This window comes from Vicia villosa, unplaced genomic scaffold (genome assembly GCF_029867415.1).
Source record: "Vicia villosa cultivar HV-30 ecotype Madison, WI unplaced genomic scaffold, Vvil1.0 ctg.001882F_1_1, whole genome shotgun sequence".
NCBI lineage: Eukaryota > Viridiplantae > Streptophyta > Magnoliopsida > Fabales > Fabaceae > Vicia > Vicia villosa.
Window position 1 is genome coordinate 226,607 of NW_026705762.1, and position 72,089 is coordinate 298,695.

The following is a 72,089-nucleotide window of genomic DNA, read 5'->3' on the forward strand; positions in this document are numbered from 1 at the left end:
TAGCGATTCTAAATTCAATTCATGGTTGCCACTCCCTATTTTACTAACCACGCAGATAATATAAGGCAAGAAACAGTAATATGGGGGAGGGAAATTGTAACCAGCGGATCCCTTAATAGGGTTTGACACAAGTAATAATTAAACAGAAAAATAAAAGATTAGAGTTTAGGGATACCAAACTCGTAGCTTTGGCAATCAACGAACCCTGAAAAGGAGAAGGGGGAGACAGAAAGCAGAGAATGAGTGCATTATCAAGTTCATGGGCAAACTTCATTAACCATAAAAGTAAAAATAATGAAATTAATAAATAAAATAATAATAAAAGACACTTAGCTTCGAATTTGATCTGATATGGTTGGCGGAAAGCCTCGGGGGTAACCCTGAAAAAGGCAAAGGCAGAAATAGTGAAGGCAAGACAAACCCCTGATTTTAAAAGAAAATAAAATATGCTTTAAATATAAGATACTTAGCTCTGGTTTTTTGATCAGGCGCGTTGTCGGAGTGAACCATGTCGATAACCCTGAAAAGGCATAAACAGAAAAGAAAATTTTTCAGTGTATATGAATGTTCGTCCTAAACCCTGATTAGGGCACAAGTTAACTATGGTTAATAGAATAAATAAAAGTTAAATTAATTAATTATTGGTTTTTAACCTAATTAATTAATTCAATGAAAATAGGGTTTCGGTCAAATATACCAATTAACAAAAATCTTTATAATTAATTAAGTAATTTAAATTAAATGATTATGTATATCAAAAACATTTAAAAAATTAAATAAAACTTTTTTATCATCCTTATGCCTGTTGTGAGAAAGAAATAAAAATTTAGAATGATTTTATTAAAAGGAATTTTTTAGAAAAAAGAAATATATAAATCAAAAATAAAATAAACAAAATAATGTTGCATAATTAAAAGTAAATAAGAAATTAAAAAATACTCAGCTTATATTCCATGTGGTGAGCTTATGGTTGTGTGTGGGCAAGTTGAGGACCATGATATGCACTCCAGGCCTTAGATGCGTTGGATCCGTGGGTAATCATCATCCAACGACGCTGTGGTGAGGGCGTGTGGTAGGCACTCAAGTGTGAGACACAGGAGATCTGCAAGTTAGTTCTTTGAAAAAAGAATATGTTTGGGGTAGGATTCGAACCGGCCCCCTTATGGTTTATCAAGAATGCGCGTTGCCATCTGAGCCAAGTGCGCTTTTTGGAAAAGGAACGCGTTAGAAGCATAATATACAAAACTACCACGTATTACAAACAAAACGCGCGCTAAGTTCGAATCAACCAACGAGGTGATGACAAATCATCATCTTCTCCACTGAAACCTGCAAATGAGCTTTTCACAGCGCTTTTAACATATTAGCCATAAAAGCATCGTACCTATTACACCTGTGAACTGCAAAGACACTCAAACGCATGCGAAAATTAGATCTAAAGCCATATTCATGAATCTTTAATCCATGCGACTTCACCTGTACCACTTTCAGGATCCAAAACTTTCTAAATAGAAAAACCCCAAAAATAAAGGACGAACCCTAACAAAGCAATTGTCCCTAAACGCGCACAGAAATTCAATTAAATGTCCAGAATCATTCTGCACACCATAACAAACAATAATATGCATCTAAATCATGATTATATGCTATGAATCGATGAGTACAGATCAAAGAAATTCGCGGCGAACCTGTCCTTAATGGAGGTTGTTCTGGAAGTTTTGATTGCGTGTAATGATTCAAATAGGTTCAGAGAGTCTTGGTGGAGATGTTTGAGCGCTTAGGTCCTCTTGAACTAGCCTGCAACTGCAAAATCGAAATTGGATGTTCTTGCACTTTTTGGAGCTAGCTAGGGTACTCTGATCTGCAGATTTTCGTCCCCTTGCTATTTGGACTTGTTATGTATATATATTAGAAGAATTAGGGTTGCTAATTGTGAAGAGAATCCTTATGAATCAATTTTTGCACTCTTTGGAAATTTGATTTTTTCAATCTTTCTAAAGTTGTCCAAATTTGTTTTAATCACACCAATCTTGCTGGCCACGAATTTGTATTGAATATATGGATTAAATGGAGATTGAAATTGTGTCCCACATATTTTTATATCAAATATTTGATTTTGTTTCAATTTAATTGATTTTAACTCTTTTTAAATTGAATAAAAATCAAAAATAAATTAATTAAATCAGATAAATTCGTGGGGATTGGCTTCTAGGCTTTGGATGACTTGTGGACCAAGATTGAATCAAATGATTTTGGGCCCATTTGCAAAATACTTGAGTTTCTTCACATTTTTCCCTCCAAAATGGCCCAACTTTGACAAGGCCTATCTCCCTCAATTTTTGAGGTATGGAAGTGTTCTAAGACATTTTAGAAACCTTGGAGAGTCCTCTAACCAGTGTCTTTGGTCTCATATCAAAATCATTTTCCATGCTCCTTGTATGTCCTTTTTGAAAAAAGTGACTTTTGTTGACTTTTGAAAAGGACCTGTAATGTATGAAGTCATATCTCTTAAACCATTGACCTACGAGCTCCGACTCTTGGACCATTGGATAGAGGAATGAATTCCCTTTAAAATGAGCTTTAGTGGGAATTTTTCTGATGAAGTATGAATATTTGGTGAATTTCCAAAGTTTGGTTGACTTTTTCAGTTCATGCCCAAAATAGTAACTTTTGACTTTTCTGATCTTTCCTCGCATCATCATGATCAAACCTTGATCAAATGATGATTTTAGGGTTATGAGGATGTTGTTGACCAAATATCTTGAATTTTGACTGTATATTGACTTGAAATGACTGTTTTGCCCTTGGGAGTCGACTGTTGACCTAATCAGGATTTGAGGGACTAAATTTGCTCTGTTTGACTTGAAACTTTATATGGAGATACTTTGGGATGTTAGTGACCCTATGGAACCATCTTGAGCCATTGATTCAATGATTTTCCATTGAATTAATCAAACCCTAGTTCAGAGCTTTTGTATAGGAGAGTATGTTTTGGAGCTTTGTCTTTTGTTTTGATTTTATGTGTGGAAAATAACATGGGCAAATTTTGGGGTATGACACACATGAGAATACATTGACCTTTTGATGGTCGAAGGCGATGGGAAAATAACCTTGGAGTCAGAAAGGCTTCCCAAATTTCCATAGACTCAGTTTGTTGATCCTGAGATGTTGATGGAAATTTTCGAGTAAACCATTCAGGACCTATTGTTCTGTGTACAAAGGGGGCCATAGAAGGATCGAACTGGTTACGCCGGGCAAACATCATTGAATACGCCAAGAAGTGTTCACGAAGCTTTCCAATTTCTTCTTTTGGAGTTAGGTAAGCTAACCTGGTCCCTTCTATAGTTCGATTCTTGATTTTGCTATCCTCCTCATTGACGTTTCCTCGAAAGGGAAGATGAGTTTCGAATGTAGCATTAAGCCACAATTGTAATAGCCAGAAAGGGCCAGCATAAAGTAAACTACCAGATTTGAAATTCTTGGTGAGGGTTGCAGCTTCGCTGAGGTTTTCATAAAGAGACCCTAAAAGCAGTTGGCTGAGGTTGAGCTTTTTTCCAGCATGCAACTGATTAGCCATGCAAAGGTATCTCTTTGCAACTTGAATAGATCTTGAGCAGAAGGCACATCGTGAAAGCCATAGCGCTAGAAAAGCAATATGTTCTTCATCGGATACTGCCGTTTCGGTGGTAATATGATGCTTCTGGATGAATGCAGTATAAGTGACTTGTGAGTCATTAAAACCAATAGTATCATTATCCATTTCGTTAGGATCGAAGGTTTCGCCAGTTGGTCGAAGTCCTGTAATCGCAGCCACATCAAAAAGAGTAGGGGTAACCATTCCACAGGGGAGATGGAAAGTGTTGTGAGAAGCATCCCAAAAGTGAACCGCTGCTACTAACATGGGTTGGTTGTATTCTAAACCTGTCTTTGACAGTTGAATCAAATCGTATATTCCTAACGATTTCCAGAAGGGTTCTTTCTGTTTCTCTACTTTTTCTAACCAGGCATAGTACAAATCAGGATCCTTGGCCAAAGGAATTGACCTAAACACTTTTACAGAGTTGGTCATATAGTTTACCCTAATTTTCGCTAAAGCTAAAGGAGTTACAGTTGGAGTTTCTTCCATGTTAGCAGATTTTCCTGAGGGAGAACAACCATCTTCATCTATCCTAATTTTGCTAACTAATGGTCTAGTCTTGTAATAAGCAGGGAAGAATTTATTCAGAGATGGGATATTTTCACCTGGTAATGGACCCATAAAAGCGAGAGATTTTCCAGAAAGTTCAAAGGGAATGATTACCTGGGAAGCGTAAATAGCGCGTATTTCTTCGGTGTTAGGGTTTTGAACGTGCTCTCGTTCCCCAGACCGTGTTGTTGATTGGAGCTTCAGAGCAGGTTGAAGAACATTTGAAGATGAAGCCATAGAGAAATTTCTGATTAAGAGAACGAGATTTTGAAGAGATTGAAGATGTTTGGTTTTTTTGAAGAAGATGAAGAAATAGGAATGAAAGGTTATGTAGAAGTGCAAGACCAAGTATTTAAAGGTTTAACGGAAACCCTTTTTAAATCTTTTGGGTAAAATCCAAAGAACACGTGGCGGCTGGTGATTTAATCCAACGGCGGTCGAATAAAGTTAGCTTCACTCCTAGTATGTAGGAGTAATGATCAAGAAGTAAGGTTAAAACGTGGGAATGTAAGTTATGAGAAGACATCTTTGAAAATGACAAGACGTTTCGGAAACAGGGTCATCAATGATTATGACGTTAGTCAGCAGTCTTGGAACTCTCAAAGATCAATAAAGAACGAAATCTTATAATGACAAGAAACGCCTATTTCTGTTGACTCTCGAAACAGGCATTTATTGGGGGCAATTTGTTAGCTGAAGATTTCATTTTATATTATTTATCCTTCGAAGAAGTAGAAAATCGAAGGAAAGATGGTTACTGATGGCCATCCCTTAAAAATAAAAGAATGGCTACTGATGGTCATGCTTCGAGAGTAAAGATTTCTAAGTTCACTATGAAGATAATGAATATTTAAAGCTAGTGAAAAGTATGTGTCTTCGGGGACTTAGACAAATTTGTAAATATATTCAAGTATTACTACTTAGCGTGTTTTTTTCGTAGTGTTTGTTTAATACACTGCCACGCGTCGAAGACAGACTCAGGCGGGAAGATTTGAAATTCGAAGACGGTTTCGTAACTGTCCAAGTAACAGATGGCATCGCTAGAAGTTTTTATGAGAAACGTGGCAGCAGATTAGTATAGGACCGTTAAGGTCGAAACTAGTATAAATAGGAGTCTTAGTGTTAGGATTCTGTGTGTTCATTTTGTACAAATCACTCACATATTTACTCAAGTATCAAGCGTTAAGAGAAAGAGTTCGCTGAGAAAATGTACGTATGACACCACCATTTTAATACATGTGTATTACCCTTTGCTTTTAAATATTTTCCAGAATTACTGCATTTCGTTTACTTCTTGCCATTTACATTTCTGTATCTTTACTTTAACGTCATTTACTTTCGAATTACTTTCATGTTATTTACTTTCAAAGTCTTTTACATTTCTGCAGTTTAAGATTCTTTACGTTTCAATAGTCCTTTTAATTTTCTATGTTATGTTACTTATCTTTTCGCTGAAATCACATTTATATATAACAAAGTGATTGTCAAGACTATTTGTTCTTTAATCGAACAACGCTTATTGAAGAAGACAAATAATGAATATGGTTCGAATGAACGTTGATGACAATCTTCTTGACTATGTGTCCTAGGATCAATCTAGTCGATCCTGCGAGTAACCAAATCATATTTATTATAGTTTGGAAGACTAGCGGTTGTTTACCGGAAATCACCGTAAACACCTTAACCGTAAATCATCACAATATTTTCCAATAAAATGAAGCATGAAACACTTTGAATCATAAACTTAATGCATAAAAACTCTCAATACGTAAATTAACGGTAAATCAATCCATCACAATATAGCGATCCAGGGACGTATCCCTAACATAATAATTGTTTAGCTCCTCATACTGATAAAGGAAATAACACATGTAATTGTTGACATTACAAGAATTTATCGGTTGATGTGATCTCCAATTGCGAGTACTCTTGAAGATCTTCTTCCAAAACCCTTGCTCTCTCCTTCGTTCTCTGTGAATTTCTATCATCTATGATCCAAGATGTCCCCAATCCTCATAAGAATTAGGTTTAAATAGTGTTGATTCAAGTTTAAAACACGCAAAAAGTCCGAACTACCCTTGCTGAAGTTGAGGCTATCAAAAACATAAAAATTGGACAATTTGCTCGCGCCTGCCAACACGGGTCGTGTCCTATGACACGGGCACCCGTGTTGTCCCTCTGCCAATGCTATGGATGGAATTTTCCCCCCAGGCTTCCTGACACGGGCCGTGTCCGGTGACACGGGCACCCGTGTCAGGCCACTGACTTGCCACATTCCCTTTGTTTCCTCCTGCTTCCTGACACGGGCTGTGTCAGCCAACAATGGCACCCGTGTCAGGCCATTGTATGCGTCATATCTTTATTTTTTACTTCGAATCGCATTTGTTTGGTTCTGCATTTTTCTTACGGACTTTAGAGCATCAACCTGACACATAATTACTACCAAAACAAGCACCAAAGCACCTTAAATGGCATGAGTTTTTAATCATCAAAGCAAAACACATAAATTCAACAAAACATTAAAAATAACAACGAAAACTATAAAAGACAGACAATTTTTTTACCGAGATGATGCGATTGTTGCTAAAAGATTGATGAAAACACAATACAAATGGTGACTGATCACCGAGGTAAAATCTATTTCTCAACCTAATTAAAATTATTTATTTGTAGTAATTATTAAATAGTAGATATAATTACCATTTTGAGTTAAAAAGATATAATTACTATTCAAAAAATTTATAACTATGATTTTTATTAGGGTTTAACATTTTTCACCTACTATACCAAGGTCTTGGATCCGTCATTGGTTACAACTTTTCTTCTTTTTTGTTGCTCTTTCTGTCATAAAAGAACAATAATATTTGAGATGTGGTTGAATCCTTCTACTATGGTAGTAAGTGGTGGATCAATTGCTTTTTATCTATGTTCTTGAACATGTGAAATGGTTAAAGTTCAAATACAGTACATCTCTTTGACTATTATATTTATAATTTTCTTTTAATTATAATATATTCTTTAAAAATTAATACTAATAATTTGTTCTTTCTATGTTTACTTATTGTTGTTATTTGTTGTCTGTGTTTAAATCACAGTTTGTAGCATTTGGTTAGTGTTGTTTATGTGCACAAACCTATTAATAATTTTTTTGCTATGAAAACAAGTTATGACTCGTTGAACGGTAGGTTTTGGTATGATTTTTTGTGTGGGTATTTATAGTTATTTCAAGTGTTATAGCAATGGTGTTGGTACATTATGTTGATAGTATTTTAATAAGTGCATTTTGACATATCTTTTTAAACTTTGTAATTCGACATTTAAAAAATTCTTTATTTTAATTTTGATTTTAATTATGTTTTTAAATTGGGGTCATTGAGTTTTAGTTTATTTCTTTTACTTAATTTTAGAATAAATTGTATTTTCACAATTAATCATTGTGTAAGTTATAACTTGAATTACAAGTATCAAATTGATGCATAAGAGTATGCATTGAAAAGCTACGAGAAAAGCTATAAATTAAATGTTGATAACAAAGACTAGTTCGAAACTCTATTTTTTATCAAATATTTGGTTTTTGTTAGCTACCTTGAAGTCTTGCTAATAAAAATTGTTTTTGATTGGTTTGTCTTTTTTGGTCTAGTGTTCTTAGAATCCGAAATTTGTACTATTTATTTATATTTTTAGTAGAACTGGACGGTCATAAACAAAGAACACAAATTTTCAATATTTGACTGCCAAAAATTATAATATTGAAATGGAGAAAGCAGGTTTGGAGAAAAAACTTCTATTGCAACAACTTGAAGAGCTTAGGTTGGAAGCTTATGAGAACTCCATAATTTATAAGAAAAAACTTTGATCCAAGTAGATTGACCCTTTTATTGGTACTAAATTTTTTTACGATGCAGTAGAAATAAAAAGTGAAGATACTGATAAAGTTTTCAAATTCAATGGATAACGCCTCAATCTGTTCCATAAAAATTATGTGCTTGAACATGCAACAACAGAAGAGCTTTCCTTGAAAAAAATACCTACTTACAATGCAGTTTGAACAAGGAGTTCCTTTTTCCTACTCTTATTTAATATTTGTTTCTTTCATTGAGAAAAATATGTGATTTTAGTGTGGGGAAGGTATAATTTAGATTTTATAAGTAACATTTCCATTTCGTTATATATATCAAGTGTAGATGTTAAAGGTGTTAAATATGCTTGGATCTCAATCTCAAAAGCTAGCTCAAGAGGTGAAGTTGTCCTCACATATTTATACACCCAACAGTCCGGGAACCTAAGCAATGTGGGATTTCAAACAAACTCACAAATACCAACTTCAACACCCACCCTCACGCCTAGCGTGGGCATGGGCCAAACGCCCACATTGCAGTCCTTAACCCGGCTCTGATACCAAGTTAAATATGCTTGGATCTCAACCTCAAAAGCTAGCTCAAGAGGTGAGGTTGTCCTCACATATTTATACACCCAACAGTCCGGGAACCTAAGCAACGTGGGACTTCAAACAAACTCACAAATACCAACTTCAACAAAAGGGTAGTGCTAACACTTGAAAGTTGAGAACATTTTTATATCATGTGAGGATCTCATCACTTATAATGCTTTATATGATTAATTTTCCCTCTTACTTGCTTTGTTGTCATAAGAAGTTGTTCATAATTATCATATTCCTTAAAGCATAGGATGAGGATTTGCTTGCCACTTTGCATTCTTGAATATTTTTTGAAATGTAAGCTTTGTTTGGAAAGGCTTAAGTGAGGAGGGGAGGAGGGATTTGATCAGTGCACATTGGCACATATTTTTTGGTTTTGTACGCAGAAATTTTGAAAACTTTTTTAGTTTAATTTTAGTGTTTTTAGTTTGTTTTTAAACTTTGATTATAATTGATTTTTATTTTATTTCTTTTTACTTATTTTTCAAGTAAATTATATTTTGGTACTTGCTCGATATGCAAATCATAACTTGAGCTAGCTATGAGTATCATATTGACAAGTATGAGTCTGCGTTGGAAAATTACGAGAAAAAACTAAAGTTTTATGTTGATGTCAGATACTAGTCTATAATGATGATAAGTTAAATATTCAGTTTTCATGACCAAAATTGAAGTCTTGCTAATAAAAATATGTTTTGGGTCAATTTATATGTCAAATAGATACTTTTTTTGTTTTTTAGTAGAATTGGAGGGTCATAAAACAAAACATGAATTTGCAATAGAACTTGAGAACAAAGCTTTATTTTTCTTCTCATGGCAAGCTAAACTAAGGATTGATCCACATTTTCGTCAAGACCATGAGGTTTTAATGTTATTTCATTGATTCTATTTTTTTATTATTTAATTATATTGTTATTTTAATTCTTAATTCAAATGCTAAAAGAATTGATAGGATTTTATTTTGGCAGAATATTGTTTCTTATGCCAGAATTCATAGGTTGTAGCTTTACGAGGCTTGATTTCTTAACAGAGATGTCAATTTGCATCCTCTAGCAGTGATCCGTATAGAAATTTCTCTGTTTGAGACTCCAAAGATAAGGAAATTCCCCCTGAGCGGGTACGGGTACGGGGAACAAAATCCCCTAGGGAACTTCGAGGACGGAGACGGGGGACATATCCCCCGTCCCGCCAAAATTACCATAGTATCTTTGAAAATATATAACTATATGTTATTTTATTTGTATTTTCATATAAGTTTTTTATAAAAAATTAAAATATATATGTAACATTAGTATAACAGGGAGATCAAAATTTTTATTCAAACTTTTTAATTTTGATGGTCAAGACCATCATAAGTATGGATTAAGTATTGTTAAAACAATTGATTTTTACAGAGGATTAGGTTTTAAATTTCTTTGTTTTATATTTTTAATTAGTAATTCCAAATTGTCTGAACAGAACTCAAAATCTCTTCTTTTTTTAATTCTAAATTTAGGCTAATTTAATTAGAGGTTCTTGCGATATGACTTAAGTGTTATTTACCCTACGCGGAAGATGTTTAATTTATGTGGTTGTTTTTAAAAAAAATTATTTTAAAAAGGGCCCAACCGGGTTCGAACCGGTGACCTCCTGATCTGCAGTCAAATGCTCTACCACTGAGCTATGGACCCAATGATGATGTTTTGATCCAATTAATCTTGTGTAAAAATAGTCGCCTAAATTTCCTTGTTTGATACTTTCCTGTTTATTTACTATCTTACCTTTTCTCGTATAGTAATTTGAATGTTTTTAATGATTACTTTCTTGTCATCCATGGCAGAAATCTTCATGCTTCCTTTTTTATAATACTATTTTATGTGCAATGTGCATAAGAAGTTCTATAATTAATTTATACTATATTAAATTTGTTTTTGAGATAAATTAGAGTAATTTCATTTGTCTTAATTAGGTTGGACATGAATTCCAACTCACTATTGTTTCTATCCATAATCAACAATATAGACGTATGAAAATAATACTCTTTTACGGAAGAAATTTGATGATAATATGAACTCCCCTTTATACTCAACTAGACCTTATCTTTTTTGCTTTGTATTTTTGTCATCCAAGTAAATGTGAGCACATGATTGAATTTGAAGCAATCATATGATAAGTCTATCAAATTTGAATCAAATTCTAAATTATGATGTAATTTTTTTAGGTGAACAAGTTATGTTACAACCTGTTAAAGATCATTGCAACGACTACATTGAAGAGGTTCTTGAAAGTATTTTTGAAAATACACTCTTAGGCTTTGAGAATGGATTATGTGATGAATTGAGGAAACTATAAGCTCAATATCCATTTGAAGAAATCAAACTATCATAATAAGGTGACAAACCTAAACCTATCTACACAAGTTCTTTTATTGATAAGGATTTAGAACAAGAAGTAGTAGAAATTCTTCGAGAGTGTAAGAATTATTTTGCTTGAAATTACAAAGATATGGCAGGTTTAGAATGAAGTTTGGTAGAACAAGGATTACCTTTGAAACTATGAAAGAATAAAATCAAACAAAGCTCGAAGATTTTTGCTCTAGAAGTAGTTTCAAAGATTAAAGTATAGATTAAAAGACTATTCGAGACCAAATTTATTCGAACTTCCATGTTCGTTAATTGTGCATCTAATATAGTTCATGTTATTAAGAAAAATTATTCTTATTTAAAGAGTTTTATATATTTTAGATATTTAAATATTGTTACTCCTAAAAATGGATACATCATTCCTATAAATGATATGTTAATAGATTCAACATCTATTAATGAAGTTTTAATTCTTGTGGATAGCTATTCAAGGTATAATTAAATCTTCATTGTAGAAGAATATGAACCCAAAATGCAACATAAAGTGCATCTAACCATAAAATTTTGAGAAAACATTTCCATGAAATTATTGAAAATTTAAAAATTCATATCTAAATGAAATTTTGTAATCATGAATATTACTTGAAATTGGATATAGGAAGTTAAAAATTATGAAGTATTTTCAAAATTCAAGTTTAACATGTGACTAAAAAAACAAGTTCTTATTCTATAACATATTCAACAAGGATTTATATAAACAGGTGCCTAATGTTACTTTTGCTAGATGTTTAGGGGAGGAATATGCCTATGTTGCATTACTAGAAGACACCCATATTTATAAAGGTGGCAATAGGTGGTCATGACGTTCGTCATGTTTGTGGACCAAGGAAGTTTATTCAATATATCATGTATTCCAAAATATAAAGGAAGTTAATTTTACATCAAATTCATCAACCATACTATAGGGGAAGTCTTTGAATCTTTGAAAAATGATAACAAGACCTATAGGATATGTCTAAATCTCACTGGACAAACAAACTAGGGAAGAAATGAGAATCATTAGGGTGAAGTTATTGATTATTGAATGTAACTATGTTTACAATTGTATCCTAGGAAAGCCTGTTCTGGCCAGCATATGAGAAATCTCATCGACTGTCCACTTGAAGGTCAAATTTCACACCCTAGAGGACTAAATCATGATGGCAAAAACTGATTTAGTCTCATCAAGAACCTTTTTCATGGCCCTCCTTACTAAGAAACTGCTTACAAATGCCCCTATTTCTAAAGGGAAGAGGATGAAGAAGCACTAGAACTAGATGTTCGCTTAGATGAAACATTCCCCATATAAGTTGTGGGAAATAACAAAGTTGTACCAACATAAGTGTACTGGTCAAAAAGTACAAGTGTGCATGTTCCTCCTCCAAGGGCATGGGGACTCAGAGGCCTTTGTAGGTATATTATACTTTATGGTGGTAAGGGCTTGCCCACGGCAGCGAGAAGCCCTGTACGGCGGTGTTTTTAGATGGTTTTAGAATACCTGATCACGAGAAGTGAGATGCTTTATATCAAAATGAAGCTTTGTATCATTTTAGATATGAGTTATGATTTGTCCATTATCCTCATAGAGGAGAAGTACTTATAGAGGCTTTTTGGGCCTATGGCTTACTAAACCCGTAGGGTCGGTAATTTCTCCCTTATAACCAAGGGAGGGATTGTTGACCAACTATTCTCAAAGGAATCATGTTGGACTCCTTCCCTTTTGACTCATAGGGTATAACGAGTTATATTCCCCCATGGCACACCTAGAATATGGGGCCAAAAATTGCAGAGGTGCATACATATTATCAATCCTCAGGGCGTACCCCTTTTATTTGTTGGGAAGTCGCCTGGGCGACAGTACCCTTAAGCGGGAGTGCCAGAGTCGCCTTTGTCTAGAACCCTTATATATATATATATATATATATATATATATATATATATATATATATATAGGGCATATCATATGAGAATGACATATTTATATGAGAATATGAGAATAAATCTAAATCATTGGATTTTAAAATAAATGGTGGAGATTATGGGTGAATCTTTTTTTTCTCTCTCCTACTTCATTTATTTCAAGATACAAGAGAGAGAAAAAAAAGATTTACTCATAATCTCCACCTTTTATTTTAAAATGCAATGGTTCAGATTCATTCTCACATTCTCATATAAATATGTCATTCTCATATGATATGCCCTATATATATATATATATATATATATATATATATATATATATATATATATATATATATAACATTACAATAAGTGCACAGGAAATTACAAATAAATGATCCAATGTAATATGCCATCACGATCTTCCTGACAGGGATCCGTAAAAAACCAATGACATTAGAGTATAATTACTCGAGTTTATGCTCAATGCATTAACAAAATTCCTATAATGAAACCATGATTTATTTACGTGGTCAAAAAAATAGATGACATGCCTGATGCCTAAAATGGCATACCACAACTTGGCGCTTTGGGACATTTTTCTATATATTGTGTGTTGCACCCCAAAATTTGCCCTCTTAATTTGAGCTATAAGTTATTAACGACGTTTATTTCGTCGTTCGAAAAGTGAAAAAATAACAATAAGGAGTTCTTGGGGTTTTAAAGAGATGCAATGTAAAAATGGTTCAAGCGGTGAAAATACGAGAAAATTCATAAATACCATTTGGAAGGTGATACGAGCTGAATTCCCGCGAGGTCCCGACTTTTTCGACGATATCTACAACTTTTGTGTTCGGCTCGGAAGCCAACTCTTTGAGGAAAGTAGTCGAAATTGGAAAATTACTTGGATTTTTATAAAGAAAAGAGTGCTGAATGTAGGGTTTCAGATCTCGGAAAATTCATATCTTCTAATCCGCTAGTCGGATTAGCTCGAAAATTTAACTGGAGCTTCGTGCTATCATTACCAAGATTTCATATGTTCAGACCGTTGGCTGATTATGCACCGAAAACTCCCAGCATTTTAAGGATCGTCACGGTCTTTCGGTAAAAAGTGTGTTTTCGAGTATGTCGCGCCGAGTTTGAAAATTCATAACTTCTTCGATTTTTATCGTATGAAGCCCATTCTGGCGGCATTCTTTCGGAAATTTCGTTAGCTTCGATTCTTCGTCACACATACTTGTTCAGATTTTGAGCCGAAGATGGAGTTTTATCGAGTTCTTTGAGCGGTACGCGCAAAATTCTGCACAGTCGCGCCAGATGAATCGGCATTTCTCGTCATTCAAATGCGCGTAATTTCTTTGTCGCTTATCCGATTGAGACGATTCTCGTGGCTACGATCCATAATTTTAGTCATCTTCGGGTTGACGTCGGTCCTATTCTCAAACTTCGCACCGATTTGCTTTTCCTCGAAAACGAGCAAAAAAAAGAGATAATTAAGGGCGTTTTGGGCATTTCTCTACCTCTACTATATAAGTCATTTATCTTCACATTCTCTCATAACTTCATTTTCACCCAAAAGATCAAAAACACTTTCTCTCAATTTTCTCTCAATTTTCTTGGATCAAAACTACAAAAACTCACAAAACCTTCATCAATCTTCGTCAATTCAAGATCAAATCTCAAGAACAAATGAAGATCAAAGCAAGAATCAAGAGTTTCCTTCCTTGTTGATCATCAAAATCGGATCTCTTCCCTCTCTCCAAGGCTTGCGCCCCACTCTCTCCCTCACCTCTCTCGGATTTCGTTCGCGTCGTGTTCGCATTCGTGTTCATCCGATCACTTTCTCTTTGTTCGATCCGGTAAATTCACTCTAAACCTTGCTAGATCATTGATTTTATTGCTTAATTCGACATTGATCATGATGATTTTTGATTGTGGATGATGGATCTATGATAGTTGATGATGATAATTGCTTGTTGATTGAATGATTCGTGTTGATCTTGTTTATTTGATTGAATTCGAGATTTACCGGTGAATTGTTGTTGATGATACATACATGTTGCTTATGATGCAAGAAATCACATACTAAGTGTTTGATTATTTGAGTGTTTGAAGCATATGTGCTTAATTTTGAGTTTTTACATGATAAGTGTTTGTTGAAATGCTTAATTGAGATCTTTGAGTGAGAATTCATGGAGCCTTGTGGTTTTTGAACCTTAATTGTTGCTACTTGTTGATAATGATCAAATCCGGAATTGGTTGAAATCTCTCTTTATCACTTGCACCATACTTGTTCATGTCTTGTAGCATGTCGCATGTCGACTCGTTGCCATTGTTTACATTTGCCAAAGCATGAAATGTTTGTTAACAAGGTGCTTAAAGTGTGCACTCATTGATATTGATATGTGAAGTCATGGTTAATCGTGAATGCTTGATCTTGCTTTCGATGCTCATACATGCTAATTCATGCTCTTGGTGTGACACCGACGCGTCGATTGTTGGCATATATCTTGGTGTTTTATTTCATGTTTGAGTTGAATCTCATTTGTTGCACAAAATGAAGGATTTTGGCCCTTAAGTGCATGTTTTATCATTGCTCGCATGACGGTTGTTTGTGGTGGTTTGTATTTCGATTGCTCGGGCGAGAATTTGGGTTTTTTGCTATTTTTGCCTGTGTAGGTCGACCTATGTGTCGCTACCCGCGAAAATTAACAGAGTCGCCACTAACATATTTATCCTGAAAAGGAAGAGAATGCCAGCAAACCACAAAACAAAACAACGGTCTCACGACCAGAGAAAAAGGGTAAAGGAGTCGGTTACGCGAGGGGAAGGTGCTAGCACCCCACGTGCCCATCGTACTCGATGGTATCCACGCTTGTCTCTAAAACTATGGGTGTGTAACAAACTGCACTAATCTGGACTAAAATGAATGCAGAATGTAGGGAAAAGAAAGGATTGTGCTCGCACGGGCCCTACCCCGCTGCCTACGTATCTGTTTTGCAAAATCAGAGCTACCGTAGCTCGGCTAACTAATTTCTGTTTGTTTTGTGTTTTTTAGGTGAACGAGTTATATTCGCACTCCGTTACTCGACCTTTGGAGACTTATGCTTGGGGATGGAGCAGAAATAACAAGCTCTTAAGAAAAGAAAATCAAAGAGTGTGGTTTGTGTTTTAAAGAATGCATGAGGAAGACCTAAGCTAAGGGGGAAAGCTTGCTACCTATGTTATCATACAAAGGGTACAAGTCTAAACTAAACTAGCAACCTATGGGAGAAAAACGAAAGCAAACAATAATATCACACAAACGAGCTCCGCTCATAAAGCAAACAAACCAACGGCACTGGCCGAATGGTAGAAAAGCGGTCCCGCCATAGCCAAGGGGAGCGAATCACCCGAGTCAACCAAGTATTAGACCTCGCGAAAATGATCGGGCCATAGACAAGAGGAGCGGGTCCCTCTCGGCAACCAAGCCGTCACGGATCGGAAAGGAAAACGGTGCGTGCGTACACCGAGCATCAACGTCGATCAACGTGAGCTATAGGAAATGCGGGGGTCCGATTGCATGAACCCTTTTCCTGACATACTCGATAACAAGATCTTGTGCATGTTCGGAAGCGAGCAACGCGTAGCGTGCGCATACTGAACAGACTCGATGAGACTAGGCGGGGGTTGATTACTAACCTTTTCCGCGTGCCTTCCATGAGTACTTAACGGAGTGCTATATAGGACTTATTACACCGTGACTCCCTGCCGCAAAGCACAAATGTAAACACACCAACAAAATGCTTTTGCTTAATTGTTGATTCATGGATGTAATATGTCCTATATGGCACTCCGTTAAGTCCTCATGGAAGGCACGCGGAAAGGGTTAGTAATCAACCCCCGCCTAGTCTCATCGAGTCCGTTTGGTATGCACACGCTACGCGTTGCTCGCTTCCGAACATGCACAAGATCTTGTTATCGAGTATGTCAGGAAAAGGGTTCATGTAGACGGACCCCCGCACTTCTTATAGCTCGCGTCGCTCGACGTTGATGCTCGATGTACGCACGCACCATTTTCCTTTCCGATCTGTGACGGCTTGGTTGCTGAGAGGGATCCGCTCCTCTTGTCTATGGCCCGATCATTTTCACGAGGTCTAATGCTTGGTTGACTCGGGTGATTCGCTCCCCTTGGCTATGGCGGGACCGCTTTTCTACCACTCGGCCAGTGTCGTTGGTTTGTTTGCTTTACGAGCGGAGCTCGTTTGTGTGATATTATTGTTTGCTTTCGCGTTTTTCCCCATAGGCTGCTATTTTAGTTTAGACTTGTACCCTTTGTATGATAACATTAGGTAGCAAGCTTTCCCCCTTAGCTTAGGTCTTCCTCATGCATTCTTTAAAACACAAACCACACTCTTTGATTTTCTTTTCTTAAGAGCTTGTTATTTCCTCTCCATTCCCAAGCATAAGTCTCCAAAGGTCGAGCAGCGGAGTGTGAATGTAACTCGTTCACCTAAAAAACACAAAACAAACAGAAATTAGTTAGCCGAGCTACGGTAGCTCTGATTCTGCAAAACAGATACGTAGGTAGCGGGGTAGGGCCCATGCGAGCATAATCCTTTCTTTTCCCTACATTATGCATTCATTTTAGTCCAGATTAGCGTAGATTTGTTACACACCCATAGGTTTAGACACTAGCGTGGATACCATCGAGTACGATGGGCGCGAGGGGTGCTAATACCTTCCCCTCGCGTAACCGACTCCCTTACCCTTTTTCTCTGGTCGTGAGACCGTTGTTTTGTTTTGTGGTTTGTTGGCATTCCCTTCTTTTCAGGATAAATATGTTAGTGGCGACTCTGTTAATTTTCGCGGGTAGCGACATTGTGCAACGAATAAGGAAGTAGTTACTCGAGAGGAGGGGACAAGAACGGATAAAAAATTGTTGAATAGCTTATCAGAGTGAGATTCAAAATTGAGCAAAATATATGACATGGATGTCCAACATATAGTATTGGTATGAAAAACTAACAAGAAGTAGTGCATGTGTGTCAATCATTCATAGTTAAATAGAGTGTGCCTGAAGGACTCAAACTCGGTGTGAGGTCATTCATCTCAAACTGTTGTCTTTTATGGATGCCTACCATGAATTGTGTTATTTGGTTTTTGAATATTTTTCCCAAAACAAATGATTTTAAGAAAAGATAAGAAAAAAAAGATTAAAAATGAGAAATAAATTACTGGAAAAAAAAACAAAGGACTTAGATAGAAAGATCATACCAGTAATTTATACTAATATAGTCTTAAACCATGCAGCCTAATCTAGTCCGTAAGAGTTTCCTGTTGAGAATCTCATTAAAGCAACTTGAAATTTTACGTCGGAATCAAACAAACAAACAAACTTCCTTATACCAAGATTTTTGTCAGGTTTATCTTGAAACCTCAAAGTAAATTACAAAGCTACAAGAAAACTATGCTATTAAATTATAATTTTAGCACAACAACAAAATCACATAACTCTCAATGTAAGTCTTTCACTCTCTCAATATGAAAGCAACGTAAAGTGAATAAAGATTGTTTATGATAAGAGAGTATGTGAAAATGGGAGTAGTAAATCACAAATTAAAAAAAGAATGCTTTGGAAGTGAGCACAAGATTCCTTTATTTAGGAAAAGTCATGGGCTCTAGTTGTTCTCTAATCAATTAGCATGTGGCGCTAATCGGTTAAACCTTGTAAAAAAAGGAAATACTTAAGCCAATAGCACTTTCTAATCAATTATTAGGTGAGTGTTCTCCTTAATCAGTTATATGCAAGCTCTAATCAATTAGACAACATGCTTTACTTTCCTAATTGGTCATAACACATCTTTAATCGATTAGGTAGAGGCTGAAATTGATTAGATAAAGGCCAAAAGCAATATTTAAAGAGATTTTGAAATAGATGCAAATTTGAAAATACTTTTGTGTGTGCGTGTATGTGTATGTGTATGTGTATGTGTATGTGCATTGTCTTAATACTTCAAAAATTACTCTTGCTTATTTTACACACTACTGATCAAAACAGTATAAAACAATAAAGTGTGGTATCAATAGAGCTTTCACATCTTCAATTCCTTTGATGTTAATATTTGAACTTGACTTGATTTATGTTTGCTCTCAATATTGAAACTTGATCAACTTCACTTTTTGATAGCTTCAATCTTTTATATTGTTGATGTTTTTTTTATTAACTTAGCTTTTCTCTTTTGCCATCATCAAACCCATATAAGGCTTTATAGCTTGCATAACACAAAGAACCAAAAATATAGCCAAATAGAAATGGACCCCCTTGGCCGCATCAAGATTGTGCCTATGACGAACAAAGGAAACTTTTGTTATAAATTCATGTTTTTCAACCTAAAAAAATGCAAGAGAAGCATATCAAAGAATGATCAACAAGGTCTTCATAAACACAAATCAGAGATATGCTAGAGGTTTACATGGAAGGCATGATTGTCAAGTCTAATGAATTACAAGAATATAAACACAACCATATGTAATCTATATTTGGAGAAGTTAGAAAACATGGGACGCGGCTGAACCATGATTAATGCACCTTTGGAGTAAGATACGAGAAGTTCTTAGGAAATTACCTCATAGAGATGGGAATAAAAATAAATTAATAAAAATATTAAGCAATGGTAAATTTGGAAGCACCCAAGACAAATAAAGGCATCCAAAGAGTAAACAAAATGTTAATGGCTATATCTAAATTAATCTTTAAATAAACATACTACACGTTTTCATTTTACAAACTCCTAAAGAAAGAAGTAAAATTAGGATGAACACATCAATGAATCAAATACCTCAACCAGTTGAACATTATTTGCATATGGATCATCAAACATAAAAGGAAGTGGCACAATACTTCTTTTAGAAAACTCTCATGGCTTCAAGAAAAAGGTCCCAGTTAGGTCTAAATTCTCTACTTCAAATAATCAAGCATAATATGAATTGTATTTAGTTGGATTATAGATGGTATCCAAGATGGGGACCTAAGAAGTGATACTCAAGTCTTACTCACACGTCGCCACGTTATAGGTTTGAGGCATATACCAAGCCAAAGATGCAATCACGCAACAATATTTGCAAATATAAAAAATGTTATGTTGGATTTTTGGAGAGCAAAAATTCACTACATCCAAGGAGAACTAAACACAAAGGAAGGCCTCTTTCTAATTTATCTAGTTCCAATACATAAGATTGAAACATAATTGTCTTACACGAGACATTGATAAACCCCAACCTAAACGGAGAAGTTAACACTATGGAAAATGAATAAGAATGACCATCAGTTTGATGATGCCTATAATAAGATACATAATGGCCGAAGACCTACCAGAAGATAATAAGGAAGTGTAAAAAATCCAGATAAATGTATGCCCATATTCATTGATAGAAGGTTGTATTTATAGGAAAGGTTTCACTAACCTTTTGCTGAAGTGCTTGACAAAAAAGAGGAAAAAGAGTGCTTGAAGAAATTCATGAATGACCGAAAGGAAAAAGTTGGAAAGAATGTGCCTTAAAAAATAAAATACTCAGGGCCAACTATTTTTGGCCAACCATGAGGAAAGGTACTAGAGTAGATGTCCAAAAGTGTAATAGATGTCAAAGCCACAGTGGCATTCACCTTGCCTCTAACATAATTGAGTGGGTTATATTCCCCGTGGCCTTTTTCTTAGTGGGAAATTAATATTTTAGGTCATTTTCCTTTAGAACTAGGGAAACTAAATTTCCTGATCCTCACTGTACATTATTTCACAAAATAGATTGAGGTAGGACCATTGATAAAAATCAAGGACCACGACATTGTGTTTCTTCAAAAGAAGCACTCTCGTTAGGTTTTGTATCTTGCATGCCACATGTAACATCCGTATTTTTCCTTAAATTAATTTAATTAGAATTTAAATTATTTATTGGAATTAATTGGCATTTCATTGAAAATTATGGAAAATAATAGAATTGGGCCAAGGTAGTGTTTAGTAAAAGGAGGGGTGTTAGTCATGAGGCCTTTTACTAAGGTTGAGTTTTATTTTTCATAAAATAAGGAAAAGAGGAGAAAGGAAGTGAGAACGTGAAAAGGAAGTTGTGAGAAGAAGAGCTAAAGAACGTGAAAGAGAACCAAAGAGGAAGAAGACCCAATTCAAGAATTTGGCTAAGGTAAGGGGGGACTTTTCTGGTTAACATCTATTATCGGGTTAGGAGTCGATAGTACATAATAGGTGTAGAATTCATATCGATCGAGTCATATGATAGATTTAGGGATTTAGATCAATTGGGTGGTAATTGATCATTTTGTTGGAATCTATGATGGTTGTGTTGTTATGACTTCAATTGATGCTTGTTATGTGTTTTATGATGTGTATTGTATGTTGTATGTGTGTTCTAATTCCTAAAATTCGTGATGGTATGATTTGAGGGTAATTGGAATCCTTAGAATGCTGTAATTCTGCATATTTGGGGTTGCAGGTACGTAGTAACCGGTTACTGAGGGCATGGTAACCGATTACTACAGTGTAAAATGGCAAGGATTGCTGGCTGGGAGTCAGTAATCCGTTACTGAAAGGGGTGTAACCGACTACCCATACAAAAAACAGGGGAATGTGTTTCATAAAACTTGGTAACCGGTTACTGGCCTTTGGGTAACCAATTACCACTGAAGGTTTTTGAAAAATGAAGTATTTTGGAAAACTCATAACTTTTGAACCGTTTATCCGTTTTGTGTGCCGTTTCGAGCTAAAAGAACCTTGTGAAATAATCTATGTGATGATTAATGATGTGATTGTGATCGAATGATGCATATATATATAAACATGCTTGATAATGATGATGATGATTATGATGAAATGAGTATTTTGATGATGTTACTCATAGACTTGATGATGGTATAAGTATGTTCATGTATGTTTGCATTCATTCATATTCATTGTTGATGTTGTATCCATGATGATGTGTTGGATCAGTAAAGGGCATGATTTCTATTGTGTGGAATCTGTGCTGGCAGGGCCGTATCTTGATGATGTTGGATCGGTCATGGGTTATTCCCATTTGATGATGTTGGTACCACATGCATAGTGTCAGTTCATTCATATGCATGCTTTTATAACATGATTGGATGTATTCCAGTGTTATAAATATTGATTATGTGTTGGTTGGTTGCTTATGATGATAAAACTTGTCTGAATGTCTGTTTATGAAACAATTGGGTGAATGATGCAACTATGATGTGTTATTGCTTTATAACCTTATAACATTTGTTAATTATGATGATACTCACCCTTACATGTTGTCATTTTCAGATTGAGGATAGCGGTTGTTCGACTCGGTGAGGATTAGCTCATGAGTCAGTGTGTTTAGTTAGCGTCAGGTGTCATGCTCTGATATTTGTAACACTGGGGACGCGATGTTTAGAGTTTATGTTTTATAACTCTGGTTATGTTTTGATATTTTGGAGGATAAGTTTCAAAGATGTTAAGCTTAATTCGTATGATTTAATTTCCGCTGTGTAAACATGAAATGTTTTTAATTTATGATGATTGCCTCAGTGAATGCATGACATAACTGAACAATGTTTAATAAATTATTGAATTGTGGCACCCTTGTTTTTATGTACTCTGAATGAATTTATTTAATTTGCCGCGGGGTTTAGAAGGGTGTTACACCACAGTGACAAATAATATAGCACAATTCACAAATAAGAAATTCCAAGAGTTAATGGACTATTTGTAAGGAACCCATCATTTAGCATCCCTAAACCAACAGTCAAGTAGAATTAACAAATAAAGTTTTTCTTAGAGGGATATAGAAGATAATTTATGACACCAACACTAGGTAGAAGAACTCCCACATGTCCTTTGTGTTTACCGTACTGCTACATACTCTTCAACAAAGAAAAACTTGTTTTGACTCATGTACTAGATAGAAGTTATGATCTCCCTAGAAATATGAGAGATAAGTTAGAGGACTTTGCACTAAAACACAAGAAAAGTCAACAAGAAAGAATAAATAGAAGATTTATACCTCCTAAAAGAATGAATGGACTAGGTTGTCTTAAGCGAGACCATCATAAAGAAAAAAGTGGCTTCAAAGTACAACAAAATTTATTTCCAGAACCTTCGTCCCTAGAGACCTCGTTCTGAGAATGGCATATACCAGATGCAAAAACACTTAAAGTGAAAGGCTAGCACCTAATTGGGTAGAGTCATCATCATTTTATTCCCCTTTGAAAATATCCAAAAATTTATAAGAAAGCTCCGCCTTCGTATAACTGAAAATATACTAACTCCAACATTGGGGGAATTTAGGTTCACAAACTGCATCACATACCTCGTCTTCAAAATTACAAAGGTTCGGGTGAGCCTCAACAGTAAGAGACTCAATACATGATAGAAAATTTTGAAATTTTTAATGATTCACTGAAACCCTCAAATATTTTGGGAGATTGCTTGAAGTGAAACAAGCCATAGGAGGAAACAGAGCCTTCCTAAGCTACTAAAAAGATGTGGAAGAAGACCCTTAAATAAGCCTCTTGATTTAAATATCGACATACAAATTAAAATGTCTTAGTAAAATTTAAATCTTTAGGATGCAACTGTTAAGGCGTCAAGACCAAATAACAAAGAATATCTCTCGTTAAAGATAGTGAATGGGAGAAAGAAATCCATTTCTTTGAAGACAATACCAAACATGGGGAAAGAAGAGTAGGGAAACTCTTGGCAAATTTTATCTATAAAGGTTGGAATGCTAAATTTCCAAGCACTAGGAAGACCCATACTTTAGAAATTACTTTGTGCTTTTCTGGTTCAAATACATCAAAATATATTGAAGGAGTCACCTAAATAAGTGTCATTTTCCCAAGAGTAAGAGTTATGTGTATCCTCATCAACTTAAGGTTAAGAAGGATGTCTGATGACGTGGACCATTGTACCTAATCACGCCGAGAGAAGAATGAGACGTGAGAAAACAATCCTAATTACTCACAACTCTTATTCACATAAAAAAGATAACAACAGAAAAACATTCACACTAACATGTAGCCACATCAATGGTATAAATATAATAAAGGACTCAAATTGGTACTAATCAACTTTTATTAATGACACATTTCAAGAAGTAGATCATGTTAGGAAATTGTGCACATACAAAACATTTCTCATATGTGTGTGTGTGACAGTTACCAAAGGATGTGCAACCATGACATTTAACAAAACGTCTCAAAATTTTAAATTTTAGTAGCGACTAGTCATAAAAAGAAATTCATAAAGCATACCAATAATGTGTAATCTCAACAAAATCTAACTTAAGTTAAATATCGATCTTTTTAATTCATTTGTTGAAAGTGAATAATGTGTAATCAACAACTAAAAAACACAAAGAAACATGAAAATCAACTATCTATCCATTAAAAGAACAACCATGCAAATTATCAATAATATCTTTCATTTTAAATTTGTTTACATTTGCAAAATGTTAAAATAGTAAAAACCTAATATGCTCATTAATTCACCTTACTTCAACCAAATGCTACCAAGTATCAAGTTCCTTTTTGATATTTTTTCAACTTTCACTTTACTCTTTCACTCACCATCACATTCTTTCATTTTCATTTTATTATTTTATCTTTTCTATCTAATTATTTTATTTTCTCCTAATTATTTTTAATATATTAAAATGTTTAATTATAGTATATGAATGCATACAATATTGACTTTTAGTTTTGTTTTTAGGATAAATTTAATTAATTAATTTTATTTATTATTATTAAAAATATTAATTAATCTATTTTTAAATTTTAATAACATTAGGAATTTATTTTATGAAATTGGATAATGCTTAATAGCCATACACACAATTATCTTTCCATCTAATGGATCACTATTAAAAAAATATCTGTTCTATTTTAATTAATAATTTTTATTATTTAAGATACAAAATTCTTATTTTTAAATGTTAAATTTTTTTTCACTATCACTATCAACAAAATTCTTATTTTATTTTTATTGACAATTATCTTTATGTAAGACACAACAATTTTATTTTTAGATGTCAAATTTTTTTTCACGGGTCATTATTAGCAAAATATCTATTTTATTTTAGTTAATAATTATCTTTATTTGAGGCACATAAGTCAACATTTCTCTTTTCCTCACAGGCCACTATCAATAAAATACCTATTTTATTTTAGGGTTAATAGTAGTTCACCCCCTGTAATGTTAGCGAATTTCGCTTTGCCCCCCTCCATGCCATTTGGCAACGGTTTTTTTAAAAAAACCGTTGCCAAAACCTGCCTTTGACAACAGTAGGGGGTAAACCAAAACACACTCATATTACACGGGGTTAAACTACTATTAACCCTTTATTTTATTTTATAATTGTTTTTATTTGGGAGACAAAATTTTTATTTATAAATGTCAAAATTTCTCTTTTTCCCATGAGTCACTATCAGTAAAATACCTATTTTATTTTAATTAAATATTACATTTATTTGATACACAAATTTTTTATTTTCAAATGTCAAAATTTTTTATTTTTTTCGTTTCTTCATTTGACGAGCCTTTTTTCCTTTTTGTATTATTATTTAACACAATTGAATTTATATTATCATTATTTATTTTATAATTAAAAACTTATTTCAAACTTATATGTATATCTAAGTAAAATTATATCGTATTACATAAATTTATCCGTGCGGATGCACAAATATTTTGCTAATTTAAAAAAGATGATTGCTTCAAAATTTTGAGAATTACAATATTGTCCATCAATAAAAATTATTGTAAAACGTATACCGTTTTATGAATTTGGTACTAAATAAATTTTTATGTAATAATTTAACCATTTAATTTGAATTTTTTTTATGCATAAAATAAATGACATTAGTTATTAAAATTTTACACACACAAATTGTGTGATCTCATGTTTGAAGTATGATAGTAGTGTTTAGCATAATAATAATAATAATAATAATAATAATAATAATAATAGTAATAATAATAATAATAATAATAATAGTAATAATAATAATAATAATAATAATAATAATAATAATAGTAATAATAATAATAATAATAATAATAATAATAAAGTCATCTAGATTTAATTTAACTTTTACTTAGGCTCTGTTTGGTAAGACATGTTTTCAAACTTATAGCTTATGTCTTATGTCTTATAAGCTCATATGATAATTTAGACTCGTTTGGTAACAGTCTTTTCATCACGAGCTTATAGCTTATTTTACTAGCTTATAGCTTATTTTTCAGACGCTATTTCAAATAGCGTTTTAGCTTATGTCTTATAGCTTATTACTTTTTCTTCCTTTTTTATCCTTATTATTTCAATTAAAATTCATTTTGACCCTTATAATTTATTTCAATTTAAAATAAAATAATTATATATTAAATATCTTTTATGTCATTTTACATTTATAAGTTAATTGAACCGCTAATTTTACCAAACACTTCAATGAACTTATAAGCTATCAGTCTCAACCATCCGCTATAAGATATAAGTCATCAGTCATCAGCCATCAGTCATAAGCTATAAGCTATCAGCTAGCTTATCAGTCAACAGCTATTTTTACCAAACAGACCCTTAGTACATGTTTAGTTTGGCTTTTGGAAAGATTAAAAGCAATTCTAAAGTTATAGAATTGATTCTGGATGATTTTAAAATGTTTAGAATTGATTTTGTCTCTAGAATTGATTCTACTTGAAATTAAAATTTGTAGCTTTTGTCTTCAGAATTGATTCTATTAAACTCAATTCTACCTAATTTAATTCTGCTAAAATCAATTTCGTCAACTGTCAATCCAAACACACCCTTAAACTATTTTACTATTCTTTATTCAATTAAATAATTATGAATATCTTAAATATTCTAAATATTTTATTTTAATAATTTCACACAACATGAATGATAAAATTTGGTTCGACTCCAAAAATCTTAGAAAAAGATTTGTTGAACCGGCGAGTTTATTCTGAACCGGCCGGTCTACTTATTCTATTTCCCTCAAAACCTTTATAACGAACACGACGTTCAAATAATCAAAAAACTCGCAAAACCCTTCCCTCCTAAACCTCTGAACTAACCGCGCCATTGCCGCACCACCGTAACGGTTCCTCGCCGGAGCTCCGTTTCTCCATTCTCATCGGAAAAACTCAGGCGAGTTTATCTTTTGCGCTATACTGATTCTAATGCTTCGATTTCGATCATTTCTCTATCTCTATCAGTTTTTTCCCCTTCCGTACGCACATATCTTTGGTGAAATGTCGATTATAACTGTTAACAATTGAGTTTCATGTCTCAGTTCACTGAGAATTTCTTGATATTGCAAAGAATCGTGATCGCATTTTGCAGAAACATAAAAAATCTTGATGTTACGGTGTGATCAGTGTGATCGTGGTTGCCAACGTTTTATTCAAAATCTTGCTTCTTGTTATTTGAATTTTCGTTTTATTTTGATTTTTTAGATTGTTCGGTTATTTTTTATTTGAATTTTTGGTTATCTTGATGTTGAGATGTGAGCAATGTAGAAAATGTGAATACATGTTGTTATGTATATCTTGTTATGCATGTCTGATGCATTTCAATTTGTTGTATGCAGCGAGTTTCATCAAACCGTTTGACAGAGTTGTATCTCGAGTATACAAACTTGAGATTCCTTGTGGTTAGAACGTGTGATGTGAGCAAGGAAAGTTGAATCGCGAAAAGAAAAGAAATCTCTGAAATTTGGAGATCCTGTTAGAGTAAAGGTAAGGGGAGAATCATCAGTTTTACTACTGTAAGAGTTTATATTGATAGTGTTCGTATAATAGCGTATAAGATTGTATACGAAAAAAATGTATAGTACTTTAAATTGATTTGAAGTTTCAACTGAAAATTTTGACTGTTTGTGAGCCAATTATGAGTAATTGAGTGGGTGATAACATATTGATATACCTAAAGTTTCTAAATTTCCATATAATTAAGATACTTCTTTTGATGTTAGCTGCCACACTGTTTTCTGTTTTTACTTGACAATTGATTGTGGTTTGTGTAGTTTCTTTATTTATGGATATTACTTCCTGATTTGGCTTTGTTGGATGGCAATAATACAGATGAGTGATGTGACAGATTCATCTGACAGTGATGAGAATGATTACCTTATTGCATGTCTTGAGAAGGACCTTATTGCATGTCTTGAGGATGAACTTGATGAAAATCTTGAGGATGAACTAGATGAAAGTTCATCCAACTCATCATCAGATAATGAAGCTGAAAGCCAAAATAAGTTAGAGGGTTTCAGGTGCTCTCCATCACCTATTTCATATTATATGGTTATTGGTATTAGTTAAGCTGTTGCCAAGTTTTATTTTTTCAATTTATTGAAATTTAGAGGACTAGATATAGAGTACTGTGGTGCTTATATAGATGAATTTTATCTAAACATTTTGTTATAGAGCACAGTGACATTTCATTGATCAATTCAGCTGACCCTATTCAGTAGGAACAATGTTTTTTTAGTATTGTAGTTGGGTGACTTTAATTAAATTTCAGTAAGTTGCATTCACTAGCTACTTTCAGCCTGTTTTAAGTGATTTCTTTTATCATCGATGATTTTCATGTTGACTGTTTTTTAATGTCTTAGGAGTGATTCTTGTTTCCAAAAACTCGTGAAAGATAACAGTGGGAGGTGTTAACTTTTAATTACAATTAGTGCTCGACCATCAACTATACTATTGAATGAATATTATCTAGTAATGCCTTTTCTTCTTAAGTACTTAAATGTCAAATGATAGTGTGTTTATCTATGTTTTGCTTAAGTATCTTCACTATTGTATGACAACTTACTTTTCTGGTTTGTGGAATTGTGAACCATTTATGCTTTTAAAGGAAAATTATGCCAAGTATTCTATCTATGGGACTAAATGCTTGGGGGTAAAGAGACACTAACAAAATAAGTGCAATGTGATAGAGATTAGGATATGGTAGAAACACTTGAGTTAAGAGCCATATGTGTTAGGACCGAGAATAAAATCATTGAAGAGAAAGTTTCTGTCACTTCCATTGTAAAAACACCACTAGGAGGCATTTTTGTAGCACAGTCCAATAGTAAAAGGTGAAGGAAAACTCAAATGACCTATTTTTTGACATGACCCGTGAGAGAACATTTTTGTATTGTTTGATCCATGTAGCATACTCCACCTATCGAAAAAAGATTTTGATTATTGTTATTATGGAATTGTGAACAAATTAGCATCAATCTATGGGAGAGAAATGAATATAGGGTTCTTAATTTTTGTGCCTATGTATGTATTGTTGAGTCAACCTAAGGGACAATTATGTATTCTTTGATTTTTTTTTTTGTTTTGTGTTTTCTAATAAAATTTCACTCTGCTACACTTTAATTTACAAACTAAAGCAGAACTAAAAAACGTAAGTCTGAAAGCACCGATGAAATTGAGGGGTCTACTTCAGAAGGTACCATGGAACAAAAAATAGGTAATTTTGATCATTTTAGTTGTTTCTTTCATTTTCTTTGCTAGGAACGAGAATCCATCAAGCCACATATGCATGTAAATTTTCAAAAATGTATTCATCATGCGCAGCTTCTGTTTTAGAGCAAGTGAACCAAACCAATTTTTAAGAGAAGATGTGATAATGTCTGTTAGTTTATCTGCCATTAAAGCTTTGTCGAACTATTTCGCTGGTACAACCTAAGCTTGTTTGGCGTGCATTCTTATATGTAGTCTGCGCTTTAACTGAACGGTCCCCCGTCTCCCCGAAGTAATACCGTACGCTTCATACCACCTATTTTTTTATCCATTGGATAACAAGAATGCCATCAATTTATTTTCAAGTTCTAACGGATTAGACCATGCACCATGTTTTCGCATGTTTGTGAAATATGATTATGAATCTCATACGACTGTCTCTAAATTGTTGCAGTGCCATCTGTAAAGGTTGGTGTATGTATACATCCTGGCTCATTTGGAGGCATGTGTATATATTGTGGGAAAACGCTGGATGGGGAATCTGGTTTGGCATTTGGGTTCGTACACAAGGTACACATTGTTTCTGATAATTATCTTGTGGTACTAATGATTTAGATTTAGATGGTTGTTGTTGCCGCATGTCGCTATTTTCAAATGAATGTCAGATCAACTTGAAATAGCTTAAAATGTCGCCATGTAGTGTTTGCTTTCTGAGAGTTAGGAATAATGATTTGGTGTTAGATAGCTTAAGAGATTTGTGGTACTAATAACTTAGATTTAGATGGTTGTTGTTGTTGCCGCAGGTCGCTATTTTCAAATGACTGTCTGATCAACTTGAAATAGCTTGAAATGTCGCCATGTAGTGTTTGCTTTCTGAGAGTTAGGAATAATGATTTGGTGTTAAATAGCTTAAGAGATTAGCTCTAGAGAGGGTAACACGACTACTAGTTAATGATTTGTCATTGTTGTAAGTTAGAATTGGGACTCTCTATAATGTAGCCTTATTGTATCATTCCTGATAGAGTATTGGGCACTCTCAGATTTAGTCCTATTGTATCATTTTGTCTTTTAGGTCACATTGATTCAGACAAGCTTCACAATAAAATCCTATTTCATTCAATTCTTCTGTCTTTTCCTATGAATTCTTGTTGTATCATATCATATACACAACACAATTATTCTACATAATTTGGCCAAGCAACAAGTTATTTAACACGATGGCGATTTTTTCGTATTATCAGGGACTAAGACTTCATGATGAGGAAGTTTCTAGATTGTGCAATAACATGACGAATTTATTATGCCGTAAAAAGCTTTATTTGGTTCTGGACCTAGATCACACACTGCTAAATTCTACTTCCCTTCATCGTTTGAGCGAAGAAGAAAGGCCTATGATAACTCAGAAAAGTTATCTAGAAGGTATACTCAACCCAATGCACATTTTCTTTTGGTAATTGGCATCCTTATATTTTTTTAGAAGTTTTGCTTAATGCGCCTCATGTTTGTTGTTTTTATTACGTAAAAATTCCATTATTTTTCATTGTATTTCCATAAAAAAATTCTTGCATTTTAGTAAATAGGGTATCATGTACACAATAGTTTTATAAATAGATTGACTTGCTAACTCAAATTCTTACATTTTAGTAAAATTAGGGTATTTCAAACTCATTTATATAATTCCTCATCACTTCATCTGTGTATTTTCTTTAAAGAAAATCTTGATTTCACCTTTGCTGTTCTATGACTTCTTATATATGCTGCTGCTTTCCTAACCTTGTAAATGATGAAACAATATATGTCTCCAAAGGTAGCCTCTTCAAAGTGGAGCATTTACAAATGGTTACCAAGTTGAGGCCCTTTGTCCGCACATTTCTTAAAGAAGCAAGTGAAATATTTGACTTGTGCATATACACTTTGGGTGATCGGAACTATTCATTAGAGATGGCCAAGCTGCTTGATCCTGAAAGGGAATACTTCAATGCTAATAGTAATGTGATTTCTCGAGATGATGGAACTCAAAACCGCAAGAAGCATCTCGGTATGGTGTTGGAGAATGAAAGTGCAATCCTAATTCTTGATGATACAAAACACGTGAGTGCACTGCTAGTTTCTGACTTGTTTTGGCTGAATTATTTAATTTATGTAGATTACAATTATGGAGAATCTATAAAATTAAAGTTATCTCATTTTATTGTGATGTATGAAAGTTTTGCAAACAAATTTTTTAGGTATGGCCGAAGCACAAAGATAATCTGATATTGATGAGGAGATACCTCTTTTTCAATTCAAGTTGTGAGCACTTTGGCTACAAATGCAAATCACTTGCTGAATTGCGGATAGATGAAAGTGAAACAGATGGAGCGCTTGCCAAAATGCTTGAAGTGCTCAAACATATACACTACACTTTCTTTAAAGAAAATCATGTTGACAGAGATGTGCGGCAGGTAGTCAGTTATCTTGTTAATATTGGTCTGTCTTCTACTTCTTGCATCTTGTTAACGGAAATATAAGCTAATTTGTCATGCCAGTATGATATATTCTGATGATTTAATTCTTGCAATCAATTCATGTTTCCTAGGTTTTGTCATCACTTCGAAGTGAAATCTTAAGAGGATGTGTGATCGTCTTAAGCCGTGCTTTATGTCGTGATTTCCATACACTCAAGAAGATAGCAAAGAAGCTAGGAGCTACTTGTTTAAATACACTTGAGCCCAATGTGACACATGTAGTTTCTAACAGTGTTGGAACTAGGGAGTCCAAGTGGGCACTGGAAGAAAAAAAGTTTTTGGTTAATTCGCAATGGATAGAGGATGCAAATTTCTTCTGGCAAAAGCAGCCTGAAGAGAACTTCTCCGTCGAAGAAAATAACTAGTTTGTCGTTGTATAACACTGCTCTGTTGATAGTTTGTTTCGATTTTATAGTAGGCCAATCAACTACTAACATCCTCATTCTGATTATGGAAGATACTTCATTCGATGGTGAAGTGGTTCCGGTATTCATCTGCACAGTGGATTGTAAATTCTTTTCAAGTTAATTTGTGTTCTGGGTTGTCATGATTTCGGAGAAGACTAACCCGGTTCAAGAGTTTGCCCAATAAAAGTGTTGTATCCTAAGAAGTTGTATAGTAGTTTAGAAATACTTACATGTAATCTAGGAAATTGTACAGAGTACAGACATTGAATATTGACAGATTTACTTAATTCTGAAATGAAAATATGAATTGCATTTTGATGTAAGGTTTTCTGCAAAATGTTACTAGCATGATTTATGATTATAGTTCATTCTAATTTTTATTAATTTTTTTGTAAATGAAATGTTACTTGAAAAAAAATTAGAAACATGGGTAAACTGTTTCTTGAAATTTTAAAAAAATCAATTAGATGTGGAGGGAGTTCAAACTTACAGAAACGCATATCCACTTTTCAACGTCTACGAAACTAAATATATTAAATTTACAAGAAATCCATGTCGAGTTTTTAAGCTCTATAGAGCAACATCATCAACCACTGTATACTCTAAGACGACTCGTGATCCTGACTCTACATATTGGACAATGACTTAACTTTGATGCACAATCTCGACAAGTCATGTGCCCACATCCAAACGCCATATCTCTTCCTTCGGTCAGACAAACAGGACATGCAGATTGATTTTGTTCATCTGTTGTTGTTGGTGGTGCTGCTGCTGTCGAAATGGATGGTGCTGTTGAAATGGTCGGTGCAGGACGAGAATAAATAACGGGAGGAGCTTTTGGAATTATTCTCTTTGCTCTTCCTGTTACGTGCCTGTTATCCATGTATACACAAAGAGAAGAAGAAAACATAAAGATATTGCGTAAGATTGCATAGACGTATAAAAAAAGATGTGTGAAATTCTAGTGCGTGTCATTAGCATAAGACTTAGTAAAAATATCTTAGGTTAATATTTAAGGATCATACCCAAGTTTTCGAAATTCGATGCATGCTTTGTATTGGAAAGGGATCTCCATGAGAGAGGCGAGAGCAAAAGCTGCTTCTTTCTCGGCAGGACTTGAGTTTTTAGACATAATCTTCGTGAAATTAACAAACTGTACAAAACGGACAAATTATTTGACCAATTGATAAAAAAGAATGTTACAATTTTCTCAGTTGTTAGATTCATTTAACGACTAGAGACTTTATCCGTTAGATTATCCTATACTCAACGTTTCACCGAAGATAGTTGAATATATATATAAGTAGAGAACACCAGATGCGAATTCAAGTAGATGATTATGACTTATGATGCACATTTTTATGGTGTGATATTGCAATGTCATACCTGAAAGTTATCGAAATCGCGAGCTGGAATCTTGTCGTCGAACTTTTGCATGTCTTCCCAAGGTCCATCGCCAACTCCAACAAGAACTATCGCAAGCGGATATGCACTGTATCATAAACAAAGAATGAACATAGATTAAAAGAGTTCATGGTTTCTAAATAACATTTACTCCATCAAATTATCTACCTTGCATTAGCAATTGCTTTGATTGTCTTCTCTTCTTGAGGGCTTAGTTCATAATCATTAGTATCTACACTTCTTGTAACCTTAAAATGAAACCAAACTTTCTTGTCAATGTGATTTGAGAAACATAATCACAAGTTTCGGTATCGTGTCAGTATCTGACACATGCACAGACACGTCTTTTTTCAGAGGTGTCGGTGTTACAGAGGTTTATATACCTGACCATCTGCAATGATAACCAAGACATGAAATTGTCCATGACTTTTCTCAACTATGTCTATAGCAGCCTCAATGACAGGAGCATAAGAAGTTGGTCCTGAGAGTTTCAAGTTTGGAACAACTTTTTTGTAGCATTCCAAAACTTCCTCAAAACCATGGCAAGGTGAATGATCACTATGAAAGCTGAATACTTGTTGATCATGTGTAGTAGCTGTATAATTGAATTGAAAAATCTATTAATTAAATCACTTTTACATGTTACAGTATAGTTTAAGGAATAGAGAGAACTTACCATCACCAAAACCAAAGCATGGAATCAAGTTATCATCATCAAAGGGAGCCAAAGTCTTGCCAATAATTGATATGGCCTTCTCATAGGGGTTAGGTGTTTCTCCAATTGCATGTAGGCTTCTATTATTGAATGAGACTTTACCTTCAATAACAAATTTGGATTCTTTAGCTTCAACGAAAAATTATATCCAATGTTTTAAAAATCGAACAGAAAAGTTCAACTAGTTAAGCCATCAACTAACATTGTCGCATTGTCTATGGCTCTATTATTAATTTGAGATTTTCACTTGCAATTTTGTCTCAATTCGAGCTATAGTAAGTCTGTTGAATCATGATCTACATGTTTTTTTAGCATAAATTGGGTATTCTTTCTGCGTAACTGCAGGGGCTAATCTCTCGAATTAGAGAAGATTTAGATGTTAGGATTAACTTTTAAAACAGTGATTAAAATCGAAACCTAACCATATATAACAAACTTTAGGTCTAAATCATGGATTTTTACATATAACTTGCATGACATGGATAATGGCTTATTGATGGAATCACTTATTTGTTTGTATGGTAGAACTTACCAGTCCATTCATTACTCTTTGTGAAATCAATTCCAAGGATGAGATTTGATGACTCTAAACCTTCTTTCCTAAGAGCCGCAATAACCTATAAAATATAATTTCTATTAAATTCATAATAATTTGAATTGTTTCTCTTTTTAAAAAAAAAAAAAACATCTAAAACTAATAAAATCAAAATCTTAATCAATAAGAATAATTTGGTAATAAAGTTTACCAAATCCACCCAATAGAACATATGTTCATAAATATAGTAATGTCTTTAAAAAAGTTTGTTAACTCTAATTAAAGAAAAAGTAACATGCTTCCCCATACTTTTAATATTCCTTTTCTCTTTTATTTAAAGACAAACAATTTAATTAGTGGTGTCTATGGTTCAAGCTAGTGGTTCATTAGTCATTCCTTCCATTAACAAACAATTTCATTATTTTTTGTTACAATATATTCATCAAACTTACCGACAAAGGAATGCTAACTACTAAAAATTTCTCACACGTTATTGTGAATACTAGAGTCCAAACTCTGATGATGACGTTCAACCTAACAATATTAATTTCTGCAAATTGTGTTAGAATTTGCGGCTAATTTAATTTGTATCTATATATGTTATTTTATCAAACTTGTATCAATTAAAAAATTAATTAGCTTCTAGTTTGTGATTAATTATGAAAATAATAAATAATCACTTAGAAAAATTATAGGTTATGCTAACAAATAATTTATTTCACACAAAGAGAAGATTAATATTTAAACTTCATAAAAAACATCTTAACAAAAAAACATAAAATGCTATAATCTCTCAAATTATGATATATTCTTTCTAGTAAATAAATTAATAAAATGTTGCACTTAATTATAGGATAATCACTAATACATTTTCTATTCAGAAAAAGTAATTATTATCAAAGAAACATACCTGTTCAAGGGTAGTGAAGTTATCTGGAATAAAATCATATTTCTTAGAAGGTTTCATGGTTTTTGAGGTTTGTCCAGAATCTTGTTTACCAAAACTTGATTTCTTAGACATAGAAGAAGAAGCAACTTGTGGTGGTGGTGGTGGAAGTGGTAATGACATAGGTTTTTGATTTTGAGTATGAAAATTAGATGAAGAGATTCTTCCACCTTTTTCTCTATCATTCCTTGAAGAATGGTTTTTCTGAGACTCATGCTTTTTATTTTTACCTAAAAAATTTCCCATAGCATCAATTCAAATAACTAGGTTTATTTTTTCTCTATATATATTGAAAGATTGACATCATGGCATGTATATATAGGTAAATAAATATGTAAATTGTATGTAATTTTTTTTATTATGATCATGAGAAATAATAAATGAAAAGGAAACACAAAGGAAGGTGCAACTGCAAGTGTCAGTGGTTGGTTCCTAGAAAATCATATCATTATATGCAAAAGTAATTAAAATGATTGATTACTATATATTGGTATCTCATTCTATTCTTGGTGCTTTATTTTGCTTCCTAGCTTTGTACCTTGCCTAGTAAGATGCTCAAGAGTTGCTTGAGTGTTTATGGGTTTTAGTTCTAAAAGAAGGAGAAGAATTATGGAAAGAAATATAATTTAGATATAGTGAAATATGACTTGATTTGGAATTTTATTTTTTAAAAAGACTACAAATATTAGTAACTTCAATTTATAGAGATAAAAAATTTATTTATTAAAATTTAAAAATTAGAAAAATATATGATAGTAACCGAAAATAAATTATTTATAAAATATGTTTTTAGAAAACAAAATAATATAATATTAATTATTATTTCTTAATTAAATTATTTAATTAATAATATTTGTATTTTTTGTATTTTACTAGTTTTTTTTTCTTTCGCACTCTAGTTCCTAAGAGAAATGGGCCATATAATCTAGAGCTTGTGTTGAGAGGTATGGACACTAACCAAGCATTGTTCCCACCTAAGAATCAAAGTCGGTATTCTCCGGGTTACCAGAAGCTCCTTTATCACTGGAGTCCAACTGTTTGATTTTTTTATTTTGTATTTATAGGTTACGTCCTTAGCAGAAGCTCATTTATCACTGGAGTCCAACTATTTGATTTTTTTATTTTGTATTTATATTAAAGGTGAATATACAAATACATAATAAATGTGTTTTAATAAAAATATTTTTTTAATTTATATAAATTAGTTAAGTGAGTCAATTATTTTACTCAAAATGGTATAGGAAATGTCTAGAAATAAAAAGTAAAAAAGTTATTAAGTGTCATAATTATGGATATTATTTGACTGGTATTTTACGCGTCTGTGTAATTATGGTATCAATTTATTGAACTTAGAGTTAAATGTTAGGTTGACATAAAAACATTTGCCTAATAATAGTACTTGGTATTTGAATCATGATATTACGAGGAAAGTTCATTTCTATCATAGATAACGATTGAGAAATATATTACCACAAGGATCTAAGCAGCTTTAAATTCATAGGTCAATTCAATTGTATGATTTCTCTTCCCAAGTCTTTGCGTCAATTCAAGGACAACTTTCTTAAGTCTTCTGACCAGCTTCACATGCTACCAATATTGCCATTTTGATTTGCTCTATAATCTTGGGAACATCTCTAGTGAGATTTAAGACTTTCCCAAAACTCTTTGCATGATGAGCTAAGTCTAAAAGATAAATCTTGTAATCTAAATAAATCTTACCACGAATTCACTAATGAACATTTAATTTTAAATTTGTAGTGTTGCTACATTTTATATTAATGGTAAAATATTTTCCTATTTTAAAAAAAAATTAATTAAAAAATATAACAAGAATGGACTTAAAAAGATCAATTATTCACATTTTCGACATTGTACCTTTGTAGCACCGAATCTCTAGAAAATGTGTGTCAATTAGCGGTGCCAACATGTCAATATCGATGTTGTGTTTATGATGTCTATGATTCATAAGAGTTGATTTTATAGAGAAAAAAGGAACACTTAGGTAGAAGAAACTGCTATTTCATTCCACTAAAAAAGGCCAAAAATTAGAAGTGCTTAAAACAAATTTTAAAATTAAGCTAACCATTAAGTCCTGCTAATTTGGCTGCATAGCCCACGTTTAATGACTTCAACTGAACTTCTTATAAACTAGGACAACTCTTAACAAAGCATAAATAATAAATAAAACAATAATAAATAATATTTCTATCATTCTCCCTTAAACTGAAAGTCTTCAAACATTTAGTTTATCACACACGCCCAATAATGCTCTGAGCTTCTCAAATGCAGCTACCTTTAATGGCTTTGTCATTATATCAGCAATTTGGTTTCCACTTCTGCAGTAGTGAAGTTCAATCACTCCATCCTTTGTGAGATTCCGGATAAAATGAAATTTCACATCTATGTGCTTGCTTCTTCCATGTAAAACAGGATTTTTGCATAGTTTGATAGTTGAACTGTTGTTGCAGTAAATTGCAGTAGCATCAACTTCCCTTTCCTGCATAAAATTCAGCCCTTCAAGAACTCTCCTAAGCCAAATTGTTTGACAAGCACATGTTGTTGCAGCAACATATTCTACTTTGGTAGTTGATAAAGTGACTATCTCTTGTTAATTTGATGACCATGAGATGGCTCCAGAACCCAACATAAAGACATAGCTAGAAGTACTCTTTCTATCATCAATATCTCCAGCATAATCATTATCTGTATAGACAACCAAATCTGATTTTTCTCCCTTTTTGTAGAAAATTCCAAAACTAGTAGTACCTCGCAACCTAAGAATTCTCTTTGCAGTCAAGAGATTACTCTCCTTAGGATTTTCCATATACCTGTTGATCAAACTTACAGCATGCATGATATCAGGCCTTGTTCCGGTTAAATACACCAGACTCCCCACAATTTGCTTGTAAAGATGGCTGTCAACCTTCTTTTCATCCGAATTTCGAACAAGTTTCAAGCCTACTCCAGTAGGTGTAGCAGCACGATTGCAATTTGACAACTGAAACCTGTTCAAAATTTCTTGCACATACTTCTTTTGTGAGATAAAAATGCCAGCTTCTGATTGCATTACTTCTATGCCAAGAAAATAATGCATCTTCCCTGAATCAGACATATCAAATTCCAACATCATAGATTGCTTGAACCTTTCAAACATGCTGAAATTGTTCCTTGTATATATCAAATCATCCACATACAAGCACACAATCAACAATTTCCTTCCTTCCCCACTTTTCACAAAAAGTGCGTGTTCAAAAGGACATTTATGAAAGCCTTCCTTCAGGAAGTAAGCTTTATGTTTTCTATACCAAGTGCGTGGCACTTGTTTTAATCCATACAAAGCCTTCTTAAGTCTATAGACTTTGTCCTCGCATCTAGACTTCATGTATCCAGGAGGCTGATCAATAAACACCTGCTTTTGGAGATCGTCGTGTAAGAACGCTGGTTTTACATCCAATTGGAAGATGGGCCATGAGTTATGTGCAACTAAAGCAACCATTATTATGATGGTATCATGCCTTGCAACTAGAGCAAATACTTCAGTATAATCCACCCCAAACTCTTGCTTGTAGCCTTTAGCAAGTAACCTTGCTTTATACTTGTCAACTTCTCCATCTTCTTTCAATTTTGTTTTATAAACCCACTTCACTTCAATAGTTTTGTGCCCTTGTGGAAGATCAACCACTCCCATGTGTTGTTTCTCTCAATCGAAGCAATTTCTTCATTCATTGCTTTTTTCCACTTTGGTTCTTTAACAACTTCTTCAAAAGATGTAGGATCATAATCTGAGAATAACACAAAGTGTGTAAGTGGGTTTTGTGATTTGTGTATGCCTTGCACCTCATAATCATCCATACATCCTAGCCTTCTTCTAGCACGCTGAGAGTGCACTTCTTCAACTGATGTTGTCGGTGATTCATCATTCTGCTTTCTACTATCAATAGGTTCTACTGTCTGCAATTGCAAATCTGAGCTTGCGGGTTGTTGCAGTTGTTGTTCACTTTCATGTATATCATCAAAATCAACAAGTATATCATGATGTTCAACCATTTTCTCAATCTCTGACCTGAAATTCTGGTCATCAAAGATCACATCACGACTAATTACGATCTTCTTAGTGTTCGGATTATAGAGCTTGTAGGCCTTTGATTGATTGCTAACACCAAGAAAGATACATTTCACTCCTTTGTCTTCGAGTTTCGTTCTTCTCTGATTTGGAACATGAGCATAGGCAACACACCCAAATATTCTGAAGTGATTGACAGTTGGTTTATTTCCACTCCATGCCTCCTCGGGAGTCATGTTTTGAACAAAAAAAACCGGACTTCTATTCAAAATGTGGACGCTCCAATTCACAACTTCGGACCATGTTCATAATAGTTCGGTTTTTCCACTCGCAAACACCATTTTGTTGAGGTGAATATGTTGTTGTAAGCTGCCTCTGAATTCCATGATTCTCACAATTTTTTGCAAATTCATGCGAGGTATACTCTCCACCACGATTTGTACGCAGAACTGTGATCCCGCAGCCACTTTCTTTTTCAACGGACAATTTAAATGTCTTGAAAACATCAAATGCTTCAAATTTTTCTTTCAAAAAATACACCCATGTCTTCCTATTGTAATCGTCAATGAAGGTAATGAAGTACCATTTACCTACATTCGAGATTGGATTTAGAGGCCCGCAAATGTCTGAATGAACCACCTCTAGAACTTTCTTGGATCTGATAGATTTTCCAGATGGAAAAGAGTCTCGGTACTGCTTGCTAACAGCACAATCTTCACAAATCTGACTTGGAGGTGCGATTTCCGGAAGACCTGTCACCATATTTTTCTGCTGCAACGTTTTCAATCCTCCAACATTTAGGTGACCATAGAAAAAATGCCATAACCATGTTGAGTCTTGAATCTTTGCTGAGAAACAAGAACTGGTGGATCTGTGTAGATTTAACGGAAACAACCGATTATCTGTCATTTTAACTTGAGCAATCAACCCTAATTGTTCATCTTGAACCCGAAAAACACCATTCTTGATCGAAATCTCGTACCCTTTTTCTTGAAGTTGTCTTAGGCTAATCAAGTTAGTCTTCAATTCTTTGACAAAGAAGACATCAGAGATCTTGTGACTTTTATTTCCCTTGGCCTTGAAAATAATATTGCCCTTTCCAGCAACATTAATTTTGGAGTTGTCGTCGAACTTGACGGTGCTAAGAAAAGACTTATCCAAATCTGAAAATATCGTCTTATCACCACACATTTGATTACTGCAGGTCGTATCCAAATACCACAGATTATCTGGAATTTCCTTGGTCACATTGCACACCATCAAGAGAGATTCATCTTCTTCTCTTTCTACAAAGTTGGTCCTTTCTCCATTTTGGCCATTCAAGTTAGTTCTACATTCATTTTGATAATGACCATATTTATGACAACGATAGCACTCAACATTAGATTTTGGGCGATAATTATTTGAATGATTACCTCAACGATAGCCACCTCTTCCTGGGTTGTCTAAATTCTAGTGGTTGGCAGGATTGTTGCTATGGTTGTTGCTACGACCATTATCGCCTCTAGCGTAACCACCTCGACCTCTTCCTCTGCCCCTGCCTCGGCCTCCTCTAAAATTAGAGGTATTTGAATAATTTGAGGCTTTAAGTGCTTGCTCCTCTTTTTTTTGGTTGTTGATTTTATTCTCATGAACTAGCAAGGAACTTTATAATTCACCAATCGTAAGTGAATCAATATCTTTGGATTCTTCAATAGAGCAAACAACAAAATTGTACTTCGATGTCATTGATCTAAGAATCTTCTTAATAATGGTCACATCCTTCATCTTGTGTCCATGAATTCTCATTTTGTTGGCAATGATCATCGTTCTTCCAAACAAATCTGTGACAGATTCATCCGACTTCATGCGTAAAGTCTCAAATTCACTTTGTAGGGCTTGAAGCTGCACTCGTCTTGCCCTAACATTCCCTTGAAATTTCTTATTCATTGAGTCCCAAATCTATTTGGAGGTTTCTTTGTTGAGAATCGTCTCCAAAGTTGCTTGATTTATGGCTTGAAATAAGTAGTTCTTGGCTTTAAAATCCTTGAGTTTCAATGCCTCTAGTTTTGCCTTCTATGCATCTGTTTGAACTGCTTCTGTCGCAGGCTCCGTAAATTTGGAGTCAACAACTTGCCAATACTCTTTGGACCTCAATAAATTCTCCATTAACATGCTCCAATGGTCATAATGACCATCAAATGAGGAATTGCAACCTGCACAAAATTCTCATTGAGCTGCCATTGATCTACAATTGTTGTTTTCTCTCAAATCTCACCATGTTTCACTTAGTTTTTTTCTAAATTAACCATCTCTCGATACCACTGTTAATTTTAGAGAGAAAAAAGGAACAATTAGGTAGAAGAAACTGCTATTTCATTCCACTGAAAAAGGCCAAAAAACAGAACTGCTTAAAACAAATTGAAAATTAAGCTAACCACTAAGTCCTACTAATTTGGATGTATAGCCCCCATTTAATGACTTCAAATGAACTTCCTATAAACTAGGTCAACTCTTAACAAAGCATAAATAATAAATAAAACAATAATAAATAATATTTCTAACAATAAGTTTAACGTTTTACATGCAAAAACACATAACAAGCTTAGAACTTTTGATAATACCTAATAGTTGATAACCTCTAAAGTTAATAATTAATGCTATATTAGAATTTCTTATAACATTCACATTGGCACCAAATATAGTAGTAAAAGTGCCAATGATAGCTCTATTAGTGAATAATGGTAAAGTTGCAATTAAAGAATCTCATGACTTTGTTTTTAAGAAATTCCATTCGAGGTCATTCAATATAGTTGATCTTAATTGACATGACCTCTTAACGATGTTTGAGAATTAGAATGTATCGTCTCGTATCCTAAATCATGATACTTCCATCAATAATAAATGTCTTCTCAAACATTTTTTTTCCAGATATTAACATATGTTAGACTTGGGCCGACATAACAATTATGATCCATTAGTTATCTTAGCTCGGGTGTGCTTTTCTGAATAAATTATTTCGACCACAATGAGCTCTATCAGATGCGAGGTGACTCCAACCCACTCCTAGACTCAACCTAAGAGATCAAACATGTACATAACCCATTAAGCATGAGTCATGTTAAGGCAAAGTGTTTCACTAAAGTTCTTCAAAAAATAGAGATGTACACAACCCATTAAGCATTAGTCGCGTAGGGCCAAAGTGCTTTTATGGGACTAGGTGGTCATCAATTAGTGTGTCCTGATGGGATCTAGTATTTTTTAAGGCAGTTTTGTCCTTATTTCTCGAAATGTGCTGGTCTTGGACTATGGTCAGTCGGTGTCCGTTGGTCATTTGACTATTTCAATTCTCCTAAGTGTGATGATGATCGATTGTCTTGGGTCGGGATGTAATCTCGATTGATTAGGGTTAGACTCTAACCTAATATATCAGACCAGCCCAAGCCATGGACCCAATATGTTAGACACAATTTCGGGTGAATTTTAATGTGGTTTGATCGAGTTCAATATGATCGTTCTATAGCTTAAAACATGTCAGGTTGTTCAGTTAATTGATCCATAATTTATTATAAAAAGTCAGAATATAAAAAATACTTACATTTTAATTTTTTTAAATAAAGTAATAACAAATATAAATTTCATGTCTTTAAATATGAAAAATTGTCTAATTTTAACAATGTTTTAACATTTAACGAATAAGTGTGGGCCTTCAAATATCTTGAAAGAATTATTTTACATCAACCTAATAAATCATTCACAATAAATTTCAAAATATCAACTTTCATCGAATTGTAAATGTCATTCAGACATTCGTGGTAAATTAAATTGTAATAAAATACAAAACCACAAGGCTGCTAACTTTTGTGTAATATAAGATTCAAGTAAGTTACTGTTAGGAGTAAATTTATGGTATTTTCATGTGTTAGTGTGACTAGTTTCGGCTCTAAACTTAAGCAAATTGTGATTGTTGTATGGGTTTTTTAGTAAGAATTGAACTTTATAAATTTAGTTCAAGTTGTGAAGCAAATCGAATCACTTTGGGTACTATTGATGCAGGTTTGGAGCTGAAAAGTAACCTGACGAAAGCATGAAGAGGAAAGGAAGCTGAAAGAATTGGAAACAAAGCAAAAAGGGCAAGTTAAAGCAGGGTCGCGCCGCGTGAGTAAAGTGATACGCCGCGCCAATCCCTCTGTCTTGAGGTCGAGCCGCACCAATCCCTCTGTCTTAAGTTTGCGCCGCGCCAATCCCTCTATCTTAAGGAAGCTGAACGAATTGAATTTGGATATGATCAAGTAAGTTACCTCATAGTTATAAAACAAAATACCAATAATATATGTTGCAGCAACTAGATCACAACATAAACTTCTCAGTTTAATGTAATATTATAGTCATCCAAATTTAAGTCTTCAAATGTTTTATAAATAAATTCATCAAATCAAATATCTATGATAAAGGAAGTAGGTGCAATAGATTCACAAATAGTTTGATTTAAAAAATATATCATATAAGAAAATTTAATGTTCTTGACATTCCAATTTTGCCTTTCTTTTCAATTAACCCATCCACAACAATTAACCATTCTCCGCGACCAGTTTGCCTCTTCCCCAACAAATCTTTCTTTCTTACATACTCCCAGCTTGCCTCTTCCTTTAATTTTCCTTCCTTTTTCGACTTCTTTCTTTTCTTGCTCGAAGGGTAAGCGGATCTGAGTAAATTTGATATTTTCACCTCCTTTCCCTTCAAGTCTGTAGGAGCAGTCTGAACATACCTACTTTGCTTGCAAGTATGTATTTACTTATTCCCATACAAACCTTTTCCCTTGCTTCTCTCTTCAACATCCTTCTTAAAACTAAAACCAACATTCAACTCTTTGAAAACTGCTCTCATTTTTTTACTTCCACACACCATCTTCCTCCGTCTCTCTCATGGCTAGACCGTTCGAGCGAATTTGCGACATCAATGACAGTAAGCAGTTGTGGAAGGTTGCGATTCAAGTGGAGCAAAAATGGAGTGTTATTTCCAACAACAAGGAGCACTTTGAAATGATTTTAATTTGTGTTTCTCCTTTCTTTACCATTGACGTATTATTTGTGAGCTTGTGTTTAAGAAGTTACATATTATGCAGTCACTATGTTAGGTTGTGTATGACTTCTCTTTTGTTAAGCTTGTATTTAGCGAATTTCATTTTTTTAGTGTAAGTGTAGGTTCAAATCTTTTATGCTTCTATTTCAATAGTTACATGTTTTAGCACTTGCCTTGTGTTTGAGTAGTACGTAAGTTGAGTTACAAACTTTTACTTCCCTTGTGTTCAAATAGTACTTAAGTTTATGTACAAAAGTTTATACACATTTTCTATATTTTTTAGGGGTGTGATATCCATGTTGTTGTTCTAACTACATATATGACTGCATAGAATGACAAGTTTGCGTTGGATCAGACGTACATTGTACCAAACTTTAAAGTTCAACCAAATAACTTGGTCTTTAAACTATCGCCCCATAATTTTTTGGTGAAATTTACAGGAGGAACATTTGTTTCTGATGTTAACAAACATGTGATACAGCCCAACCAACACAACCTATTAGTTTCGCTAACATTATTACCGGCAGGTTTCAGAAAGATGTGTTGATCTGTAATATTAGATGGCTGACTTGCACACTTTTTGGTTTGTTATAATATTTCATTGCCTTATGCTTCTCATTTATACCTTTTAATCAAACATTATTGGTATGGTCGAGAGTATTGGATATGCCCAGACACAGAGCAACGGGAAAAAAACTATAGGTTAATTTGGTGCTTAGGGATGCAAGGTAAGTGTTTCGAGTTTCAACGATTGTTTTCCGGGCTCCATATCTATTTAACATTTTCTAACCAGTCCATTGTACTATCTCCAGCAATAACATAATGAATTGCACCCTTTAGGAGGCCTATGTCGCACAATTCTTTAACTTTAACCAGGATCGGGATAATACATATGTGCCAACAGTTGTTTTGCTTCAATATGCAAAAGTTAAAGAAGAGGGTTAGACGGTTAATCCTCCTTTTTTTAAAATCACAATGTGTCATACTAATGTATAATCTAATTTAGTTGATTCTTTGTCAATGTAGGGCATTCTCCACTTTCGGTTACCAACATGTTCCATGTTACGAAGCTTTATATCAATGCAAATTTGCCTTCAATCAAAAACTTATTCGACAGGTATCTACAGTGAAGTATATTGTCTCCCATTTATCCAAATATTACACTTTTGGATTACATTTGTCTTTTTTATTTTGTCATTTTCCCTAAGGAATCTTTGCATAGTGTTTCTAGCCAACTAAGATCTCAATCTCGTCGTTACTCCCACACCTCTAATTCTGACAATGTTTGACAAACTCCAAGCTAGAAATTGCTTTCTGGCATTCACTACGCCGTTCAAGGGCTTTAAAAGCGCTTTTATTGGCCTTTAACAGCGCTTTAAAGCGCTGCCAAAGCCAGCGCTGCTATAGGCTACGAAAGCGCTTTTAAAAGCGCTCTGGTAGGCCCCCCCTATAAGAGCGCTTTTATGGAAAAAGCGCTCTTGTAGGCCCCCCTTTAAGAGCGCTTTTCAGGAAAAAGCGCTCTGGTAGGCACCCCTATAAGAGCGCTTTTTTCAAAAGCGCTTTCGTATGTTGCGTTTTTTTTTTTATGCTTTTTATTATTTCTAAACCTGCACTTTTTGGCAGCAATATTTTAGAACCTGTAATTTACTATTTTTTGGCAGTATTTTTTCATGAACCTATAATTTATCATTTCAAATCGATATATACCATTATAATCGATATCGATTATATACAAAAAAAGTATTATATTATATACCATTAATGTAAATCAAAATACATATATACATATTTCTAAACCAAAACAACTAAACCAATTCACATGTTTCTAAACCAAAACAACTAAATGGGAAACAACTTCCGAGTTCTTATGCAACCAACGTACGCTTCCTGTATTATCTGGAGCTATGTTGTATTGATGCTTTAGTGGAGAACCAGTAGTCACCTGAGCTATGTTGTATTGTGTCACAGAATATGAATCAAATAACTGTACCCCGAACGATCCTGCCACAGAAGACGACTTCGGGGTACATTACTTGATTCATATTCTGTGGAACATAATCGGAAGAGGCACATTGTGTTCTATCCTTTACCAATCCATCCACTGTTTGAAGCTCAACCTACAATAGAAAAACGTGATTATTTACACAACATTCACATTAAACTTAGAAGTAAACTTTGAAGCTCAACCTACAATAGAAAAACGTAATTAGTGTTGGAGCTAAAGGTGCAGAACCTTTGCCTTGCAACTGTGAAAAAAAAAACTATAGAGCATGAATATGTGAAAGTGCTAGAATATGTGAAACTACATTGATATTTTAAAATAGTCCTTGACATTCATAATGACAAATCTACAATGACTAATTTGATTGAGAATATTCAAACCGGGGTTTTGTTAACCGCAAATAGAATCCAACCAACCGGGGTTTTGTTAACCGCAAATAGAATCTGCCCTAACTCAGATTTTAATTCCGAAAAGAATTCCTCGTTTAATCTGCATAACAAAACACTCCATCACAACAGAATACAAGTACAATACAAATCACATTCACTCAGAAAAGTACTACGATACGAACCGAGGTCTCATTCTGGCAATCTCAAATTCAAAATCCTGAGCTTCATTGTCAAGTAAGTATTCAATCAGCTCTTTTGGAGTTTCAGGAACTTTACGTGACTGAGCAAATAAAAAATTAACAAACTTCAGTTACTAAATAATATATAAATGATCACTTTTCAGATTCCTAATATCAAAAAAGGCCAAACACTAAAATAATTGAGTATGAACCATTATACCAAAACAACAAATTATGAGAAGCAAAAGCTGAGCCAACATCACAAAAACCCTAAAAAAATTTCAAACATCATCATCATCCAAATACACAAAACCTTCAGAAATCGTTTGAAGAAAAAAAGAAAGAACATTGTTCATCATATTCATCAAGCATCAAACCTAGAAAAAACCCAGAAATTGTTGAAAGGGAAGAAGAGAGACTCAACGAACAAAAAACCAGAAAGATCTCACCGTAAAATCATCATCATCATCTGCTTCTGAAATCGCGTCACCATCACCAAAACCCAACAACAGGGCCGGGTTTGAAACCTCACACTCTCATCCTTGTTACCTCACTTTCATCTTCAACCTCACATTTCCAGAATTAGGGTTTCAAGAAACAACAAAATAGTGAAAGATGATAGAAGATTTACCTGCAAACGAAGCAGAAGAACGAAGCTGAAGAACGAAGCTGTGAACGAAGCAGAAGAACGAACGGCGACGGCGGCGGCGGTTGGCAAGAAGAACGATGACGGCTGTGTGGAGGTTGGCGGCGACGGTACTGGGTTTGTGAAACAGTGAAGAAACAATGAAGAAACAATGAAGAATGAAATACAGAACGCGCGTTTGTTTTAATTTGTTTTAAAAAATTTAATTTTAAAATGAGCTACTAAAGCGCTTTTCAAAAGCGCTTTCATAGGTATACCTATACCGGCGCTTTTTCTCTAAAAGCGCTTTCGTACCATATACCTAATTTTCCCTATACCAGCGCTTTTGGAAAGCGCTCTCGTATCCATCCTTTACCAGCGCTTTTTAGAAAGCGCTCTGGTACCCCCCCCCCCCCCTTTACCAGCGCTTTCTATAAAGCGCTCTCGTAGCCCCCCCCCCCCTTTACCAGCGCTTTTTAGAAAGCACTCTCGTACCCCCCCCCCCCTGCCAGCGCTTTTTTCCCTTGTTTTTTATTTTTGTTTTTTGCGCAACCTATAGCAGCGCTTTTCCCAAAAGCGCTTTCGTAGATGCGCTGCTAAAGGACAAATTTGTTGTAGTGATTGTTGCTCTACCTCTGAGTGAAATTAAAAAACTACGCGAGGTATGCGTTATGCCTCATGGAACTTATCCGTTGAATGAGATCAATATAACATATGCTTTACAATATGTTTTTATTTCTTCATGCAGGCCTCATTTTGTGCTACAGTTGTTACAACCAAAAAGCTTAACGCATCTTCCTATGGCTGGTATTACCAGGCCTGCCATGCATGCGCTAAAGCTGCTCGTGGTGATCAACTTCCATTCGAATGTGATAACGGCCATAAGACTGAGACATAAATCTATAGGTATCAATGGTTTTATACCTATGTATTTTATTAATACTACATCTCATCCATTTCTCTTTCTTAACATCACTTTTCGTCCAACAATAGGTATGAAATCGAAATTAAAGCTTTCCATTTGGGCATATCTTGCAAGTTTATATTCAGGGACAGGGAATGTACAGATATTTTGCGTCTCTCTACTACTCAGATGCACGATACCATGATTCAGGTTACTTAGTTAGTACAGGATTGCTAATTACTATTAATGGTATTCACTGGCTGCTAAACTAATCCTATTATTTGGTTATGTAGGTTGGAATAACTTATCCATTAGAATTCCCATTAGCACTTGATGTCATGTTGGACTTGGAGCTGGCTTTTAGAATTAAATGGCAACCCAAATGGGACATTTGCTCAGTTGTTATGCTCCTTAAAGATGTTTCATTCATCAAACAATTAAATTCTCCATGGGAACATAAATAGGTATTAGTAAACCAACATATCATGTTTTGTTTTGATTTAGAATCAGAACAATGATATTGATCACAACATCTGTTTATCACACCAAGGTACCCAATTCCCAACCGTCCAGAACGTTGTTGCCAATGCAGGTATTTTCACGACTTAACAATATATTCATTTCTCCAAATGCCTTATAAGCTTTCTAATTGGTATGCATTAAATACCGCATATTGTATTTATATTGTACAAATTAAAGAGAGCACCAATGAAGCCAAAACTAATGCTGCAAAAGAGTGTGAAATTCTTACGATATCCTTCTATCAAATACCATAACATGTATTCAAAACATCAACTCTTTTATCTTTATTGTTTCTTTGGATTTTATGTTTACATGATCTAGAGATAACATATAAGCATAAAACTGATCCGCTAACACCCACTACAAAAAGGAAGATACATGATGGCTCAAGCGAATCGACTACCGTGGGCGGTATGTATGATGGATAATTATCTTCAACAAAACTTAAAATGATCATCAAGTTGGAGCATAAAAATTAATTATAGTCATGTTATTTGGCTTTTGACTTTTGCCATGTAATATTTTGATACTACTTTGTGTTCTACTCTTATTTCTTGTTAACTACCTGACCCCAACAATATTGTTTTCAAAAAATTAAATAGTATTCCTTCTTTCATTCAATCTTAACATACTATGGTACATTGTTTATATCTGATTTATTATAACATCCTAGGAGGACCATGCAAGAATGCAAATATACTTTATTTAATATTACAGCAGCATGTTATCAAACTTGCTCATGGATGCCAAAACTATTTCCGAAAAAGATATAACATATATTCTTCTAGGCTCAATACAAATAATGCAAAATAGAGCTCCACGTGCATCTTCAATGTGCATCTTCAATATAATATAATAATGTGCAACTTCAATCTCCATATGATTGTTTAACCTCCAACTTATGCACCATTGCATATAAGCATAAATATTGTTATTGTACATATAAAATAAACTATCAAAATACCAATACACAAATACAAATGGATAAAGTATAATACTAACCAGAATTAAAGCAGAAATATTATTTATTGTCAGTGCCAGAACAATAAATCACATGTAGCTAAAGGTTTTTATATAAAATAACAGTCAACTTGCAATTAACATACATTAATAACAAACCAAATTATATATTATTTTAATGGGTCAAGTCACTCTACCACAACCCTCATCCATCTTATTTGTAGATGTGCAGCTACCCTAGGTAGCTGGTGATAAGTGCAAAAATATCGTTATTTTATGTATATAATTTGTTACACTTATCGATACTTTTTGTTAATACCGTTTGAATAATTCCCCGTTTTATATGTAAATTCGTATACTTTGTGAATAGTTTTATTTTCATATACTTTTATACAGTTTGATAGTTTTTGTGTCTTTTTGTAGGTGTTTTTGCGTATTTGGAGCATGAGCAATAAAGTGTCGAAGACACAACTTCAAACACCCAATTTTGAACAACTTGTCAACGAATGAGGCTCAAAATAGAAGATTAAGAAATCATCAATTTGGTTGATATTTATTAATTGGTAGATAGGAAATTTAATAAGCTTTCCAACGTTTTGAACTGGGCACAAGTCGGAGTTACGATTCTCAAGTTATGGCATTTTAACTAAAGCTGTTTTTTTGTTGACAGCCCTAGCCGCACGATGCGCCCTCCCAGCGTGCGACACACGCTCTGAGGGTTTCAAAGTGTATAAATAAGGAAAAACAGAATTTTTAGGTGATATTTTGGGTATTTTTGAACCCCAATCCATCATACTTAATTTTTTGGTCTTGAGAGCTTAGAAAAGCATCAATGGAGGTTGAAACTCGACGACTGGGGTGGATGATTCTTGGATCGTGATTGACACTGCGAGATATTTTGATTCCTCTACTTTCTTCCCTCTGTAGTTTCTATTTGTTGTGAGTTTGTATGTAAGTTTATCCTGATTATATGTATATTTATTGCTCTTGGTGTTGTATAAAACTCATTTTACAAATTGATGTTGATGATTGCTTTCTTTATTTGGGTTTGGGTTGTTGCATAAATGGACGGTTCAAATACGGATTTAGGATGAACATCTATTGGGTTTTAATTCTAGAGATAGATTAAGGCTTAGTATTCACTTGTGTATCGGAGCTTAATGCTTCCGTGTTGTACTGAGAAATCGTCGACGCGAGCAAAATAGTTGATTTCTCACTTTGCGTTAGACATAACCTCTGTGTGAGTGGTACGCGATGATATTGAAGAGTGATTTAAGTTGAGTACAAATGGGTAGTAATTTTAAGTATTTTATAGGGTAGATGAAATGCAAAGCCGAGAGTTCTCTACTTTTCGAACAATGAATTCTTTTTATGTTCATAAGTTTAATTCTCGCATTTATGTTGAATGCAGTATAGGGCAAGCAACAAAAGAAAGATTTGGAAATATTGATCCGGGATTTATCGTCCACGGAGATGGAAGATGCCATTCAACAGTTTCTACGGTTTCGAGCTCGGGTTTGAATGAACAAAAAGTAAACAAAGATATAGACATGAAAAGAATAAACACATTCTTAGAAGAGAAATAACTTATCAGGAATGTAAATATATTCACTCTTCACAAACATACACTTACCAACCCGTTATACTCAACCTACGATACTCGTCTATGTCATCACGTATCTCTCACATAAGCGTCCATCTCTGGAGCACAAACGAGATAATCTCACAACTAAGGTTATCTCTAACGCAAAGTCGCGAGAACATCCGTATTCTCGCGTCGGCGATCTCTCGCGCGCCGCTCAAACACGAAAGCATTAAGTACAGATACCCACAGTGAATGCTAGCTCTAAATCTATCTCTAGAGTTCAGAACCAACAGAATATCATCCTAGATAAAGATTCAAGAAGTTTATCTCTAAAGCAACTCAAATCTCCAGCACAGAGCAAAAATCCAGAACAATATCAACACAGATTCGTAAAGCAAGTTAAATATAACATTATAATCGGTAAATATACATCAGATTCGAGTAACTATACAAACAAACCCAACACAAAAGAAATACACAGAGAATAGAGAAGATAAACCAAACATCTCGCGGGTTGTCAGCTCCGGTTGATGAGAAATCCACCTCCGATCTTCCAAGTGCATGACCCGGTGTTGTTTTCTAAGCTAATCCTACTCTAAGAATGAAAATGATGGAGTTGGAACCAAAAACTCTCCAAAACCATAACCTAGAAATGTTCAAATGAAAGAAATATAAAGGCAAGTTCTGCTACGGCCGCTTAGCGGCCTGCATCTCGCTTAGCGGGCTACACGTATTCATAAAATATCTACAACAGTAAACAGGCCTCCGCTTAGCGGCCAGAACCACCGCTTAGCGGCCATGGAAAATTGGCTCGCCCCTGGAAAGCGCGCTTACACACCGCTCAGCGGCGCTTGCTGCACAAAACTTGCTTATTTGATCCAAAATCGCGCAATCGGAGCCGTGCCTTCGACACTTTATTCCTCGAGGCTCCAATAAGCATGAATACCTATAAAAACAAAAGAAAAACTATTAAACGGTATATAAAACATATGAAAACTAAATAATGTGAATATATACACAAAAGTGGGGATTTTATTACAAAAACGGAATGAATAGAATCGATAAGTGCCACAATTATATACTCAAAATAACAACATTTTGGCACTTATCAAACTCTCCCCAACTTAAAACTTTGTTTGTCCTCAAACAATGTCAAATAAATCAAAGAATCAAAAGTAATAAACCAAAGAATTGTGAATCAACAAGTTTTGAAAACCAAAAACAAATGTATGGTTCAATACAAAAACGTATAAACAAAGTAAATACTTACCACTATCCTACAACGACAACATGTAAACGAAACGAATCCTAAGCACAAAAAGCATACAAAACATTCTAACACAATACATGCTATCTCATGAATCACACCTAGCAAAATTTCATCAATGAATGAAGAACACACAAAGGTGAGGGACTTTTAACACTCATCCAACAATCTTGCAAACAAAAGATTAAATTATGCATTCATCCAAAAATCACATTGAAGATACAAAAGCAAGAATCACAAGGACTTTTCAAGGTTGTAATGTGGCTTGGTTAACAAACAAGGGATATATCCTAAGGCTAATCGAAACAAAAACTTGCCTAAACCTAAGGGAGTGATCAATCCACCAAAGATTCAAACAACAAAATATCGATTAAACTTATTCCATAACCACAAGTTTCTCAAACCAATCACAATACTTATTAGCACAATTATTCGCTTTTCTTTTCTTTTTCTTTTTCAAAACTTTTTCATTTTTTTTCTTTTCTTTTCACATTTTTTCTTTTTCTTTCTTTTCAACTTTTTTTTTCTTTTTTTTTTCTTTTCAACCTCATAGCAACAACCAAATAAGTAGCAACCATTTCTCTCCCCAACTTGAATTCAACCACACCATCATGTGAATACTCCCTACTTTCTAAGGCAAGGTAAAAATTCATACCAAAAATCATGATTGAGGGTTCAAGAAAACAAAGAATCAATCATCCATGCAAAAATGAGAACTAAACACTCAAAGATAAGCATTTAGCAAAAACAACATGGACATTGACAAAAAGGCTCAAAAGGGTTAACAAATGATCACACACTCACAAGGTGAATTGACTTTTTGGTTTTGGTAGTTGTGCTCAAAATGAAACAAAATGCCTTGATCCTTTTCATGCTTTCATAAAATCAACATAAACAAAAGATTAAGCATAATAAAATCCAGTTAAAACAAAGATTGTGGCCTCCAGCATATATAAACAATGGAAAGCTTCCTCACATTTATGGTTTGGGAACTAAAGTGATTCAATCAATAAGCAAGTAATGCAAAAGAATGAATGGTATGGTAATTGTACAAATGAAAAGTTTCCTAAACATGTTATGCTATAGAAAGCGATAAATGAGTACCTTGAATGATACAACTTCAAAAACAATATCCTACCATACATCCGCAAGTTGAAACACTCAAGCTTTGGAAAATCACCTCAAAAATCTTCGAATTACCGACAAAATTCAAGTACAAACAACCAATAAAAGAATTAGAAAAATAAAACTAGTATCTACTACTAAATAGCCTTGGTGAAAGTGGGAAAAATGAGTGAACCAAGTGGAATGGGAATCCCACTGATACAAAGCAAGAAAACAAAATTTTACTGTCATCGCTTAGCGGAGCTAGGCTCGCTTAGCGATGACAGAAAAAACCAGAAAAATCAGAACAGAACAGCTGTTCCAATTTTCCTCCACTTCACCTAAATACCTCAAATACTGAAAAATAGACAAAATTTTACAACCGTTGGGGTGCCTCCCAACAAGCGCTTGTTTTACGTCGTTAGCTCGACGCCTTTATTGTTTCGGTGTTTGGAAAGTAGCCTCCTCTCGTCATGCCATGGTGACGTCTCACCGCACAAGCCTAAAGAAAGTGTCCTAACCAACCACTCAACAAACGTTACGAGTACAAATATATAAAATAATTAAATGAACATAAAAACAAAAATATACAACCATATACATAAACAAACACATATGCACAAGTATGAAACACAAACAACTATTATCATACAAAAAGGTAAAGTTGGTGAATGTTGGATTCACAAGTTAAAAAGTGAAGATTTGTAAGTAAAAAGCTAATCCAAGATCAACATGTTTCACCAACATTCACCAACAAAAGTATACTTGTATGTAACATATACAAGTAAGACTATATGGTGAACATAAACCAGTAAACATGTACAAGTAACTATATATACAAGTGAAACTATACAATATATACGATATATACAAAGCTCAAGACCACGGAAACTATTGCGATGCAATCCACAACCATCCCCGGCAACGACGCCATTTTGTTGAATGCAGTATAGGGCAAGCAACAAAAGAAAGATTTGGAAATATTGATCCGGGATTTATCGTCCACAGAGATGGAAGATGCCATTCAACAGTTTCTACGGTTTCGAGCTCGGGTTTGAATGAACAAAAAGTAAACAAAGATATAGACATGAAAAGAATAAACACATTCTTAGAAGAGAAATAACTTATCAGGAATGTAAATATATTCACTCTTCACAAACATACACTTACCAACCCGTTATACTCAACCTACGATACTCGTCTATGTCATCACGTATCTCTCACATAAGCGTCCATCTCTGGAGCACAAACGAGATAATCTCACAACTAAGGTTATCTCTAACGCAAAGTCGCGAGAACATCCGTATTCTCGCGTCGGCGATCTCTCGCGCGCCGCTCAAACACGAAAGCATTAAGTACAGATACCCACAGTGAATGCTAGCTCTAAATCTATCTCTAGAGTTCAGAACCAACAGAATATCATCCTAGATAAAGATTCAAGAAGTTTATCTCTAAAGCAACTCAAATCTCCAGCACAGAGCAAAAATCCAGAACAATATCAACACAGATTCGTAAAGCAAGTTAAATATAACATTATAATCGGTAAATATACATCAGATTCGAGTAACTATACAAACAAACCCAACACAAAAGAAATACACAGAGAATAGAGAAGATAAACCAAACATCTCGCGGGTTGTCAGCTCCGGTTGATGAGAAATCCACCTCCGATCTTCCAAGTGCATGACCCGGTGTTGTTTTCTAAGCTAATCCTACTCTAAGAATGAAAATGATGGAGTTGGAACCAAAAACTCTCCAAAACCATAACCTAGAAATGTTCAAATGAAAGAAATATAAAGGCAAGTTCTGCTACGGCCGCTTAGCGGCCTGCATCTCGCTTAGCGGGCTACACGTATTCATAAAATATCTACAACAGCAAACAGGCCTCCGCTTAGCGGCCAGAACCACCGCTTAGCGGCCATGGAAAATTGGCTCGCCCCTGGAAAGCGCGCTTACACACCGCTCAGCGGCGCTTGCTGCACAAAACTTGCTTATTTGATCCAAAATCGCGCAATCGGAGCCGTGCCTTCGACACTTTATTCCTCGAGGCTCCAATAAGCATGAATACCTATAAAAACAAAAGAAAAACTATTAAACGGTATATAAAACATATGAAAACTAAATAATGTGAATATATACACAAAAGTGGGGATTTTATTACAAAAACGGAATGAATAGAATCGATAAGTGCCACAATTATATACTCAAAATAACAACATTTTGGCACTTATCAAACTCTCCCCAACTTAAAACTTTGTTTGTCCTCAAACAATGTCAAATAAATCAAAGAATCAAAAGTAATAAACCAAAGAATTGTGAATCAACAAGTTTTGAAAACCAAAAACAAATGTATGGTTCAATACAAAAACGTATAAACAAAGTAAATACTTACCACTATCCTACAACGACAACATGTAAACGAAACGAATCCTAAGCACAAAAAGCATACAAAACATTCTAACACAATACATGCTATCTCATGAATCACACCTAGCAAAATTTCATCAATGAATGAAGAACACACAAAGGTGAGGGACTTTTAACACTCATCCAACAATCTTGCAAACAAAAGATTAAATTATGCATTCATCCAAAAATCACATTGAAGATACAAAAGCAAGAATCACAAGGACTTTTCAAGGTTGTAATGTGGCTTGGTTAACAAACAAGGGATATATCCTAAGGCTAATCGAAACAAAAACTTGCCTAAACCTAAGGGAGTGATCAATCCACCAAAGATTCAAACAACAAAATATCGATTAAACTTATTCCATAACCACAAGTTTCTCAAACCAATCACAATACTTATTAGCACAATTATTCGCTTTTCTTTTCTTTTTCTTTTTCAAAACTTTTTCATTTTTTTTCTTTTCTTTTCACATTTTTTCTTTTTCTTTCTTTTCAACTTTTTTTTTCTTTTTTTTTTCTTTTCAACCTCATAGCAACAACCAAATAAGTAGCAACCATTTCTCTCCCCAACTTGAATTCAACCACACCATCATGTGAATACTCCCTACTTTCTAAGGCAAGGTAAAAATTCATACCAAAAATCATGATTGAGGGTTCAAGAAAACAAAGAATCAATCATCCATGCAAAAATGAGAACTAAACACTCAAAGATAAGCATTTAGCAAAAACAACATGGACATTGACAAAAAGGCTCAAAAGGGTTAACAAATGATCACACACTCACAAGGTGAATTGACTTTTTGGTTTTGGTAGTTGTGCTCAAAATGAAACAAAATGCCTTGATCCTTTTCATGCTTTCATAAAATCAACATAAACAAAAGATTAAGCATAATAAAATCCAGTTAAAACAAAGATTGTGGCCTCCAGCATATATAAACAATGGAAAGCTTCCTCACATTTATGGTTTGGGAACTAAAGTGATTCAATCAATAAGCAAGTAATGCAAAAGAATGAATGGTATGGTAATTGTACAAATGAAAAGTTTCCTAAACATGTTATGCTATAGAAAGCGATAAATGAGTACCTTGAATGATACAACTTCAAAAACAATATCCTACCATACATCCGCAAGTTGAAACACTCAAGCTTTGGAAAATCACCTCAAAAATCTTCGAATTACCGACAAAATTCAAGTACAAACAACCAATAAAAGAATTAGAAAAATAAAACTAGTATCTACTACTAAATAGCCTTGGTGAAAGTGGGAAAAATGAGTGAACCAAGTGGAATGGGAATCCCACTGATACAAAGCAAGAAAACAAAATTTTACTGTCATCGCTTAGCGGAGCTAGGCTCGCTTAGCGATGACAGAAAAAACCAGAAAAATCAGAACAGAACAGCTGTTCCAATTTTCCTCCACTTCACCTAAATACCTCAAATACTGAAAAATAGACAAAATTTTACAACCGTTGGGGTGCCTCCCAACAAGCGCTTGTTTTACGTCGTTAGCTCGACGCCTTTATTGTTTCGGTGTTTGGAAAGTAGCCTCCTCTCGTCATGCCATGGTGACGTCTCACCGCACAAGCCTAAAGAAAGTGTCCTAACCAACCACTCAACAAACGTTACGAGTACAAATATATAAAATAATTAAATGAACATAAAAACAAAAATATACAACCATATACATAAACAAACACATATGCACAAGTATGAAACACAAACAACTATTATCATACAAAAAGGTAAAGTTGGTGAATGTTGGATTCACAAGTTAAAAAGTGAAGATTTGTAAGTAAAAAGCTAATCCAAGATCAACATGTTTCACCAACATTCACCAACAAAAGTATACTTGTATGTAACATATACAAGTAAGACTATATGGTGAACATAAACCAGTAAACATGTACAAGTAACTATATATACAAGTGAAACTATACAATATATACGATATATACAAAGCTCAAGACCACGGAAACTATTGCGATGCAATCCACAACCATCCCCGGCAACGACGCCATTTTGTTGAATGCAGTATAGGGCAAGCAACAAAAGAAAGATTTGGAAATATTGATCCGGGATTTATCGTCCACAGAGATGGAAGATGCCATTCAACAGTTTCTACGGTTTCGAGCTCGGGTTTGAATGAACAAAAAGTAAACAAAGATATAGACATGAAAAGAATAAACACATTCTTAGAAGAGAAATAACTTATCAGGAATGTAAATATATTCACTCTTCACAAACATACACTTACCAACCCGTTATACTCAACCTACGATACTCGTCTATGTCATCACGTATCTCTCACATAAGCGTCCATCTCTGGAGCACAAACGAGATAATCTCACAACTAAGGTTATCTCTAACGCAAAGTCGCGAGAACATCCGTATTCTCGCGTCGGCGATCTCTCGCGCGCCGCTCAAACACGAAAGCATTAAGTACAGATACCCACAGTGAATGCTAGCTCTAAATCTATCTCTAGAGTTCAGAACCAACAGAATATCATCCTAGATAAAGATTCAAGAAGTTTATCTCTAAAGCAACTCAAATCTCCAGCACAGAGCAAAAATCCAGAACAATATCAACACAGATTCGTAAAGCAAGTTAAATATAACATTATAATCGGTAAATATACATCAGATTCGAGTAACTATACAAACAAACCCAACACAAAAGAAATACACAGAGAATAGAGAAGATAAACCAAACATCTCGCGGGTTGTCAGCTCCGGTTGATGAGAAATCCACCTCCGATCTTCCAAGTGCATGACCCGGTGTTGTTTTCTAAGCTAATCCTACTCTAAGAATGAAAATGATGGAGTTGGAACCAAAAACTCTCCAAAACCATAACCTAGAAATGTTCAAATGAAAGAAATATAAAGGCAAGTTCTGCTACGGCCGCTTAGCGGCCTGCATCTCGCTTAGCGGGCTACACGTATTCATAAAATATCTACAACAGTAAACAGGCCTCCGCTTAGCGGCCAGAACCACCGCTTAGCGGCCATGGAAAATTGGCTCGCCCCTGGAAAGCGCGCTTACACACCGCTCAGCGGCGCTTGCTGCACAAAACTTGCTTATTTGATCCAAAATCGCGCAATCGGAGCCGTGCCTTCGACACTTTATTCCTCGAGGCTCCAATAAGCATGAATACCTATAAAAACAAAAGAAAAACTATTAAACGGTATATAAAACATATGAAAACTAAATAATGTGAATATATACACAAAAGTGGGGATTTTATTACAAAAACGGAATGAATAGAATCGATAAGTGCCACAATTATATACTCAAAATAACAACATTTTGGCACTTATCAAACTCTCCCCAACTTAAAACTTTGTTTGTCCTCAAACAATGTCAAATAAATCAAAGAATCAAAAGTAATAAACCAAAGAATTGTGAATCAACAAGTTTTGAAAACCAAAAACAAATGTATGGTTCAATACAAAAACGTATAAACAAAGTAAATACTTACCACTATCCTACAACGACAACATGTAAACGAAACGAATCCTAAGCACAAAAAGCATACAAAACATTCTAACACAATACATGCTATCTCATGAATCACACCTAGCAAAATTTCATCAATGAATGAAGAACACACAAAGGTGAGGGACTTTTAACACTCATCCAACAATCTTGCAAACAAAAGATTAAATTATGCATTCATCCAAAAATCACATTGAAGATACAAAAGCAAGAATCACAAGGACTTTTCAAGGTTGTAATGTGGCTTGGTTAACAAACAAGGGATATATCCTAAGGCTAATCGAAACAAAAACTTGCCTAAACCTAAGGGAGTGATCAATCCACCAAAGATTCAAACAACAAAATATCGATTAAACTTATTCCATAACCACAAGTTTCTCAAACCAATCACAATACTTATTAGCACAATTATTCGCTTTTCTTTTCTTTTTCTTTTTCAAAACTTTTTCATTTTTTTTCTTTTCTTTTCACATTTTTTCTTTTTCTTTCTTTTCAACTTTTTTTTTCTTTTTTTTTTCTTTTCAACCTCATAGCAACAACCAAATAAGTAGCAACCATTTCTCTCCCCAACTTGAATTCAACCACACCATCATGTGAATACTCCCTACTTTCTAAGGCAAGGTAAAAATTCATACCAAAAATCATGATTGAGGGTTCAAGAAAACAAAGAATCAATCATCCATGCAAAAATGAGAACTAAACACTCAAAGATAAGCATTTAGCAAAAACAACATGGACATTGACAAAAAGGCTCAAAAGGGTTAACAAATGATCACACACTCACAAGGTGAATTGACTTTTTGGTTTTGGTAGTTGTGCTCAAAATGAAACAAAATGCCTTGATCCTTTTCATGCTTTCATAAAATCAACATAAACAAAAGATTAAGCATAATAAAATCCAGTTAAAACAAAGATTGTGGCCTCCAGCATATATAAACAATGGAAAGCTTCCTCACATTTATGGTTTGGGAACTAAAGTGATTCAATCAATAAGCAAGTAATGCAAAAGAATGAATGGTATGGTAATTGTACAAATGAAAAGTTTCCTAAACATGTTATGCTATAGAAAGCGATAAATGAGTACCTTGAATGATACAACTTCAAAAACAATATCCTACCATACATCCGCAAGTTGAAACACTCAAGCTTTGGAAAATCACCTCAAAAATCTTCGAATTACCGACAAAATTCAAGTACAAACAACCAATAAAAGAATTAGAAAAATAAAACTAGTATCTACTACTAAATAGCCTTGGTGAAAGTGGGAAAAATGAGTGAACCAAGTGGAATGGGAATCCCACTGATACAAAGCAAGAAAACAAAATTTTACTGTCATCGCTTAGCGGAGCTAGGCTCGCTTAGCGATGACAGAAAAAACCAGAAAAATCAGAACAGAACAGCTGTTCCAATTTTCCTCCACTTCACCTAAATACCTCAAATACTGAAAAATAGACAAAATTTTACAACCGTTGGGGTGCCTCCCAACAAGCGCTTGTTTTACGTCGTTAGCTCGACGCCTTTATTGTTTCGGTGTTTGGAAAGTAGCCTCCTCTCGTCATGCCATGGTGACGTCTCACCGCACAAGCCTAAAGAAAGTGTCCTAACCAACCACTCAACAAACGTTACGAGTACAAATATATAAAATAATTAAATGAACATAAAAACAAAAATATACAACCATATACATAAACAAACACATATGCACAAGTATGAAACACAAACAACTATTATCATACAAAAAGGTAAAGTTGGTGAATGTTGGATTCACAAGTTAAAAAGTGAAGATTTGTAAGTAAAAAGCTAATCCAAGATCAACATGTTTCACCAACATTCACCAACAAAAGTATACTTGTATGTAACATATACAAGTAAGACTATATGGTGAACATAAACCAGTAAACATGTACAAGTAACTATATATACAAGTGAAACTATACAATATATACGATATATACAAAGCTCAAGACCACGGAAACTATTGCGATGCAATCCACAACCATCCCCGGCAACGACGCCATTTTGTTGAATGCAGTATAGGGCAAGCAACAAAAGAAAGATTTGGAAATATTGATCCGGGATTTATCGTCCACAGAGATGGAAGATGCCATTCAACAGTTTCTACGGTTTCGAGCTCGGGTTTGAATGAACAAAAAGTAAACAAAGATATAGACATGAAAAGAATAAACACATTCTTAGAAGAGAAATAACTTATCAGGAATGTAAATATATTCACTCTTCACAAACATACACTTACCAACCCGTTATACTCAACCTACGATACTCGTCTATGTCATCACGTATCTCTCACATAAGCGTCCATCTCTGGAGCACAAACGAGATAATCTCACAACTAAGGTTATCTCTAACGCAAAGTCGCGAGAACATCCGTATTCTCGCGTCGGCGATCTCTCGCGCGCCGCTCAAACACGAAAGCATTAAGTACAGATACCCACAGTGAATGCTAGCTCTAAATCTATCTCTAGAGTTCAGAACCAACAGAATATCATCCTAGATAAAGATTCAAGAAGTTTATCTCTAAAGCAACTCAAATCTCCAGCACAGAGCAAAAATCCAGAACAATATCAACACAGATTCGTAAAGCAAGTTAAATATAACATTATAATCGGTAAATATACATCAGATTCGAGTAACTATACAAACAAACCCAACACAAAAGAAATACACAGAGAATAGAGAAGATAAACCAAACATCTCGCGGGTTGTCAGCTCCGGTTGATGAGAAATCCACCTCCGATCTTCCAAGTGCATGACCCGGTGTTGTTTTCTAAGCTAATCCTACTCTAAGAATGAAAATGATGGAGTTGGAACCAAAAACTCTCCAAAACCATAACCTAGAAATGTTCAAATGAAAGAAATATAAAGGCAAGTTCTGCTACGGCCGCTTAGCGGCCTGCATCTCGCTTAGCGGGCTACACGTATTCATAAAATATCTACAACAGCAAACAGGCCTCCGCTTAGCGGCCAGAACCACCGCTTAGCGGCCATGGAAAATTGGCTCGCCCCTGGAAAGCGCGCTTACACACCGCTCAGCGGCGCTTGCTGCACAAAACTTGCTTATTTGATCCAAAATCGCGCAATCGGAGCCGTGCCTTCGACACTTTATTCCTCGAGGCTCCAATAAGCATGAATACCTATAAAAACAAAAGAAAAACTATTAAACGGTATATAAAACATATGAAAACTAAATAATGTGAATATATACACAAAAGTGGGGATTTTATTACAAAAACGGAATGAATAGAATCGATAAGTGCCACAATTATATACTCAAAATAACAACATTTTGGCACTTATCAAACTCTCCCCAACTTAAAACTTTGTTTGTCCTCAAACAATGTCAAATAAATCAAAGAATCAAAAGTAATAAACCAAAGAATTGTGAATCAACAAGTTTTGAAAACCAAAAACAAATGTATGGTTCAATACAAAAACGTATAAACAAAGTAAATACTTACCACTATCCTACAACGACAACATGTAAACGAAACGAATCCTAAGCACAAAAAGCATACAAAACATTCTAACACAATACATGCTATCTCATGAATCACACCTAGCAAAATTTCATCAATGAATGAAGAACACACAAAGGTGAGGGACTTTTAACACTCATCCAACAATCTTGCAAACAAAAGATTAAATTATGCATTCATCCAAAAATCACATTGAAGATACAAAAGCAAGAATCACAAGGACTTTTCAAGGTTGTAATGTGGCTTGGTTAACAAACAAGGGATATATCCTAAGGCTAATCGAAACAAAAACTTGCCTAAACCTAAGGGAGTGATCAATCCACCAAAGATTCAAACAACAAAATATCGATTAAACTTATTCCATAACCACAAGTTTCTCAAACCAATCACAATACTTATTAGCACAATTATTCGCTTTTCTTTTCTTTTTCTTTTTCAAAACTTTTTCATTTTTTTTCTTTTCTTTTCACATTTTTTCTTTTTCTTTCTTTTCAACTTTTTTTTTCTTTTTTTTTTCTTTTCAACCTCATAGCAACAACCAAATAAGTAGCAACCATTTCTCTCCCCAACTTGAATTCAACCACACCATCATGTGAATACTCCCTACTTTCTAAGGCAAGGTAAAAATTCATACCAAAAATCATGATTGAGGGTTCAAGAAAACAAAGAATCAATCATCCATGCAAAAATGAGAACTAAACACTCAAAGATAAGCATTTAGCAAAAACAACATGGACATTGACAAAAAGGCTCAAAAGGGTTAACAAATGATCACACACTCACAAGGTGAATTGACTTTTTGGTTTTGGTAGTTGTGCTCAAAATGAAACAAAATGCCTTGATCCTTTTCATGCTTTCATAAAATCAACATAAACAAAAGATTAAGCATAATAAAATCCAGTTAAAACAAAGATTGTGGCCTCCAGCATATATAAACAATGGAAAGCTTCCTCACATTTATGGTTTGGGAACTAAAGTGATTCAATCAATAAGCAAGTAATGCAAAAGAATGAATGGTATGGTAATTGTACAAATGAAAAGTTTCCTAAACATGTTATGCTATAGAAAGCGATAAATGAGTACCTTGAATGATACAACTTCAAAAACAATATCCTACCATACATCCGCAAGTTGAAACACTCAAGCTTTGGAAAATCACCTCAAAAATCTTCGAATTACCGACAAAATTCAAGTACAAACAACCAATAAAAGAATTAGAAAAATAAAACTAGTATCTACTACTAAATAGCCTTGGTGAAAGTGGGAAAAATGAGTGAACCAAGTGGAATGGGAATCCCACTGATACAAAGCAAGAAAACAAAATTTTACTGTCATCGCTTAGCGGAGCTAGGCTCGCTTAGCGATGACAGAAAAAACCAGAAAAATCAGAACAGAACAGCTGTTCCAATTTTCCTCCACTTCACCTAAATACCTCAAATACTGAAAAATAGACAAAATTTTACAACCGTTGGGGTGCCTCCCAACAAGCGCTTGTTTTACGTCGTTAGCTCGACGCCTTTATTGTTTCGGTGTTTGGAAAGTAGCCTCCTCTCGTCATGCCATGGTGACGTCTCACCGCACAAGCCTAAAGAAAGTGTCCTAACCAACCACTCAACAAACGTTACGAGTACAAATATATAAAATAATTAAATGAACATAAAAACAAAAATATACAACCATATACATAAACAAACACATATGCACAAGTATGAAACACAAACAACTATTATCATACAAAAAGGTAAAGTTGGTGAATGTTGGATTCACAAGTTAAAAAGTGAAGATTTGTAAGTAAAAAGCTAATCCAAGATCAACATGTTTCACCAACATTCACCAACAAAAGTATACTTGTATGTAACATATACAAGTAAGACTATATGGTGAACATAAACCAGTAAACATGTACAAGTAACTATATATACAAGTGAAACTATACAATATATACGATATATACAAAGCTCAAGACCACGGAAACTATTGCGATGCAATCCACAACCATCCCCGGCAACGACGCCATTTTGTTGAATGCAGTATAGGGCAAGCAACAAAAGAAAGATTTGGAAATATTGATCCGGGATTTATCGTCCACAGAGATGGAAGATGCCATTCAACAGTTTCTACGGTTTCGAGCTCGGGTTTGAATGAACAAAAAGTAAACAAAGATATAGACATGAAAAGAATAAACACATTCTTAGAAGAGAAATAACTTATCAGGAATGTAAATATATTCACTCTTCACAAACATACACTTACCAACCCGTTATACTCAACCTACGATACTCGTCTATGTCATCACGTATCTCTCACATAAGCGTCCATCTCTGGAGCACAAACGAGATAATCTCACAACTAAGGTTATCTCTAACGCAAAGTCGCGAGAACATCCGTATTCTCGCGTCGGCGATCTCTCGCGCGCCGCTCAAACACGAAAGCATTAAGTACAGATACCCACAGTGAATGCTAGCTCTAAATCTATCTCTAGAGTTCAGAACCAACAGAATATCATCCTAGATAAAGATTCAAGAAGTTTATCTCTAAAGCAACTCAAATCTCCAGCACAGAGCAAAAATCCAGAACAATATCAACACAGATTCGTAAAGCAAGTTAAATATAACATTATAATCGGTAAATATACATCAGATTCGAGTAACTATACAAACAAACCCAACACAAAAGAAATACACAGAGAATAGAGAAGATAAACCAAACATCTCGCGGGTTGTCAGCTCCGGTTGATGAGAAATCCACCTCCGATCTTCCAAGTGCATGACCCGGTGTTGTTTTCTAAGCTAATCCTACTCTAAGAATGAAAATGATGGAGTTGGAACCAAAAACTCTCCAAAACCATAACCTAGAAATGTTCAAATGAAAGAAATATAAAGGCAAGTTCTGCTACGGCCGCTTAGCGGCCTGCATCTCGCTTAGCGGGCTACACGTATTCATAAAATATCTACAACAGTAAACAGGCCTCCGCTTAGCGGCCAGAACCACCGCTTAGCGGCCATGGAAAATTGGCTCGCCCCTGGAAAGCGCGCTTACACACCGCTCAGCGGCGCTTGCTGCACAAAACTTGCTTATTTGATCCAAAATCGCGCAATCGGAGCCGTGCCTTCGACACTTTATTCCTCGAGGCTCCAATAAGCATGAATACCTATAAAAACAAAAGAAAAACTATTAAACGGTATATAAAACATATGAAAACTAAATAATGTGAATATATACACAAAAGTGGGGATTTTATTACAAAAACGGAATGAATAGAATCGATAAGTGCCACAATTATATACTCAAAATAACAACATTTTGGCACTTATCAATTTACCGTTTTAACCCATTTTAACCCAAACTCATTAACGGGAGAAGTTGTCGAATGGTAATTCGATAACCACTAATCCTTGTGGAGATGATATGATAAAACTAAATAAATACTTACTTTTGTTTGCCGCATTACCGCTTCAACACCTGCATAGATGTGACTACACCTGCTATCCCTTTTGAAATAACTTATAAAGTGCCCTTTTGTATGCTACATATATAATAATAATAATAGAGAACTCAAATATCATACCATATATATATATATATATATATATATATATATATATATATATATATATATATTTGTGTGTGTGTGCGTGTGTTTGTATGTCTGTGTGTGTGATTACATGATTCATTATCACAGGCCTGCAAGCAACCTTCTTTTCAATATTTCCCTTCTCAATGGTCTTTGTTTTGTATTATGTATAATATATATAATTCAAGGTATTGTATTCGGTGGTGATTTTAGACAGATTTTTCCCGTTGTTCCTAGAGGGAGTCGTTCTGATATCGTACACTCTACGATAAACGCTTCTTACATATGGTGCTCAGTTCAAGTTTTAACTTTAACACATAACATTTGACAGCAATTCGACCCAAATGAATATGAACAAAAAGAAATAGCAGACTTCTCAAAGTGGCTGTTGCAAATCAGTGAAGGCAAACTCTCTGAGTCAAATGATGGATTTGCCGATATTGAGTTGCCACCAGAATTTTTTATTACAAATTATGACGATCCCATTGTTGCCATTGTCAATAGTACATACCTTAATTTTATCCTTCATTACCAATCCAACGACTACATCAAAAGTCGCGTGATACTTGCTTCTACATTAGAAGTTATTGATCAAATAAACGATCACGTCCTTGATTTGATGCCAGGTTGTCATTCTCTTCCCAGACCTTCTACGTCTTTGTTGTATTAATTACATTCACTAACTTGCCAATATTTCTGATTTATGGGAGATAAAGGATTACTACAACTCAAATTCTATCAATAAGTCCAAAATTCATGACACCAATATAGTCGATATCCTCACACCAAAGTTTATCAGTTCACTAAGTACTTGAGGGTTGCCTAACCATCACATTAAGTCGAAGGTAGGAACACTTGTTATGCTTATGTGAAACATATATCAGTCGAAGGGTTTATGTAACGGCACTAGGGTAATGATAACTAAGATGGGCAACCATGTCATCAAAGCGAAAATAATGGCCAAAAAAGGTTATGGAAACTTGGTGTGCATCTCTCGAATGGATATGTCACCCTCGCAGTCCCCTTGGCCTTTCAAACTTAAATGGAGTCAATTTCCAATAGTTGTCTCGTATGCGATGATGATCAACAAATCTCAAGGAGAGTCTCTAGATACAGCGGGACTTTACTTGCCAAGAAATGTATTCACTCATGGCCAAATCTAAGTTGCACTATCAAGGGTCACAACCAAACAAGGAATAAATATATTGGTATATGATGAAAAATACAAGTTAAAGTCGACAAATACCAACGTTGTTTACAAAGAGGTTTTCAACAATAAATAAATGTTCCCTATTTCAGGTAACGCTTTTGCACGTTTTCGTTGAATTTATGATTTGATCTTACAAGTTGGTTCCCAATTCTTTTTTAACTTTATTTGATATGTCATTTTTGGCTTTTCAGGCAAAATACTCCTTTTCAATTTTCATTCTGCCTTTCTATATATGGGTCTGGAATCCACTGCCACAATGATGACAACACGCCTTCCACGGTCTTTTATATCTCAAATGGTAGTGTAAGGTTTTTCTGGGGTGTCCACATAGTGTTTCAAATTTTTAAGGTTTAAGTCAATGTGGGTTGATGTACAGTGTCAATTGCAAAGTAGGAATATCAACATCCCTTTAATCTTCATACCGTAAAGACTTAATTTAAATATAAATTATTTGGAATACCATGTTAACGATACAAATATGTCTTACGCTTACAGAATAAATATGCACAACATGTTTTGTCCAAAGAAGTAACATCAAATCTAAATAGAAGTCTATATTCGGCTTTAAAGTTATTGGACTTGCATAATTCATCTCATCCATATCCTAACTTTGTGTGGGGAGGGTCTGTAATTTTGGACAGCGATGTGAATTTATTCTTCCCGTTGTCACCACAAGCACAATATCTTTATATCCATTGTCTCACAGTGCGGTTGCAAAGTCCTCATGCAATTTCTACAGTCTAATTATAATTTAGTTGTTGATGTTATACTATATGACATATTCACGCACAAATTAAAATACACAACTGAAAGACAACTCAACTAATTTTGGCAAGTCTACTGTGAAGAACATATCTACTGTGAAATCTCGGTAAATATTGGGGTCTCACCACCTCCTTAAATCATAAAAGTCCATAGTTGTTGTTACCATAATAACCGTCCGACATGACAACTTCAAAAGGTATATTATAATAAGATTCCATACAAGGCCACCCATTAATAATGAGTGGATGAAACTCGAATTGGTTATAAATCAGTTTGTGGTGGACACCTTGGTTGTTCATGATGGTCCAAGTTTTGGAAATTTGATCTCCATAGCTTTTCACAAAAGAGAGGTCAATTTTAGGTACAACTGCAAAGATAAAATATACACACAATAATCAATGAAAGTTATGATTGTATTTTCTTACCAATATTCGAACATGATTAATTGAAACCAATAAAAAACTAACATATAACAATATCTTGGCGATTATAAAATAGTCAATCATGTCTGAGTGTTTGAGAATTCCGCAAAGATCCATTCTGATCTTTCTCTACACAGCCTGGTTTATAAAAAGGGAGAATAAGAAGTGATATTATTTGAGTTTTTCTGATTTCATTTTGCAAAACACATTGTATGTGGCCTTCTATTTATTACTCAACTTTGCACACCAAACTATGTTTCTTTCATGTGGATACAGTAAAATAAAGTTCTGCTTTTGAAATATTTTGTCTTTATGTCCCCAAAGGAATATAATTTTGCTTTTGGAATCTTTTGTCTTTATGTCCCCAAAGGAATATATTACATTACACACTTTGAATGGCAACCTCACGTGTGAACAATGTTGTGTCGTGTCTCATCACTTTTTACTATTTCTTGGCTTCTAATTATTGGATTTGGGATCCACCTTTTACACTCTGTAGTATGTTAAAAGAACATTTACAAATGCAACATATTTCTTTTTGGACCGATTCACCTTTTACATTTCTTAGGGATTCACGTGCCAATTTCCAATGAGTGGAGCAAAATCCCACCTCTTGCATTTAGTTATCACTAAACTTTTTTTTCTTTGAAAATGCAAATGGTGGGATTTTGGTGGAGCAATATAAAATCACCTACTGACTATTCATACAACATAAAGGCATTCAAGCTACTATTCTATAAACATAAACAATAAAATTATAACATGCAACATGATTAAACTTGGTGACAATTAATGGAAAACATTCAAAGTTTGTTCAAAATTACATTTAAATATGGAATGCAGGATGGGTTCAACATTATCAGCCTAACATATATTACATCACAAGCATTCCCATCAAAAGTATTAAATATACATGATGTTCATAATCAATTAAGGGTTGGGATAACAACACACAACTCCTACACAAAACATACAACATGTACTACATAACCAATACACTTTCAGGATCGGGGTTTATGGACACAGAACCTACCAGCTTTGCATTCAATTTGATGACTTCTTACGGTTCAAAACCGTAACCACCAACTTTTCAGCCGAAGGGACCCTCAAACTGAATCCAACCCTGTCGCCTTTTTTTAGCTTCTTGTTCCTTACAAAGTCATACCATCCTTCTCCCATAAACCTCTCTATGCAGTAATCACATTGTAAAAAGTGCATCACACAATTTTACTTCCTACCAAGGTTTGAATTAAGAAGAATAATGTTTTCATGCCCAACCATAATACAATCTTGAATCATTTTTGAGGCAATTGCTGCATATGCAAATATGTTGACGTATATTAAACACACTCTATAACCAGATAAAAGACTACTTTTTGTATACTAAGAGACTTACAAGGACATTTCTGCTTGCAACCCTTCACGACTTTATCTTTCTTCTCCATACAAATCCCCTTCCAACTGAACCAAGCACTTCTTCCCTTTTGATGTTTTGCATGTGTATTTTACTCTGATTATGTTGTAATTTATTGGGGTTTATAAATGGGTGTTACATTTGTGGTATCAGATCCTGGTCGTCTAGTTGGCCAGGTTATTAATGTGTTTATTCCTTTTGGTATACGAAAAGTGTGTGAAATATTGTTGGTGCTCGGTGTGTTTCTAGCGGTTTGTCTGTAGAGGTGGGGGTGGGATTGAAACAAGTGGGGGAGAAACTGTTGCTACGTGCGACATTAGGCTTAGGTAACTTTAAGCATACGGTAGAGGATGTTGTTGTAGTTGGGTAACGATGGTTTATGCTACCATTATGGTTGTTGGCTACCTGTTGACAAATTAAGGAACTGATCACCCTCAATCTCTTGTTGATAGTAGACAGGATTGTATTGGATGAGTTAGACTTGTCTTGCCAGCTTGATAGTATGTAAAGTGAATGAGGCCATACAGGATGGTGTTGTGTTGTTGGCTTTGATGGCAACATTGGATATTAAGGGAAAACGAACGATTGACGAATTAGCAATAGTTCGTGATTTTCCCGAGGTATTTCCTAAAGATGTAAGTGATTTGCCACCAGAATATGAGGTGGAGTTTACTATTGATTTAATTTCTGGAACTTGTCTTGTTTTGATGGCTCCATATTGAATGTCAGCTTTTGAGTTGTA

General features: G+C 34.4%; 2 protein-coding genes and 1 non-coding gene across 3 annotated transcripts; 1 reads left to right on the forward strand and 2 right to left on the reverse strand.

Moving 5' to 3' along the window:
* Positions 1 to 10,222: 10,222 nt before the first annotated feature.
* On the reverse strand, positions 10,223 to 10,294 carry TRNAC-GCA (transfer RNA cysteine (anticodon GCA)). Its single transcript has one exon. It is a non-coding gene; the product is annotated as a tRNA-Cys (tRNA).
* A 17,720-nt stretch (positions 10,295 to 28,014) lies between these two features.
* Positions 28,015 to 32,506, forward strand: LOC131636985 (RNA polymerase II C-terminal domain phosphatase-like 4). The gene is made up of 6 exons (XM_058907556.1): positions 28,015 to 28,240; positions 29,846 to 29,961; positions 30,633 to 30,810; positions 31,187 to 31,482; positions 31,620 to 31,835; positions 31,970 to 32,506. The coding sequence occupies exons 1-6, from the start codon at positions 28,015 to 28,017 to the stop codon at positions 32,261 to 32,263; spliced, it is 1,326 nt and encodes a 441-aa protein (XP_058763539.1). The 3' UTR covers positions 32,264 to 32,506.
* Positions 32,507 to 32,743: 237 nt separating this feature from the next.
* Positions 32,744 to 36,305, reverse strand: LOC131636992 (E3 ubiquitin-protein ligase RGLG4-like). The gene is made up of 8 exons (XM_058907563.1): positions 35,870 to 36,305; positions 34,957 to 35,041; positions 34,386 to 34,526; positions 34,093 to 34,304; positions 33,878 to 33,957; positions 33,692 to 33,797; positions 33,331 to 33,458; positions 32,744 to 33,177 (listed from the first exon to the last, which is right to left on the reverse strand). Exons 1-8 carry the CDS (start codon positions 36,149 to 36,151, stop codon positions 32,892 to 32,894), a joined length of 1,320 nt encoding a protein of 439 aa, XP_058763546.1. The 5' UTR covers positions 36,152 to 36,305; the 3' UTR covers positions 32,744 to 32,891.
* Positions 36,306 to 72,089: the final 35,784 nt, after the last annotated feature.

Excerpts from the sequence above, each read along its gene's own strand:
- LOC131636985 (XM_058907556.1), top strand. The coding sequence starts at position 28,015 with ATGAGTGATGTGACAGATTCATCTGACAGTGATGAGAATGATTACCTT. Across the intron at positions 29,962-30,632 it reads CATTTGGGTTCGTACACAAG|GGACTAAGACTTCATGATGA; the intron begins GTACACATTGTT and ends TCGTATTATCAG. Across the intron at positions 31,836-31,969 it reads TTGACAGAGATGTGCGGCAG|GTTTTGTCATCACTTCGAAG; the intron begins GTAGTCAGTTAT and ends CATGTTTCCTAG.
- LOC131636992 (XM_058907563.1), bottom strand. The coding sequence starts at position 36,151 with ATGGGAAATTTTTTAGGTAAAAATAAAAAGCATGAGTCTCAGAAAAAC. Across the intron at positions 35,042-35,869 it reads ACTTCACTACCCTTGAACAG|GTTATTGCGGCTCTTAGGAA; the intron begins GTATGTTTCTTT and ends TATATTTTATAG. Across the intron at positions 33,958-34,092 it reads TTATCATTGCAGATGGTCAG|GTTACAAGAAGTGTAGATAC; the intron begins GTATATAAACCT and ends TTTCATTTTAAG.